Genomic DNA, 54,579 nt, shown 5'->3' on the forward strand with positions numbered 1-54,579 from the left:
CTACACATTGGAGACAGAAAAGAAGGTAATAATTCTTGCCCTTTATTCAGCGGGGTCATGGTGAGCTTTCCTGTTGGATTGCAATCTTCATGAGGTTTGAGCTTCGTCTTAACACTTCCTTCTGCTTCCACAAAACTGAGAAGAGTTGTGGACCCTCTAGAGGTTTGAATCTATTTTTCTACGGCAAAAAATAAAATCCTAATAGACCAACCTAGATTATGGATTAATTATTTTTCTTTTAAAACTCTAAAGAGCATTCATGTAGAAAATTTAGGCAATTCAGATAGGTATACAAATGAAATAAAACTGATAAATCTTATACCCTAGAGCTACTGTTTTAATATTTAGTGTTTTTATTAGATGTTTATCTCCAGCGCTGTCTTTGTATATGTTTAACTTTACTTTTCCTACAAAAATAGGAGCATCCTGAATAGGAGACAGTTCCTAGTGTTGATGCCTGTGAGGTGGAGCAGTTGCATGTACCCACAGTCTGTGTATGTTTCCATTTGTGGGCATCTGGTCCATTGTTCTCCCCCTTCATGCTTTAGGAGTGTAGGATGGGATATCCACTAGCTTATTAATTTGGGGAAATGTTTTTAGGGATAAAAGTGTTACTTCAACCAACCATTCATTTTTATTTGACAGTGGGAAGTGTTTATGTATGTGTTGAAATGGCACATTGGATCCTTTTTATGACTGAAAGAAAAGTTAATGAACGCCTTTTGAGTTTGGTGTCACCACAGAGTCATTCCTCAAATCCATCAGCAGAGAATAGGTGTCCTCTGTTTGCTGTGTGACTTTGGGTAAAGTCACATTTACCCACATACTCCATTTCAGATTCTAAAGGTATTGTATCCAGAGGTAATGGTGTCCCCGTTCCTCTCATTTACATGCTCCAGGAGATAAAAAGTATGATGATGTCTATTTATGTGATTGATTGTAGAAAGACTTATGCTATGTTGAGTGAAAAAAAGGGGTATGTCTGCTGAACAGATGAACTCCTGGCCTCAAGTCAGTATGTGTGTGGGGCAGGGAGTCTTTATGACTTTGTTAATGTCCATTTGTGAGCTCCAGAAATATTGGAGACCCCTGAAATTTTTTCGAGTAGTTCAGGGGTGGCATTAAGGGTCTTCTGAAAACTAAATCCATAGACTTTTCCAGAAAAGCAAGAGCAACACCCTAGGTTTAACTCAGAATAGGTTCACTTTTTCTGCAGAACAGAGTTTATGTCAGATCTTATCTCTGAGTGGTGGGATTAGAGTGGTTTTTACTTTTTTCTTTATATTTTTGCCTGTCATTTGAATTTTCTATAAGCTTATATGTCATCATTACAAAAACAATGGGTAAATCTGTTTTTAATTTTAGAGACAAACATTGAATGCCCTAAAGCAAAAACTCAAACTGCCCAGAAATATGTCCCTCTAGAAGAGGTATGATGTTGGAACTGGCTGTCCCTCCTTGGTAGGCAAGGAGGCTTGCCTTTGGTAGATGTGCAGTAAAGACAGCTCTCCCTAGCAGGTGACTTAGGCTAGAAACTTTGATCGGGATATTTCCTGAATTCAGGGAGCCACAGCTGCACCCATCTGGGAGGAACTGATGAGCAGAATGAATTGGCTTCTAGCTTCATTTGTTGGGTGTTTTTTGGGGGCGTGCTTCTAAAGAAGTCACTTCTTTTGGGCATGGCCCTGGGCCCTCTCCCATGGACCACAGCGCTCTTAGTCTCCTACACATTGACATGGGGGATGGTAAAGAGAGGGGTTCCTATGTATGAACCTCACATACATTCCTGGAATTTCCCTCCTACTGGAGGTTCAGCCCATCCTGGGAGTGAGGCAGGGAGCTACTTCATCCTTATGTCCATCCAGTCATTGGGCCTAGGAACGTTTACCCACACTGCCCTTAGCAAGCTGGAGCTGAATGTGAGCCAGTGGAGTGGGTTCTGGCTCCACTTTTATTCCCCTGGTTTGCTGCAGTTCACAGCATTCTACTCCTGTCTGCCAATTCAGTTCTGAAGTTAAAGTTGTTCTTTAGCAAGCCAAGGGCAGAGTGAGATCTGAGAGAGAGGTCTTGAAGGTAGATGACCTTCAAGGTGACCATTGTAACTGCAAGCCTCTCAAGGCTATTCCAGGGCCTGAAAACACCTCTGAGGCAGAGCTTTGGCATTTTTGGAGGAGAAGGGAGTCCAGGGGTGGGCAGCAAGCAGCTGTTCAGATTCTTCTGGGGCTTGGCCCAGCCGAGGCTCGGGTGTGTGTGGACAAGGGCTGCTCTCTCCCTTTGCCTTGTTAGACAGACTCTCCAGACCTGAACTGAACTGGCTGAGGTTGTAAAAACTGCTTCACTGTCTGAGACTTCATTAAGGCTATAAATCTTGAGGCCCTTAAAAATATTAGGTGTGTGATTAATACTACTGTTGTTCTTAGTTAGAATGCTTATGTGTATTTAAAATCCTTTGAAAAAAAAGTCCTTTGGAGCCTTTTTACAACTGGGCCATCAATGATCAATTATCTACAGTTGTTTATGAAAGGCCCACCCTGGGCCCAACACAGAGCTGGATTCTCTGTGGAGCATAAAAGAATCATGTGAGATGAACTTTGCCCTCAAGGAGTTCCCCCACTGAAAGCAATTGGAGAACAATTTGCTTCCAGGCCAGAAGTGTCTTAAGGGGGCTTTTCTTTCTGATGGTGGTAGTTACTTTCACACGTCACCTCACTGAGATGGCTGGGGTTACCTCTGGGGAACATTCTCTGGTACCCAAAATGGATTGAATGGCCATTTGGGAGGAGAGAGGTGGTGGCAATGACATAATCTCATCTTTCATTACTTCACTTGTCTCCCTTTGACATTGCTTTTCTAAGCACCTGTACCCTTTAGGAGAAGGTAGCCACCTACCCACAAACTAGGCACCCCAGTGCCTGTCGTTCCAACATTATAGCTGCATTCCTCTGAGTCTTAAGACGTTTACATTTCCACGTAGTGTCCCCATTTAAAATATTTACACCTGGAACTTCCTTGGTGGCGCAGTGGTTAAGAATCCACCTGCCAATGCAGGGGACACGGGTTCGAGCCCTGGCCCGGAAAGATTCCACATCCTGTGGAGCAACTAAGCCTGTGCACCACAACTACTGAGCCTGCGCTCTAGAGCCCACGAGCCACAAATACTGATCCCGAGTGCCACAACTACTGAAGGCCGTGTGCCTAGAGCCTGTGCTCTGCAACAAGAGAAGCCACCGCAATGAGAAGCCTGCGCACCGCAACGAAGAGCAGGCCCCTGCTTGCCTCAACTAGAGAAAGCCCGCGCGCAGCAACGAAGACCCAGTGCAGCAATCAATCAATCAATAAAATTTATTTTCAAAAACTGTATAAAGAATTTTAAAAACTGTATAAAGAATAAAAAAAATATTTACACCCCTTGAGAGGTCAGTCTTTGAGCAGTTCATCACTAAACTGTAATTACCAGGAATTAATTAAGTTAATGGAGAGAAAGAGTGGGACCCAGGCAGGCACTTGGGGCAAGAGTATCCGAAGGGACATGTTCCTGCATGACAGGAGAGAAGTGAGGGGAGCAGAAGAAACTTTCATGAAAATTAGTTGCTGTAGGCCGGTACTGCTAACACTGGGGCCACCCCAGTGGTCCTGATGGCCAGGGTCTAGGGTACAGCATGGCCTAGCACTGGTACAGGGGGCTTTGAGTGGAGGTGGAATTTGGGCTTAGTCTTAAAGGATTAGGAAGATTGTTTTTCCTTCATTTAAAAAATATGGTATGGCTACCAGGGGTAAGGGAGTGGGGGAGGAGGGATAAACTGGGAGACTGAGATTGACATATACACACTATTATATATAAAATAGATAACTAATAAGGACCTACTGTATAGCACAGAGAACTCTACTCAGTACTCTGTAATGGCCTATATGGGAAAAGAATGTAAAGAAGAATGGATATACGTATATGTATACCTCATTCACTTTGCTGTACACCTGAAACTAATGCAACATTGTAAATCAACTATATTCCAATAAAAATTAAAAAAAAAATTGGGGCATTCCCTGGCAGTCCAGTGGTTAGGACTCGAAGCTTCCACTGCCGGGGCCCAGGTTCGATCCCTGGTCGGGGACCTAAAATCCCATAAGCCGTGTGCTGCAGCCTTAAAAAAAAAAAAAAAAGAAAAATATATATTCAGTTTAGAAAATTTTGGAACATTCAAGAAGAAAATAAGTCCCTCATAATTTTACTACCTGATGATAGACGGCAGAGAGGAGTAATCCTTTTACAGTGAAAGTCAGAGCGTGTCGCTCCTTTACCCCAGGTCCTCCTATAGCCTTCAATCTAAGAGTGAAAGTCAGTCCTCACAGTGGCCCTCCCATTATTTGCTTCCCACCCCCATCTCCTGTGACTGCCTCTGCTCTGGTTTGGGTTCCTTGAATGCATGAAGCATTTCCCTGTTTCAGGGCTTTTCTACTTGCTCTTCCCTCTGCCTAAAACCTCTTCTCCCCTGTATTCACGTGGCTTGCACTGTCACTTGCTTCAGAATTGAGAATGTAGTCGTTCCATTTTATGATTTCCTACTGAACTCCTATTGAGAAAGGCTATATGACTACCTGACATATCATGAATTTGCTTGTTTGTGTCCATTTGTCTCCTAGTGGAATGTCAGCACTGCATGGGGAGGGACTTAGTCTGTTCTATTCACTGTGGTATCCATAGTGACTAGGATAAGGCCTGGCACCTAGGAGGTGCTCAACTAATATTATCAGTTGAATGAATGAGCATGCATGTATGTGTGTAGTGTGTGTGTGTGTGTGTGTGTGTGTGTGTGTGTGTGTGTTGTGGAAGTCGAGTGGGAAAGGACAGTGTGGCTAGAAGCTGTTGTGGGGGGATGGGTATGGATGGTGTGGAGAGTGAGGATGCTTTGGGCAGGAATGGAGGTTGGAGATGTGGTCCAGTCTGTTCCAGGCTCTAGGGTCTCATCTCTTACTGGTGCTGTTGAAGGTGAAGGCAGTGATTTGGTGCTTTGAGGCGGGTGAAGAAGCAGCTCCTGAAATTTAAAGTCTAGGCCTAGAGGACAGAGGTTCTCAAAAGTCTGGCTCGAGGGTTGGAGCTGATGTGATTGGCTATAGGAAATTATTGTAAGTTTTTGAGCAGAGTGAATGACCCGTGAAAATGGTGATGGGGAAGATTGGTCTTAGACCTATAGGATGACTGTGGGAAGAGACCAGAGGTGGCGAGGAAAGCGGTAACAAGGACAAGGATGGAGACATGGAGCAGAACAGATGACATCTGTGAGACTTAATAATGGCAGAATTCTCCCCAGCTGCTGTGTGGCCTTGATAAAAGCTTCTAGTGCTCCCGACTTGGTAGAGCTTAAAGTACTGTCCATGGTTTCAAATGAGTTTTGGAAGCAGGTGGGGAAAGCAGTCACAAGGGAAAGAGGAAGGGTCCTCTCCAGGTTCATTAGGTTGATGGATCTGGTGGGAAGCGGGCCGTCATATCCTGCACTGGGCCTGCATCTCACCGACTGTAACCCTGGATGGGAGCCTGTCCTTTCTGGTCCGCTGGAAACTTTGCTGTCCGAGAGTAGCTGTAAGTGCTCTCAGGTTTTCTTCTGAACCTACACATATACCAGGACAGTATCTGAAATCCATTTGTTCGATTACCTTCTTTCAACTCCATTTTCTGTCTCCATAGTTTTATCTATTCCTCGGAACAAATTGTCTTTGACTCACAAACCCATTTGGATTGGATTAATTGACGGGAAGTACTTACATCTAAATGGTTTCTGTTTCATTAGGCCTCTAGCCTGTTTTTAAAAAGGCTTCTGCCAAGATGAGATCAGTGGAGAAGTGATTTTGGTATAATCAGCTTCTTTATGATCTTTTGGTACAAGTTATGTTTTGAGATTGGTGTTCCTGATGTATTAATTCCTAGAATAAATATTTCAATGCCTGCTCTGTGCCAGGCACTATAGGCACTGGGAACAAAATAAACAAACATCTTACTTTCATGGAGCTTGTAATCCAGTGTGTGAGGTCTTATAGATAATGAACAAGTAAAACATAAAGTATGAGAGATGGTGAAAAGTATTACAGAGAAAAACAGCAAAGCTGGGATGGAAGATAGAGAGGTTTGGTGGGGAGGCAGATTTTCTGCTTTAAGTAAGGAAGCCTCACTGATAATGGACGTTTGAACAGAGTTCTGAAGGAGTAAGAGAGGGAGCCATGCATTTATCTGAGGGAAGAGCAGTCAGGGTGGAGAGAAAAACTGGAGTGAGGAGGAGGAAGGTATAGGAGAGGAGGCCAGGGTGGTCCCACTGGGCTTGTAAATCCTAGTGGGGGCCTGAACCGAAGCTCTGAGTGAGATGGGAAGCCCCAGGTGGCTGTGTAGAACCACGATGGACTCCAGCTCTCTTTTTGAAAGGTTTGCCACAGCTGCTGGTGATTGAAGCAGTGGGGCTTCTGCAGGGGCTCTTAGCTTAGAGTGGGCGCCAGAGTCTGAATCATCTGGGAACCTTTCCCAGGCCAGCTACTGGAGCCATCCAGGACTCCAGGGTCAGCTGGAGCACAGGTGTGACTTCTGAGACTCACTCAGTGCCAGTGCTGTTATTCTCTAACCACTGGGTGACTGTCACAGCTTCAGATTCCTGAGACCCACTTTCTTTCTTTTTTTTAAAATTTATTAAATTTATTTATTTTTGCTGCGTTGGGTCTTCGTTGCTGCGCATGAGCTTTCTCTAGTTGTGGCAAGCAGGGGCTACTCTTCGTTGCGGCACATGTGCTTCTCATTGCCGTGGCTTCTCTTGTTGCAGAGCACGGGCTCTAGGCACACGGGCTTCAGTAGTTGTGGCACGAGGGCTCAGTAGTTGTGGCTTGCAGGCTTAGTTGCTCTGCGGCATACGGGCTTTTCCCGGACCCAGGGCTCAAATCCGTGTCCTCTGCATTGGCAGGCGGATTCTTAACCACTGCGCCACCAGGGAAGTCCCGAGACCCACTTGATTTCTATTGAGTCAGTCTGCAGGTGGACTTAGAAGTCTGCATCATTAACAAGATTTGGGGGTGATTTTTGAGGCCAGTGGTCCCTGGACTATACTTTGGTCTAAAGACCGTGGTTCCCAGCCCCAGACAACATCAGTCCTCTAGGTTGTTTTCTAAAAATGCTCAGCCCCACCTCTAAAGATTCTGATTTAATTGGCCTGAGGTGGGGTTAGGTATTAGCACTGCTCCCCAGGTGTTTCTAATGTGCTTCCAGGGCTAGAATCACTAGTCTGTGGGTTAATAAGCCTTATACTGGGTGTTTGATGGAGAGATTTGAATGGGTAACTGTGAGTAGGAGACTTCAGGCCCTCTGGGAAGCTAAGGCAGGGCCAGTCATGTTGCCAGGAATAACAGGAATCTTTCACAGTAATAAAAACTCTTCAGTTTATGTACTTTATCTCATTTGATTACCTCACCTCTCTGGGCCTTCATTTCCTTGCTTGTAGAGTTAGCAGCTTAAATTTAATGGTTTCCTAGAATCTCTTGGGCTTTTAATCTTTCTGGTGTTGGAAGAACCTCTAATCTAGAACAGTGTTCTAGTACGCTGTTTTCTAATCTCAGTCTTACAACACCCTAAGGTGTGTCATAATTGTGGCAAGGGCTGTAGTGAACGTCTCAATACCAGTTGAAGGAAAATGTGTGCCATATACAGTAGCACCTTGGGAAGATGAGGATGTTGGGAAACTGAAATGTGAAGTCAGACCTCCTGGTTCAGAATTCCTGAGTGGAAGGGCAGTCTGGTTGTTGGAGGCAAGCAGGAGCCTCAGTATTAGTCTTGGTTCTGGCGAGTTCCCTGTGAAGTGGCAATAGTGTTATATAAACTGTAAAGTTCCTATAAATCCACGTGTGTGTATGTGGTAGGGTGGCCTGAGAGAAGCAGCCAGCCTGGGCCAATGGAGCCTGATTCTCAGGTTTGCCAGCCCCTCTCTGCAGCCAAACTGTGTTATTGGGCACCAGAGATGGTCTGAATAACCCTGAAGAATCCAGTGTCTGCAGGAACTGAGGTTACCCTGGAATAAATCAGGCACACTCATTGGAGCACCTCAGAACTAACTTATTTTGGACATCAGATCTGAGACACTCCCTACCCCATCCCCTGGTTTCTGACTTTATCCTCATCTGGACAGCACAATGTCTGCTTGTTAGTTTATGTTTTGAAATGTGAAGATCCAAATAAGAAAAGGAAAAAAAGTTTTCTGTATTTCCCTTCTATAGAATTGGAATAATGAGTTTCCTTCCATTCCCTTGTAAGTTTTTCCATTAATATTGTCTATATCTCTATTTAGAATCCAAATAAATGCTGGTCTGTCAAAGTTAAGACAAATGAAGTCAAGTGAGGGAATGCAGAATTACAGTGAGAGTGAGCGGAATTAGAAAAGAGACTCTTTATTCTGTCATTTGTGGATACATGCACCTGATGGACTGTTAACTAGTTTCTCCACACGGGCCTATAAAATTGGAATCTTGGGAGGTTGTGGCCAAGCATTAGTAGTTTCCAAAGTTCCCAAGGTGATTCTGATGTCCAGTTACAATTGAACACCACTTAGATTTAAAAAAAAAAAAAAAAAGGGTCTGCCAGCTTTCCCCACGTCTTCTCTTATTCTCATCCCCTGCTTGGTGCTTGTCCCTTCCCTGCCTCTCCCCCACCTGTGACTTTCCCCCAGCCTACCTGCCCCTTGGTTCCCTTGCTCACTCCTTGATCCTCTGCTTCTTCAGCCCTCCTGAGCACTGGAGGATGAGCTGTGAGGAGGGGTAACCGACCTTCACTTGCCCTGTCTCTGTCCCCTGTGCATGCATCCAATCAGCCTGACGTCTAGGGATTCAGTGGTCTGCAGGGGCACTCTGAAAAATTATGAGGTAAAGCTTGCTGGCCACTGAGGTTGGTGGCAGAATACTTAACAAACGTGTATTTGCTATGTTTAAGGCAGTGTTGTAAGGGCTTTACAAATATTAACTCATTTAACCCCTATAACCCCCATTTTACTTACGGGGAAACTGAGACACAGAGGTGGAGGAACCTGGCCAAGGTCACATGGCTAGTAAGTAGTAGAACTGGGATTTGAACCCATGTAAAGTCTGGGCTCTGAACCAGCACATTATGCTAGGTGAAAGGGAGAAGATCTGGGACTGGGGATAGTACTATCTTTGACTACATTTGAGGCCCGCTTTGAATTAGGTTTGGAGATTCTTCTCAGGGTCTGACCTACACTTTATTGTTATTATTATTAACTTACTTTAATTACATTTGCCTTCAGACCTATTAAAAAACATTTTATTTTTCTTCTTTCCTTAGGTGGTGTTTGGAAACTAGACCATGTGCCTATAGGTAGAAGTTATTCCTTTCTCCACAGCTGTACACTCCCAGCAATACTCACCACACCCTTGTTTTGAGAACCTCACTGAGGTATGATGTCTAGGCTGACCTGAGCTGGCCTTGAAGAGCTGAGAGTTTGGACACAAGTGGTTTTTTTTTTTCAATGTTCCTTGGTAGTTATCATTATTTTTAAAAATTGTGGTAAAGCATACATAAGAAAATTGACCATTTTAACCATATTTTAAGGGTATCCAAGAATTTTTTTTAGTGTTTTTGTTATTATTTTTATTGAAGTATAGTTGATTTACACCATTTTAACTATTTTCAAAGGTACTGTTCAGTGGCATTAAGGACATTCACATAACCATCACCACTGTCCATCTCTAGAACCTTTTCATCATCCCAAACTGAAACTCTTCACCCATTATATAACAACTCCTTTTCCTTTCTCCCCTTTATCCCCTGGTAACCACTGTTCTACTTTTTGTCTCTGAAATTGACTGTTCTAGGTACCTCATATCAGTGGAATCAGAGGATATTTGTCCTTTTTGTATATGGCTTATTTCATTTAGCATAATGCCTTTAAGGTTCATCTATGTTTTAGCATGTATCAGAACTTCATTCCTTTTTAAAGGCTGAATAATATTCCCTTTTATATTTATGTCACATTTTGTTTATCCATTCATCCATTGATGAATACTTGGGTTGTTTTCACCTTTTGGATATTGTGAATAATGTTGCTATGAACATAGATGTACAAATACCTCTTTGAGACCCCTTTCAATTCTTTTGGGTATATACCTAGAAGTGGAAGTGTTATATCCACTTTTTCTTAATTTTTCTTAGGAACCACCATGCTGTTTTCCATAGTGGCTACAGTACATTCCCACCAGCGATTCACAAGGATTCCAGTTTCTCCACCACATTCTCACCAACACTTGCTATTTTCTGTTTTGTTTGATAATAGCCATCCTAATGGGTGTGATCTTGGTGGTTAGCTAGTTGCACCCCTAGAGTCCACTATCCAAGAGTCTGGTTCCTAGTGTGCTGGAATGTGCATATGTAGAGAAAATAATATGGTAAACTCCCATGTACTCCTCATGCAGATCCAACAGTTATCATTTCATGGCCAATCTTGTCTCATTTATACATGCCCTCCCTGCTCTCTTCCTCCTGCCCTGTGTTATTTTGAGGCAGATCCCAGATATCACATCATTTTATCTGTGAACATTTCACAGATAATATCTTAAAAAGATAAGGACTTTTAATATTCCATTTTTTCTGATGGTGGAAGGGCACATAGGGATGTCCTTTGAACACATTATTTTCTGTCATTCCCTTGGATCACCAGGGACATATGCAGTGGGCACACATTGCAGATACCTGGATGTTGGGTCCGTTGCCATGCTGGGTTGTTGGTGAAAAGCTGCCGTGGCTGGCGCCCTGCTTTCCTGCAGGAGGCTGGCTGCACTTGGGTCTGAGCAGTCATGGTGAAAGAGCCCACCCGGCTCTCTTTTGAGAGGGGAAGGAGAGAAGAGAGAGGAAGAAGGGGATAAAGAAGAACATCTGTGAGGGAGACAAGAGGGGGGAAGAGAGAAAGGGACGGAGGAATGGAGAGGGGCATGGAGGAAGGAGTAGGGGGAGAGAGAGGAACAGAAAGGAGAATAGTGTGTGTGTGTGTGTGTGTGTGTGTGTGTGTGTGTGTGGAGGTGTGGAGGTGTGAGAAAAAGGGGAGTGAGAGTAGAGTACCTGGGAGAGGCATCCTTTACTAGGCCCTTGACTCACCAGCTCCTAAACTCCTTAGTGACCTAAGGGAACTGAAGAGACACCCCAATACTAATAGTACATTTGCCCCCCACCCCAACCTTTTAATTTCGGGATATTTGGGACTGTGGTTTGCCTGTGGTAGATGAGATTGGTGGCACACCCAGAGCCACCAAACACAGGGGTACCAGAGCTGGGGAAGGAGTGATCTGCGGAATGGCCACTTTTTCTTTTCTGGGGCCCTTTTATTCGGGGAGTGGATGCTTGGTTCCCAGCAAGTCTGAGGCTACTGGCTTCCTACCTAAATTTGGGGATCCCTACTACCAAGAGATGATGCTTTTACAAAGTTCAGTGGGGGGAAACTCCTCAAGGATGGTGTGTGAACAAGAGGAGTCCTGTCTCTCTTTTTTCTGTCTCTGGGTCTTGTTCCCTTTTAACAAAGTGCAGTGTCCCTTAGTGCTGAGATCTGTTTCAAGTAATGAAAGGAAAAGGGGGTACTGGTTACAAAGTATCCGTTTTTATCTCAGTTCTTAGCTCTGCTTAAACTTTGTTGCCTATACCTAGTTTCCACTTGTATCATCCCAGTCAGTTGTACAGTCTTTTATAATCCCAATTCCTTTCAGTTCTATCCTCTTTTCTTCCTTTTTATCTTTTCTAAAAATCTAACTGCTTTATTGAGATATAATTCACGTGCCATACAGTTTACCCATTTAAAGTGCGTAATTCCATGGTTTTTGGTATATTCACAGAGTTGTATCCTCTTGTCTTAAGACTCAAGACCACCTTGTGTTCTCCTCTTCCCTGCGGTTCTCAGAGCTAGCCTTCCCCCTCCACTGGCATCACACTGATCCAGTCCTCAAGACAGACAATGGCCAGTAGGCACTTAACACCAATAAAATATAATATTTAACTTAGTCCTGCGGGGGCCCAGGGTTCATAGACAAGTGTGACTTCAGATAGACCCTTTCCCACTGGCAAGGCCCCATCACCACTCAAGGTCTCTCTATTTATAAAAAGTTTTCAAAAGCTAAATACAAACAGTGTAGCAAATTTGCCAGCTGCTTGACTGGTAATAAACTTGCTTAGGAATCTGTGACTATCCTTGAACAATCTTTGTTCTGGACAGATGAGCCTGTCACATCATTCCCCCTTTCTAATGGCGGATTACTGTCTAGTAAACATAGTGGAGCTTACACACAGAAAATAAATAAATGAGCAATTATATAATGTGTCAGATGCTATAAGGGCTGTGAAGAAAAACAAAGCAGACTAAAGGGACAGAGATTGATGGTGAGGGTGGGGATTGGTATCTTATGCACAATGGTCATAGAAGGCTCCTGAGAAAGTGGTATTTGAATAAAGACCTGAAGGAAGTGAGGAGTGGGCCCACAGAGATCTGAGGGGAAGAACATTCCAAGCAGAGGGAATAGTAAGTGTAGAGGCTCTGAGCAGGAGTATGCCCTGCTTGGTTGAGGAGCAGTAAGGAGTCTGGAGCAGACTGGCAACAGAGAGGTGTAGGAGACAGAGGGCAGTTAGATCGTCCAGGCCATGTAGGCTGGGGTGAAGACTGGATTTTACTCTGCGTGAGGTGGGACGGTGTTGAAGGGTTTTAAGGAGAGGAGGAACATGATCTGGTGGATGATTTAAAAGCAGCACTCTGGCTGCTGTGTTGCGAGTGAGTAGTAGAGGCAAAGAGGAGAGACAAGGAGACCAGTCATCAGGCTTTTGTGGGAATCCAGGAGAGAAAAGAAGATGGTTGGAGGTGGTGAGAAATGGTTGGATTTGGTTACATTTTGGAAGTAGAGTTGACGGGATTTGCTTATAGATTGGATGAAGGGTATGAGGGAAAGAGAGGACTCAAAGATGCCAAGGTTTGGCCCAAGCAACTGGAAGGACTGAGTTGTCATTTACTGAAATGAGAAAGAATGTAGGAGGAAATCCAAGAGTTAGATTTTGGACATATTAGATTTGAGATGCCTATCCAAGTAGAAATCCAAGTCTAGAATCGAGGGATACCAATTAATTAATAATTCAGTGAGTGCCTGTCGAGGGGCTTATGAAATAGCAGAAGAGAGAACATTTTACTGGTAAGCTACATTAAAGGTAGTTTAAAGGTACTACATTAAAGGTAGAAAATTATGAGGAGAAATAAGTAAAACAAAAGGGAGCACAAGGGAGGATGAGACGACTTCTGACAAGGGCAGTCAGAGAAAGTCCCTTTCCCTTCCTTGCTTGTAGGAAGCCTGTGTCCCCTTGATGAGCCTTTGGTGGCACTCACAGGTATGTGGTTGAGAGGTGTTTTCAGTGGGTTGTGGAGGGGAGGGCACTCAAAAACAGGGTCTGGGCCTTCCCTTTGTGTCCTCAGTGCCTGGCATAAGTCTTGGCATTTGGTAATTATTTGATGGATGAACTTCCCCTTTCTGAGCCTCAGTTCTTCATGTATAAAATGAAGAGGTTGGACTAGACCAGTGCCCTGGAATCAACTGGGAAGCTTTTTAAAAAAATGCAGGGATCCATCCCAGGCCTACTGAATCAGAATTTCCACAGTGGAGCCTGGGATTCTGTGTTTTAAAGTCACTCCCCATGTTATTCTTTTGCAGTCAGTCCAGCAGCAGTCTGCAGACGGGCATTTGGAAGCCACTGGACCAGGTCATTTCTGAGGTCCACTTCAGCTCTAACATCCTGTGAGTCTTGTTAGAATGCTTGCACTGCAATTCTGTTCTTGGGAAATGGAATTTTTGGTTGGGGTGGAAGGGCTTAGACAGGGAGAAGAGAAGCTGCCTCTGGGTGACGGACATCTTGGGCAGGGCAGGCAGGGACAGGTGTATCAGCCAGGGTTTGGAGAGGCTTCAAGGAAAGGTTCTGGGAGGGGTGGGAGCAGTGACAGCCCCCATAACATTGGGAACCAGGTGTGTTAGGCCCTGGACATAGAGGTAAAGGATATGACCCCAATTTTCGGGAGACTCACAGACTGATGAGAAAACTTAGGATCCCAGCCTACTGTGGGAAGTGCTGCCATAGAGGAAGGGAGGAAGGGAAGGGCAGAGGACTCAGAGAAGGCATCCAGGAGGAGGGGCCCTGGAACAGGAGCTTGGGGATGAGGAGGAGTTCTCGGGCAGATTTATGTTTGGGGCCACTCAGGAGGAACAGCTCAAGCTCTGACACCAGTGACTGAAATGTACCCTGGGAAGTGGCTGGAGAGGTGGACACAGACCAGATGGGAATGGCTTCTGCACACTGGAAGAAGAGTTTACTTACTGAAGGTGATGGGGATTTTGAACTGGGACGTCTCTGTGATCAGATAAGTGTTTTACAGCAACCATTCTGGCAAAATATGCATTGGCAGGACTAAGACCAGATAGAGGAAAAGACAAGTGAAACGCTTTGTTGTTTTGCCTGGGTCTGTTGGGGCACCTGTTTTCTTGTATACTGCTGAGAATCTCTTTGGGCTGTTCTTTGCTAATGATTAGAATGCCAGGTGCCTCATGAAATGAAGCATTGACCACTGATTGACTCAGAATGTCTGTGACTTGGGATCACTTAGACCTATAAGAAGGCCTCAGATGTGTATTCAGGAGGGCAGTAGTATATATGTGGCAGAGAGTCTGCTTGTCTACATTAGGACTTAAGTTTTATGTAGAAATCCAATAGTTCTAGATTAATTTGCCCAGCTGTTGTAGCCTAGCCTGTTCAAGGTCTCAGAGACCCTTCAAGTTAGTTTAATTTTACATATTAAACCAAGGCCTGCCTAAGATCCTTACATAGGTAATTGGTGACAGCATAGGGGTGAAAGTTAGTTCTCCGTGGTTCACAATTTCTTATTCTTTTAGCTCTACTATTCCCAGTCTGGGGCTTCATCCTGGGTCCAGGAACATGGAACTCTTTTTTTCTGTTCCTTTTGATCCAGCTAAAGTTTCACTGAGCTCCCTTCTCTACCACCCATAGAAGCAGTGTCTCTTTCTGATCAGTGTTCCAGCCAGAGTCCAGATTGAAGTTCCTGCAAGTCATGGGAGTAGCAGCTTGCTCTTGTGCTTGCTTGCTCATTCTCTCTTTCCCCTTTCCCAGTTTCCATTCCTGGTACAGAAGTTCTCCCACCTGGGAACAAACTCAAGTACTTTCTTAGGGTCTGCTAAATAATCTCTCTCTCTCTCTCTTTCTCTCTCTCTGTGTGTCTCATACAGTTTGAGTTATTTTTTGCTTTATTATCCCCTGGGATGTTCCTTCTGAAATAGAAAGCTGGGGGAAATTTTATTTATCCGTTTTTATTTATTTTCATAAATTTATTTTATTTTTGGCTACATTGGGTCTTTGTTGCTGCACGTGGGCTTTTCTCTGATTGTGGCGAGTGGGGGCTACTCTTCGTTGTGGTGCACGGGCTTCTCATGGCGGTGGTTTCTCTTGTTGTGGAGCACAGGCCCTACGTGTGCGGGCTTCAGTAATTGTGGTACACGGGCTCAGTAGTTGTGGCTCGCGGGCTCTAGAGTGCGGTCTCAGTAGTTGTGGCACGTGGGCTTAGTTGCTCCGCGGCATGTGGGATCTTCCTGGACCAGGGCTCGAACCCGCGTCCCCTGCATTGGCAGGCAGATTCTTAACCACTGCACCACCGGGGAAGCCCCTATTTATCCATTTTTAAACTCTTAACTGTTATAACAATAATTGAACACAGTTTATGTCAATATCTACGCCATATTCAGTCATGTGGGGCAGTAGGGTAAAGAGTTCACCTACAGGTTGTAAAACATACATACTCATCCTTCCTTCTAGTCCTCATCCAACAAGGTGGCAAATAAAAGGAAACAATTTTGTTGTTTCACAGCCCAGTGTTCCCTAAATCATGTGGTCTTTCATTTTCATCGTATAAATCTGTGATGTTATTTGTTTCCTTGTTTCATTAGACAGAATACACTGAATCAGACTTTTCTTAAATTTGGAGTGTCTCTGCCCCCTTGATGTTCTGTTATTGCTGAACTTAATATTATTAAGAAAAACAGGTGGGGCTTCCCTGGTGGCGCAGTGGTTGAGAGCCCGCCTGCCGATGCAGGGGACATGGGTTTGTGCCCTGGTCCGGGAAGATCCCACGTGCTATGGAGCGGCTGAGCCCGTGAGCCATGGCCACTGAGCCTGCGCGTCCGGAGCCTGTGCTCCTCAACGGGAGAGGCCACAACATTGAGAGGCCCGCGTACAGCAAAAAAAAAAAAAAGAAAAAAAAAAGAAAAACAGGTGACCAAGTTTAACGTTATTTGAAATTCAAAGGCTTCAATGCTGAGGGAAAGAAAGCTCATGGATTTAGTGACAATTCCTTGTTTTTAGTTTCTCAGAGCCTTTTAAAAAAAAAATTCTAGATTTGAATAAGTGTGGATGTTACTACATTTATATATTTTACCTTTAACAATATCAGTATATTTTCTGACTAATGGATTAAGTTGTTGTTGTTGGTTTTGGTCTATATCTTTTATTTACTTCAAACTTCAAAAATGCTGCCCTCTGCTCTCTAGTGTTTGAGGTTTGATGAACAAACCTATACTTCAATTATGTTCACCCTTTCCTCTAAATCTTCATCTCTCTAGAATAAAATAAGAGTTCTAATTTTTAGGCTCTTATTAGAAAGCTCTTCCATCTACTCAGTCTCATTTATCAGGACCTTTTCCAACTCTCATACATCTTTCTCTCTTTTTTTTTTTTTAAGAAGATGTTGAGGGTAGGAGTTTATTAATTAATTAATTTATTTTTGCTGGGTCTTCGTTTCTGTGCGAGGGCTTTCTCTAGTTGTGCCAAGCAGGGGCCACTCTTCATCACGGTGCACGGGTCTCTCACTATCACGGCCTCTCTTTTTGCAGAGCACAGGCTCCAGACGCGCAGGCTCAGTAGTTGTGGCTCACGGGCCTAGTTGCTCCGCGGCATGTGTGATCCCCCCAGACCAGGGCTCGAACCCGTGTCCCCTGCATTAGCAGGCAGATGATTCTCAACCACTGCGCCACCAGGGAAGCCCTGGTACATCTTTCTTCAAGTGTGGGGAGCCAAAACTGCTCAGCACATCTCTCTGTGGACACTGAGTGGTTGTGAATAAGGGCAGGATCACAAGTTTTATTTTGTTTCCAGTGTCCTTTCTGATAATGCCCAGTGTTTTCTGGGCCTTTTGTGATGAAACATGCAACATGGTGTCTTAAGGGAACAGTCTAAGCTGATGCTTCTTTATCGAACAGTTTAGCTTAGAACCCATTATTCTAACCATAACCATGTACATTCTAGTATAATTGGAATTGCTTTTCCCTAAACGTTCCTTCACATTTGCTTTCACTAATGCTACTTTGCCATAATTTCGCCTATTCATACAGCCTCCTTAGAACTTGTCTTTTAATTTCGCATTTTCATTTCTGGAACAGCTTTTAGGCCATTTGCAGTCTTGAAGGTTTCATTTTATTGCTTCAACAAATATTTATTGACTGCCTAATGGAGAATGCAGTGGTGAATGAGACAGATAGGTCTCTTCCCTCATGAATCTTACAGCCTAATGTTTTTCTGCTAGATTATTGGTTCCCAAAGCATTGAGATCTCCTTTTCAAATTAATTTTTTCATGGACTCTCATTCAGTAGTGGTATTTTTAATGGCTGGTCATTGGGAACACATTTGTGGATATGAAGTTGGGTCCCCAGTGGGTTGGGAACTGTCATTCTAGGCAATTTATGAAAGCATTGAGCTCCAGTCCAGAACTGGTCAATGGGTTAAAAAACACCGTCGTTCATGGTTTCCCATAAATGACAATCACATAAAGACAAACATACATGCAACATGGAATTCAGTTTGTTGTTTTTTTGGTGGAATTTTGGCATTAGAAATTCTGCCTACTAGTTCTGCCATAATCATATTGTTTTTATCCCCTCAAAGAATTCGAATAGGTTAATTAGGCCTGATGAGGCCGTTTTAAAATTAAGGTGTTCTTCCCTCCCTCTCACCTAGTTGATATGTTTATTTAACTGTTTGGCAAGATTTCCTGGGCAGCTAGTAGACCCTGTAATAAATACTGGGTATTTATATTCACTTTAACATTTTTTTAAGTTTCCAGATCTTCCCTGAATTGAAACTTACCCTGAGAGGATACAGCGTCAGTCTGCCAGTTCACCCCCAGGGGGGTTGTATGTATCGTAGCATGGTTCCACCTTCTCACCTTTGAGCGAAATTTGCTCTTGGCCTAGGGCTTAGAGAACCGGGGGAGCCTGCCTTGTCTGTTGACTAGGCCATTCTAGATCACTGGGTGAGCTCACCATGGCGTGGATCTAGCTTGTTCAGATGCTTCAGGGTAAACCCTGCTGAGTGCTCTGCAGGGTGAGCCATGGTTCCTAGGCTGGTATTTGTGGACATGGGGCAGGGGCCATCACCTCTGGGTCCTGAGTACTGCCCCCAGGCAAGGTAGGCAGGCAGCCGTCTGTGGTTTGCTCTTTCCAACTTCGGCTGCTTGCAACAAGTTGCAGACATTGGTGTATGCTGAAGCTTTTTATTTTGACTACACCTTTAATTTTAATTAAGTTACTTCACCGATTTTTCTAGCTGGCAGTCCCTTGCTAAGTCATGCCAGATGTGCTTAAAGAGTTTTATAGTGATGATTTTTAGAGTCCTCTGTAAGAAGCTCCCCAAATTTTTTTTTAATATAAATTTACTTATTTTATTTTATTTATTTATCTTTGGCTGCGTTGGGTCTTCGTTGCTGCATGTGGGCTTTCTCTAGTTGCGTGGGTGGGGGCTACTCTTCATTGCAGTGCGTGGGCTTATCATTGCAGTGGCTTCTCTTGTGGAGCTCAGGCTCTAGGCACGAGGGCTCTAGAGCACAGGCTTGGTAGTTGTGGCGCATGGGGCTTAGGTGCTCCGCGGCATGTGGGATCTTCCCGGACCAGGGCTTGAACCCGTGTCCCCTGCATTGGCAGGTGGGTTCTTAACCACTGTGCCACCAAGGAAGCCCCAAATGCCTCAAATTTTTTTGGCCTGCCTAATTTCTTCTTTTCATAGGTTAAAAATATAATTTAATAAAATTACTTAAGCAATAAAATTGGAAATAAATCGTTTGAATAAATAATTTGAAAATGTAGATAAAAAGGAAAAAATAATTTCATTATCTGTTGAGATATTTTTGACATTTTAGGGTATTCCTCTAGGCCTTTTCATAAGAACTATGTATAGTAAAAAAATTTTTTTTGTTTTAAATAGAGATTGTACTGTGTGTACACTTCAGTATCTTTTTTCTTCATTTTAGGAGCATTTCTCATAGTCTTAAATATTGATCTATAATGATGCCTACCTAGTATTTAATTGTGTAAATAGACCATAATTTATTGAACCAACTTCCTATTGTTGGGACTTTAGGTTATGTCTCCTTTTTTGTTATAAAATAATTTTGTTATAAATAATTCTGTAATGATTATTTTTGTCACATGCATCTCTATTTCCTTAAGATAAATAACTGGAAGTGGAATTATTGAGCCTTATGTATGTATTGCTAAATTGCTCTTTAGACAGGTTGTATCAATTTCTGTTACTTTCAAAAATGCTTATTTTGCTACATCTCTGCCAACACTGGGGATTATTAGTTTTTGAAAACTTTGGTCAATTTAATAAGCCAAAAATGTTTCTCATTATTTCAATTTGTGTTTCTCTATTTTTTGTGAGGTTGCAACTTTTGTTATGCATGAATTGTCCATTTGTGGTTGTTCTTTTTTTAACTGCCTGCTCATCACTTTTGCTTATTTTTCTAATATGTTGATTATCTTTTACTAACTACTTTTTAAGGACCTTTTACATATTAATAAAGATATTAATGATAGTAATTATTAAACGTTGCAAATATTCCTTTTGGTTGTTTGCTTTTTAACTATGTGTTGGTAGGTTTTTGATGAATAGAACTTTTTATTGGTAGTCTTTTTCTTTGTAGTTTCTCCTTTGCTTTTTTTTTCTACTTTGTTTTTTTTTTTTTTTTTTTTTTTTGGCTGCGTTGGGTTTTCTTTGCTGCGTGCTGGCTTTCTCTAGTTGAGGTGAGCAGGGGCTACCCTTTGGTGCTTGGGCTTCTTATTGTGGTGGCTTCTGTTATTGCTGAGCATGGGCTCTAGGTGCACGGGCTTCAGTAGTTGTGGCGCACGGGCTTAGTTGCGCCGCGGCGTGTGGGATTTTCCCGGACCAGGAATCGAACCTGTGTCCCCTGCATTGGCAGGCGGATTCTTTTTTAAACATCTTTATTGGAGTATAATTACTTGACATTGTTGTGTTAGTTTCTGCCGTGTAACAAAGTGAATCAGCTATACGTATACACGTATCCCCACATCCCCTCCCTCTTGCATCTCCCTCCCACCCTCCCTATCCCACCCCTCTAGGTGGTCACAAAGCACCGCGCTGGTCTCACTGTGCTATGTGGTTGCTTCCCGCTAGCTATCTGTTTGACATTTGGTAGTGTATATATGTCAATGCCACTCTCTCACTTCGTTGGCAGGCGGATTCTTAATCACTGCGCCACCAAGGAAGTCCCTCTCCTTTGCTTTTATAACAGGGTACATTTTGATTAATTTCTACTTTCTACTTATAAACAATGCGATACTTACTTTAGAGCAGAGTTTAAAGAAATACAGACACTTGGGCACACTGTGAGTCTTTTTTTAAAAATATTTATTTATTTATTTATTTGGCTGCACCAGGTCTTAGTTGTGGCGTGCAGGATCTAGTTCCCTGATCAGGGATCGAACCCGGGCCCCCTGCATTGGGAGCGCGGAGTCTTAACCACTGGACCACCAGGAAAGTCCCCCACTGTAAGTCTTTTAACAGTTATCGATTGCTGCTGATTTTGGTTGTCCTTACTAGGGCTAAATAGAAAACAGGATTTGATCTTTGGCTTTTAAAAGTATCAGCCTTGGTATTTAAAATTCAAAGGTTATAAAAGTTTTTCCTGCTGCTGATGTTGAGCTGCCACACAATTTATTAGCTCTGATTTTCCTAGCAAAAGATACCTTTTGCTCTGACCTCTGACCATTCTTGGCCAATCCCTGAGATTTCTCTGTGTGAAGAACATCATTACTTTCATGTTGTATCTCTCTGCTTCAAGCCTCTGTGACTTGGAGTTAAACAGTAGTAGGCTTCTCGATAATCCTTGCACACACTGCCAGCTACTACCCCTCCTCCCCCACAGGCTTTTCCCAGCCCCTTAAGAAGACTAATCTATTCCACCCTTCTCCCTCAATCTTTTTTTCCTAGACTGAAAGGGGGTGGGGGGGAGTTGGAGATAAGCTTATAAAGCAAATACCACATAGGTGTTTCCTTATAGTTGGGATCAGCCTGCAAAGTAGTTCACTTGGTATTGGGATGCTGATTGCTTCCACTGATATCCAGTGTATTCCTCTCGCTTATGGGCTCCAACAGTTTTATTCCACCAAACAATCATTTGTTGTCCAGAAACTTTACATCTCATTTCAGCGAGATATTCTGCCCACTCATATTTAGTTAACTGGTGTTTCAGTTTATTAGTATCTACCATAATTAGATACCTTCCCAATGGGGCGGTCTGTTTCATTTTCCGTGAGAACTCTTAAGAAGGCAGATGTGTTTTGTTGGGGCTTGGTGGGGTGGGACAAGAAACCAAACCTGCAAGCCTGTTGATCCCATGGGATGGCAATAGATATATCTCTGCCAGCTGTTCCCCTGTGGTTCTAATTTTTGTTCTTTTCTTTATTTTCCCTTTTTAAAATTATAAAGGCAGTCTACCAGCACACACACACAAAAGTTGTGAAAAATTAACACACCAGTGATCCCACCACCCTGCATAAATTACTTTTCTCTTTTAATCTTGGCTCAAATGGATACTTAGTTTTACATTGTCATAGTTTGACAACATTTTTGTATGTGTTTTTTATTTTAATCTTAACACTGTAAGTAATTTTTCATGTTGCTACATAGATTTCATAATTGGGATTTTTAATAACTACATAATAGTCTATCAGTTACTTAACCATTCCCTGTCCTTGGACATTGAGATTATTTGTGTGTATGTGGGTGTCTCCTTTTTGTGTTGTTTTAATAATGCTGTATACTTTTGCATATAACTTTTGGGAATTTTTGTTCTTAGGATAAATTTCTGGCAGTGGGGTTCCTGGACCCAAGGATTTGCCCCTGATCTGGTTCTGTGCAGCTACTGTACTGCTTTCTAAAAGAGTTGTGTCAATCTGCATCCACAAAGGCTTTCAGTACAAACATGGTGTAGGAAATACTTACGCAAATAAGGCTCTGGGATGCTGAAGCAGATGCAGGATTTATGGGCTGAACAAGGGAGATAGTGGGTTTTTTTCTTCCTCTTTCCAGCAGGTTTGAGCCAGGCAGCTTCATGTCTTATCTAAGTGTGAGTATTTTAGTAACTTCCTAAGGGAAGGCCTCTTTCGTAGGGCCTTGGGTTTCCTCCTTTGCAGTAGTTTTTGTAGCTCTGCTTCTACAGATCATGAAGGAAACAGGTGGATTTTCTTTCCTTTGTGTATTAAGTTAAAATAAAATTTAGGGCTTCTCTAAAACTATTCTCTGGCCAGTTTGATAACTGTGTGTTTCTTTGAGAGTCACCCTGTCCCTCAGGTTTAGTGATTCATTCACCAACCAATAACAGATTTGGGGTGAAAATTAAGGAATCAAGCAGACACTGACTAGAGAAAAAAATACCTAGGGGATGACATAATCTGCTAGAGTTTGTTTAATCCTGGCAGTGGTAAATCATTTTGGATTTGCTTGGATTCATGCAGCAAAAAACCAAGTTATACAAAGTTAATGATTAATTACTAAAAGTAAATTAGCAGAAGTTATAGCCAAGTCTCATATGAACCAGAAGTTTTCTAAAGAACGGAGGTGCTGAGCCATGCTTTTTTTTTTTAAAGGGCTGAGTGATTGGTTTTTTGCTAATGCTTATGATCATCGAGTGATGATATTCTCTGAGAAATTGAGAGAGTGTGGTGTGAGTGTACCCTCTTTTTGGCTCTGCAACCAACCAGGAATTTCAAGGTATTAATGCAGGCTTGTCACTACATACTAACTTTTCTTTCCACTCCTCCCCCAATGTCCCCAGCATTTTGGAAACCTGTTGGGGTAAAACTCAGGTGTGTGACTTCCCATAGCGTGGGGATTTGTGCATGTGCGTGCTGGCTGCATGTGTGTTAGCGAGATGGGTTTGTGATGAAGATGATGCTGGACAGAGCCCAGTGGGATCCTGGTGATCACTGATTCTGTTCTCTGTTTCTGTTACAGCCCTTGCCAGCATCCAGCCATGGGGGATATGAAAACTCCAGATTTTGATGACCTTCTGGCTGCCTTTGACATCCCAGACCCCACCAGCCTTGATGCCAAGGAGGCCATCCAGACCCCCAGTGAGGAGAATGAGAGTCCCCTCAAACCTCCAGGCATGTGTATGGATGAGAATGTGTCCTTGTCTCACTCAGGATCAGCCTCAGATGTGCCAGCCGTGAGTGTCATCGTCAAGAACACCAGCCGCCAGGAGTCATTTGAAGCGGAGAAAGACCACGTCGCTCCCAGCCTCCTACACAATGGATTCCGGGGCTCGGACCTGCCTCCAGATCCCCACAACCTAGGCCACAACTGTGGGAAGTTTGATTCCACTTTCATGAATGGAGATAGTACCAGGAGTTTCCCCGGCAAGCTGGAACCTTCCAAGTCAGAGCCCTTACCAACTTTTAACCAGTTCAGTCCAATCTCCAGCCCCGAACCCGAGGATGCCATCAAAGATAATGGGTTTGGGATAAAGCCCAAGCACTCTGACAGTTATTTCCCACCCCCTTCTGGGTGTGAGTCTGTGGGGGGCCCGGTCCTGGAGGCTCTGACTAAGTTTCCAGTCCCAGAGCTGCATATGTTTGACCACTTTTGTAAGAAAGAGCCCAAGCCAGAACCCCCGCCCCTGGGGAGTCAGCAGGAGCACGAACACGGTGGGCAGAAGGCAGTGGAGCCTCACAGGGAGCTGGATACCAGTCGATTCTTTGGGGAAGCTTTGGAGTTCAACAGCCACCCCGGCCACAGTATCGGAGAGCCTAAGGGGCTTGCCTCGGAGCTAGGTACCTGCTCGTCAGTGCCCCCTAGGCAGCGTCTTAAGCCAGCTCATTCCAAGCTGTCCTCTTGTGTTGCAGCATTGGTGGCCCTGCAGGCTAAACGAGTGGCCAGTGTCACCAAGGAGGATCAGCCTACCCACACAAAGGATCCCTCAGGGCCCACAAAAGAGGGCTCCAAAGGCAGCCCCAAAATGCCCAAGTCACCAAAGAGTCCCCGGAGCCCTCTGGAGGCCACTAGAAAAAGTATCAAGCCATCAGACAGCCCTCGGAGCATCTGCAGTGACAGCAGCAGCAAAGGCTCCCCTTCTGTGGCTGCCAGCTCCCCACCAGCAATTCCCAAAGTCAGAATCAAAACCATTAAGACATCATCAGGGGAAATCAAACGGACTGTCACAAGGATCCTGCCAGACCCTGATGATCCCAGTAAGTCCCCTGCTGGGTCACCTCTAGGAAGCGCCATTGCTGAGGCCCCGAGCGAGGTGCAAGAGGATGAGGTCACTGCCCTGTCTGGGGCGGAGCACTTTCTTGAGGTGGGCACAAATTCAGGGAGCCCTCAGGGTGACAGGAAGGGGGATGAGAGCATGACAAAAGCCAGTGAATCTTCAACTTCCTGCTGCAGCTCTGGGTCCCGGGGCCCAAAGGGGGCTGCCTCGAGCTCACAGATGGGCAAGAAGCAGCAGCAGAGCACAGCACTGCAGGCATCCACCCTGGCCCCTGCCAACCTCCTGCCCAAAGCCGTGCACCTGGCCAACCTGAATCTGGTCCCCCACAGTGTGGCCGCGTCCGTGACGGCCAAGTCCTCAGCACAGAGGCGGAGCCAGCCACAGCTCACGCAGATGTCGGTGCCCCTGGTCCACCAGGTGAAAAAGGCCGCCCCACTGGTTGTGGAGGTCTTCAACAAGGTCCTCCACAGCTCCAACCCCGTGCCCCTCTACGCGCCAAATCTCAGCCCGCCTGCGGACAGCAGGATCCACGTGCCGGCCAGTGGGTACTGCTGCCTGGAGTGTGGGGATGCGTTTGCCTTAGAGAAGAGCCTGAGCCAGCACTACGGCCGGCGGAGCGTCCACATCGAGGTGCTGTGCACACTGTGCTCCCAGACGCTGCTCTTCTTCAACAAGTGCAGCCTGCTCCGGCATGCCCGTGACCACAAGAGCAAGGGTCTCGTCATGCAGTGCTCTCAGCTGCTTGTGAAGCCCATCTCTGCGGACCAAATGTTCGTGTCGGCCCCCGCGAACTCCATGGCACCAGCAACCCCGGCTCCCCCCTCCTCCCCCAAACATGGCCTCACTTCAAGCAGTGCCAGCCCCCCACTTCCAGCTTTGCCGCTCTACCCAGACCCTGTGAGGCTCATCCGGCACAGTATCAAGTGTCTCGAATGTCACAAGCAGATGCGAGACTACATGGCTATGGCTGCACATTTCCAGAGGATGACGGAGGAGACCGAGGGGCTGGTAAGCAGACCCTCTCTGTGATAGTTGTCAGGCCCCTGGTTCACACGGTTCCATGACTGGGCATGGAGAGAGAAGCTCATTGATGTGGGGCAGTGTGGCATCTTAAGAGTCCTAGAAGACGAATCTGGCTTGCTGGTTAGCGACCCACCTGGATATTTAGTGCTTGGTGTTTATTGGGAAAAGCATCCTGCCCACAACTGAGGGGAGACCCTGAAGATTTAACGAGTGTATTTATGGACACTCCGCTCCCACTCCAGTGGCCTCTCAGGGTCCATTGTTGGGCCGGGGCTAGGGCTCTGCTGGATGGTCCCCTGGTCTCTGGCAGCTGTCAGCACAGTCCTTGCACGTGCCCAAAGAACTTGGGGGCCTCTGCCAAGTGCATAGGTGCATCACTGCCCTGCGCCTCTGTCTGTACTTCTAAGAACCTTGTCTTTACCAAGTTGTTGTGCCCCACGGTGGACATAGCTGTTTTTGCAGAATCCCTTTGGGGAAGCTGTCATAGGGCCAGTAGCAGGGTTGATGTGGAAGGAGAGTAGACTGACATGTGGGCCCTGAGTCAAAGGCTTTGGGGCCTCTTCCCTTCACCTCTGTTCTCACTACTAAGAAAGCAGCTGCCCTTATCTCTTGTTCCGATTTCTTGGTTATGCTTGATGAGAACTTGATAAGTGTGTGAGTGTGTGTGTGTGTGTGTGTGTGTGTGTATGTGTGTGTGTGTGTGTGTGACTTAAGGCATTCCATGCTGAAAACACCCTTTGGCACCTTGTGTGTCGGTTGTTGTCTGTATTAGCAAGGTACTCTGAAGAAGCAGGCCTCCAGAAGGCTCTTCTCTTCCCTCTCCAGGTGGCTCCCTTAACAACTTAGCCAAGCCCAGACCCTCACCAAGCCTCCCTAAGCCAGGGCCACAGAGACCTGGAAGGAAAGCAGACCAGCTCTTTTTACTTCAGTTCACAGTGACCCACGCACCTGTTGGTGTCTTGATGAGCTCTGCCCTTGTTTATCGAGTGTCCCCCGTGTGCACAGAGGCTCTGTGTCAAGAGCAGGGTTGCCCGTAGGAGGAAGTCGCACCATTCTTCCAGGAGCTCACGATGGCTCAGCAAGGGCAGGGCTCCCCACCCGAACTGCTAGAGTGTGTGGCAGGCTAAGGGCTGAAATCAGGCTTGTAACATAGTTGCATAGAGTTCCTCAGAGGGACTAATTCCTCGTGGTTCCAGGCATAGGGAGGGTGCCACGTGGACATGACATTTGAGCTGGACCTGCAGGGATGAGTTTGGAGGAGGGGGAGGGGCAAGGGGTGTTCCAGGTATAGGGCAAAGGTATGGGAAAGTGCAAAGTGGTTTGAGGAACAGTGAGTTCTTGGGAGTGAGACCAGCCTTGGGAGTGTTGGGCTAGAGACAGGAGGTAGAATTCAGTAGGCAGCCCCTGAAAGGGGCCAGCAAGGTGCCGTAAGTCCCTGTTGCCTCTCATCTTCACCTTCTCTGTTTCAGTTGGCATTTTCTTTCTAATGAGTCAGGTGGAGTGTGGGTCCCCCAGGCCCTTTCCTCTGGGGCTTCAGGTATTCCTGCTGTACCAGCATGGTTGACTTGGACAGGATCACTTCTTCTGGGTCATCTGATCAGAACCTTTGCCAGTGAAGGTCTGATACCTGTGCCTGTGGTTTTTCCCCCACACTTTTCTTCACTCGCCTTTTAAAATCTGAGCAGGCTAAAGTCTGGGTGTAGGATCCCAGGCTGGCACCCTTCTCATCCTGCATCTTCTCTGTGTCATTCTCCTTCAGTGGGAGCTGGACAAGAGGGCCCCCCAGAGGGAAAGGGAGGGGTTGCTGTGAGGCTTCTCAGTCCAGCTCTGTTCTCTCACAAAATCTCCTGCCAATAAATGTGGCCTTAGAGTCTCAGGGAAAGGGGAAGGCTTGAGTTCTGGGATCAAAATCTAACCTTGATGGCTGTTGGCTTTGGGTTTCCCAAGATGGTACCCAAGCTTTAGGCCATATGAGGGGCAGGCAGTGGACCAGTGGGTGGGGTTGGGCTCCACTCTGCTGGAGGGACTGTAGGACAGCATGTTTGGGCCTTTGACTTCTTCCTGGGAGTCTGAACCACTTATGCCTCCTTCTGCAGTAGCTGGACGGGTCCTTCCCCTTACATTCCAAGCCACCTTGTTGGGCAGATGTCAGCACAAAGAGATTATTTCTTCTTGTTCTTAAGCTTTTGTTTAACTATGTCATTATCACACCTAACAAAATTAATAACAGTTCCTTAACACTGTCTAATACAATTCATATTCAAATTTTCCATTCATGTCAAAATTGTCTTTTTACAGTTGAGCTTGTTTTGAATCAGAATCCAAATGTGGACCAAGTGTTGTGTTTGTTTGTTATATCTTTGAAATTTCTCAATCTAGAGCAGTACCTTTTCCTACTCCACCCAACAAGGGCCCCCCGCTCCCCCTTATTTTTCACATCATTGTTTTGTTGAAGAAACTGGTTCGTGTGTCCTGAGAACTTTCCAGGACAATTCTGGGTTTCACTGATTGCTTCCTGAGAATTTTTCAGGATAATTTTGAGTTTGATTGCTTCCTCATACGGTTAATTTGTTCTATACCCCATATTTTATCTGTAGGCTAGAAGTTAGCAATGAAGACTTGATTAGATTCGTCTTGAGGAATGGGAAATCTGTGTTCTTCATAATTCATTACTTCAGGGAGGCACAATGTGCTTGATTATGTCCGTTTTAATGATGCTAAACTTGATCAGTGAGTTTAGGTGGGTAATGTTCAGATCCCTTCCTTATAAAGTTTCCTATCTTTTTACCTAATGATTTTAGCAGCCGTTAATAATTGCTGCTTGAGTCAGTAATTTTATTAGGAGTTGCAGGAGGTTGTTTTAAATTTTATTATTTCTTTCTTATTTATTAGCTGGAATTCTGTATAAAATCTTTTCCTCTTCCTTGAGGGCTATTAGGTTACCCTGAAATACAGTTTATGTTGGAAAAGTGGATAAATTTGTTTCCCTCAGTTAACAGTTTTCACAGTAGTGAATTGATGCCCCAACAATCTTAAATGGTGTTTTGAGAGTCCCTCCTCTATTATTTTTAAAAATTGTGGTAAAATACACGTAACATAAAGTTTACCATCTTAACCATTTTTTAAGTGTACAGTTTAGTAGCGTTAAGTACATTCACATTGTTGTGCAATCAGTTTCCAGAACTCTTTTCATCTTGAAGAACTGAAACTCTAAACCTATTAAATAACAACTCCCTATTCTCCCCTCCCCTTTCCCCCTGGCAACCACCATTCTACTTTCTGTTTCTATGAATTTGACTATTCTAGGTAGCTCACATAAATGGAATCATACAGTGTTTGTCTCTTTTTGACTGGCTCATTTCACTTAGTATAATAGCTTCAAGGTTCACACATGTTTTAGCATTTGACAGAATTTCCTTTCTTTTTAAGGCTGAATAATATTCTGTTGTTGTATATACCACATTTTGTTTATCCATTCATTCACTGATGGACACTTGAGTTGCCTCCAGTTGTATTATGAATAATGCTGCTATCAACATGGTGTACAGATATCTTTTCAGGACCTTACTTTCAATTCTTTTTTTGTGGGATCAAGTATTTTATTTTATTTTATTATAGTTGCTGTACAATGTTATGTTAGTTAGAGGTGTACAGTACAGTGATTCACAATTTTTGAAGGTTATACTCCAAAATTTATAGTTATCGTAAAATATTGGCTATATTCCTTGTGTTGTACAATATCAGTTCTTTTGGGTAGATATCCAGAAGTGGAATTGCTGGATCATATGGTAATTCTATTTTTAATTTTTCGGGGAGCCCCCATACTGTTTTCTACAGTGGCTGTACCATTTTACATTCCCACCAATAGTGCACATGGGTTCCAATTTCTCCACATCCTCACCAGCATTTGTTATTTTCTGTTTTTTTCATAGTAGCCACCCTAATCGGTATGAGGTGACTTCCTCTATTATTTTTAGTGGTAGTGTTATAATGAACTTACTGGTTTCTATATATTCAGTATGTTTATGTGTTCAGTCATTCTTTTTTTTTCTTTTCCATTATGGTTTTATTACAGGATATTGAATATAGTTCCATGTGCTACACAGTAGGACCTTGTTGTTTATCCATTTTATATGTAATAGTTTGCATCTGCTAATCCCAAACTCTCAATCCATCCCTCCTTAATCCCCTCAGCCCCTTGGCAACCACAAGTCTGTTCGCTATGTCTGTGAGTCTGTTTCTATTTCATAATAAGTTCATTTGTGTCATATTTTGGATTCCACGTATAAATGATATCATATAGTAGTTGTCTTTCTCTTTCTGACTTAATTCACTTAGTATGATAATCTCCAGACCCATCCATGTTGCTGCAAATGGCATTATTTCATTCTTTTTTGTGGTTGAGTAGTATTCCATTGTGTGTGTGTGTGTGTGTGTGTGTGTGTGTGTGTGTATACGTACGTGTGTGCATACATACATACCACGTCTTCTTTATCCATTCATCTGTCCAGAGACATTTAGATTGCTTCCATGTCTTGGCCATTGTAAACAGTGCTGCTCTGAACATAGGGGTGCATGTATCTTTTCGAATTATAGTTTAGTCTGGGTATATGCCCAGGAGTGCGAATTGCTGGATGATATGGCAACTCTATTTTTAGTTTTTTGAAGAACCTCCATACTGTTTTTCATAGTGGCTGCACCAATTTACATTTCCACCAACAGTGGAAATGTTGCTATTTGTAGACTTTGTAGACTTTTTAATGATGACCATTCTGACTTGTGTGAGGTGGTACCTCTTTGTAGTTTTGATTTGCATTTTTCTAATAATTAGCGATGTTGAGCATCTTTTCATGTGCCTACTGGCCGTCTGTATGTCTTCTTTGGAGAAATGTCTGTTTAGGTCTTCTGCCCGTTTTTTGATTGGTTTGTTTGTTTTTTTGTTGTTGAGTTGTATGAGCTATTTGTATATTTTGGAAACTGAGCCCTTGTTGGTTGCATTGTTTGCAAATATTTTCTCCCAGTCTGTAGGTTGTCTTTTTGTTGTGTTTATGGTTTCCTTTGCTGTGCAAAAGCTTATAAGTTTGACTAGGTTCCATTTGTTTATTTTTGCTTTTATTTCTATTGCCTTGGGAGACTGACCTAAGAAAACATGGGTACAATTTATGTCAGAGAATGTTTTGCCTACATTCTCTTCTAGGAGTTTTAAGGTGTCATGTCTTATATTTAAGTCTTGAAGCCATTTTGAGTTTATTTGTGTGTATGGTGTGAGGGTGTGTTCTAATTTCATTGATTTACATGTGGCTCTCCAGCTTTCACAGCACCACTTGCTTGAAGGCACTGTCTTTGCTCCATTGTATAGTCTTGTCTCCTTTGTCAAAGATTAATTGACTGTAGGTTTGTGGGTTTATTTCTGGGCTCTCTATTCTGTTCCGTTGATTCATGTGTCTGTTTTTGTGTCAGTACCATGGTGTTTTGATTACCATAGCTTTGTAATATTGTCTGAAGTCTGTGAGGGTTATGCCTTCTGCTTTGCTCTTTTTCCTCAGGATTGTTTTGGCAATTCTGAGGCCTTAATGGTTCCATATAAGTTTTAGAATTATTTGCTATTTCTGTGGAAAATATCCTGGGTAATTTGATAGGGATCGCATTAAATCTGTAGATTGCTTTGGGTAGCATGGCCATTTTAACAATATTAATTCCTCCAATCCAAGAGCATGGGATATCTTTCCATATCTTTGAAACATCTTCGGTTTCCTTTATCAGTGTTTTATAGTTCTCATCACATAAGTCTTTCACCTCCTTGGTCAGGTTTATTCTTAAGTTGTTGTTGTTTTGTTTTGTTTTTAATTAATTAATTTATTTATTTATTTGGCCGAGTTGGGTCTTTGTTGCTGCGCGTGGACTTTCTCTAGTTGCAGCAAGTGGGGGCTACCCTTCGTTATGGTGCGTGGGCTTCTTGTTGTGGAGCATGGGCTCTAGGCGTGCAGGCTTCAGTAGTTGTGGCTTGCAGGCTCTAGAGCACAGGCTCAGTAGTTGTGGCGCACGGGCTTAGCTGCTCCGTGGCATGTGGGATCTTCCCGGACCAGGGCTCGAACCCGTGTCCTCTGCATTGGCAGGCGGATTCTTAACCAATGCTCCACCACGGAAGCCCCCTGTTGTTTTTTTTTTAACATGATTTTTTTTAACATCTTTATTGGAGTATAATTGCTTTACAATGGTGTGTTAGTTTCTGCTTTATAAAAAAGTGAATCAGTTATACATACACATATGTCCCCATATCTCTTCCCTCTTGCGTCTCCCTCCCTCGCACCCTCCCTATCCCACGCCTCTAGGTGGTCACAAAGCACAGAGCTGAACTCCCTGTGCTATGCGGCTGCTTCCCACTAGCTATCTATTTTACATTTGGTAGTGTATATATGTCCATGCCACTCTCTCACTTTGTCCCAGCTTACCCTTCCCCCTCCCCGTATCCTCAAGTCCATTCTCTAGTAGGTCTGCATCTGTATTCCTGTCTTGCCCCTAGGTTCTTCTGACCATTTTCTTTTTCTTTTTCTTTTTCTTTTTTAGATTCCATATATATGTGTTAGCATATGGTATTTGTTTTTCTCTTTCTGACTTACTTCACTCTGTATGACAGTCTCTAGGTCCATCCACCTCACTGCAAATAACTCAGTTTCATTCCGTTTTATGGCTGAGTAATATTCCATTGTATATATGTGCTACATCTTCTTTACCCATTCATCTGTTGATGGACACTTAGGTTGCTTCCATGTCCTGGCTATTGTAAATAGAGCTGCAATGAACATTGTGGTACATGACTCTTTTTGAAGTATGGTTTTCTCGGGGTATATGCCCAGTAGTGGGATGGCTGGGTCCTACGGTAGTTCTATTTTTAGTTTTTAAGGAACCTCCATACTGTTCTCCATAGTGGCTGTATCAATTTACATTCCCACCAACAGTGCAAGAGGGTTCCCTTTTCTCCACACCCTCTCCAGCATTTATCGTTCGTAGATTTTTTGATGATGGCCATTCTTACTGGTGAGATGATATCTCATTGTAGTTTTGGTTTGCATTTCTCTAATGATTAATGATGTTGAGCATTCTTTCATGTGTTTGTTGGCAATCTGTATATCTTCTTTGGAGAAGTGTCTAATTAGGTCTCTGCCCATTTTTGGATTGGGTTGTTTGTTTTTTAGATATTGAGCTGCATGAGTTGCTTGTATGTTTTGGAGATTAATTCTTTGTCAGTTGCTTCATTTGCAAATATTTTCTCCCATTCTTAGGGTTGTCTTTTCGTCTTGTTTATGGTTTCCTTTGCTGTGCAAAAGCTTTGAAGTTTCATTAGGTCCCATTTGTTTATTTTTGTTTTTATTTCCATTTCTCTAGGAGGTGGGTCAAAAAGGATCTTTCTGTGATTTATGTCATAGAGTGTTCTGCCTATGTTTTCCTCTAAGAGTTTGATAGTTTCTGGCCTTACATTTAGGTCTTTAATCCATTTTGAGTTTATTTTTGTGTATGGTGTTAGGGTGTTCTAATTTCATTCTTTTACATGTGGCTGTCCAGTTTTCCCAGCACCACTTATTGAAGAGGCTGTCTTTTCGCCACTGTATATTCTTGCCTCCTTTATCAGAGATAAGGTGACCATATGTGTGTGGGTTTATCTCTGGGCTTTCTATCCTCTTCCATTGATCTATATTTCTGTTTTTGTGCCAGTACCATACTGTCTTTTTGTTTGTTTGTTTTTTGCTGTATGCAGGCCTCTCACTGTTGTGGCCTCTCCCGTTGTGGAGCACAGGCTCTGGACGCACAAGCTCAGCGGCCATGGCTCACGGGCCCAGCCGCTCCGCGGCATGTGGGATCTTCCCGGACCGGGGCATGAACCCATGTTGCCTGCATCAGCAGGTGGACTCTCAACCACTGCGCCACCAGGGAAGCCCCATACTGTCTTGATTACTGTTGCTTTGTAGTATAGTCTGAAGTCAGGGAGCCTGATTTCTCCAGCTCCGTTTTTCTTTCTCAATTGCTTTGGCTATTCAGGGTCTTTTGTGTTTCCGTACAAATTGTGAAATTGTTTGTTCTAGTTCTGTGAAAAATGCCAGTGGTAGTTTGATAGGGATTGCATTGAATCTGTAGATTGCTTTGGGTAGTAGAGTCATTTTCACAATGTTGATTCTTCCAATCCAAGAACATGGTATATCTCTCCATCTATCTGTATCATCTTTAATTTCTTTCATCAGTGTCTTATAATTTTCTGCATACAGGTCTTTTGTCTCCTTAGGTAGGTTTATTCCTAGATATTTTATTCTTTTTGTTGCAATGGTAAATGGGAGTGTTTTCTTGATTTCATTTTCATATTTTTTATCATTAGTGTATAGGAATGCCAGAGATTTCTGTGCATTAATTTTGTATCCTGCTACTTTACCAAATTCATTGATTAGCTCTAGTAGTTTTCTGGTAGCATCTTTAGGATTCTCTATGTATAGTATCATGTGATCTACAAACAGTGACAGCTTTACTTCTTCTTTTCCAATTTGCATTCCTTTTATTTCTTTTCCTTATCTGATTACTGTGGCTAAAACTTCCAGAACTATGTTGAATAATAGTGATGAGCGTGGACAACCTTGTCTTGTTCCTGATCTTAGTGGAAATGGTTTCAGTTTTTCACCATTGAGGACGATGTTGGCTGTGGGTTTGTTATATATGGCCTTTATTATGTTGAGGAAAGTTCCCACTATGCCTGCTGCCTGGAGGGTTTTTATCATAAATGGATGTTGAATTCTGTCGAAAGCTTTCTCTCCATCTATTGAGATGATCATACGGTTTTCCTCCTTCAATTTGTTAATGTGGTGTATCACGTTGATTGATTTGCGTATATTGAAGAATCCTTGCATTCCTGGGATAAACCCCACTTGATCATAGTGTATGATCCTTTTAATGTGCTGTTGGATTCTGTTTGCTAGTATTTTGTTAAGGATTTTTGCATCTATATTCATCAGTGATATTGGCCTGTAGTTTTCTTTCTTTGTGACATCTTTGTCTGGTTTTGGTCTCAGAGTGATGGTGATTTTGGAAGAGTTTGAGAAGGATAAATGTTAGCTCTTCTCTAAATGTTTGATAGAATTCACCTGTGAAGCCATCTGGTTCTGGGCTTTCATTTGTTGGAAGATTTTTAATCACGGTTTCAATTTCAGTGCTTGTGATTGGTCTGTTCATATTTTCTATTTCTTCCTGGTTCAGTCTCCGAAGGCTGTGCATTTCTAAGAATTTGTCCATTTCTTCCAGGTTGTCCATTTTATTGGCATAGAGTTGCTTGTAGTAATCTCTCATGATCCTTTGTATTTCTGCAGTGTCAGTTGTTACTTCTCCTTTTTCATTTCTAATTCTATTGATTTGAGTCTTCTCCCTTTTTTCTTGGTAAGTCTGGCTGATGGTTTATCAATTTTGTTTATCTTCTCAAAGAACCAGCTTTTAGTTTTATTGATCTTTGCTGTCGTTTCCTTCATTTCTTTTTCATTTATTTCTGATCTGATCTTTGTGATTTCTTTCCTTCTGCTAACTTTGGGTTTTTTTTTTTGTTCTTCTTTCTCTAATTGCTTTAGGTGTAAGGTTAGGTTGTTTATTTCAGATGTTTCTTGTTTCTTTTGTTTTGTTTCTTGTTTCTTAAGGTAGGATTGTATTGCTATAAACTTCCCTCTTAGAACTGCTTTTGCTACATCGTTTTTTTTGATGTGATTGTGAAAGGGTTTTGCTTTTTTTTTTTTTTTACTTTCCCTCTCTGATATTTCATTGTTAGTGTAAAGAAGTGGAATAGATTTCTATGTTACTCTTGTACCCTGCTACCGTGCTGAATTTGTTTATCAGTTCTAGTAGTTTTTTTTTGTTTTTTTTTTTGCGGTACGCGGGCCTCTCACTGCTGTGGCCTCTCCCGTTGCGGAGCACAGGCTCCAGACGCAGAGGCCCAGCCGCTCTGCAGCATGTGGGATATTCCCAGACTGGGGCACGAACCCGTGTCCCCTGCATCAGCAGGCGGGCTCTCAACCACTGCACCACCAGGGAAGCCCAGATCTAGTAGTTTTTGTGTGGAGTGTTTAGGGTTTTCTCTATATAGTATCATGTCATCTGCATATAATGATAATTTTACCTTTTCTTTTTTTTTTTTGCGGTACGTGGGCCTCTCACCGCTGTGGCCTCTCCCGCTGCAGAGCACAGGCTCGGGACGTGCAGGTCCAGCGGCCATGGCCCATGGGCCCAGCCGCTCCGCGGCATGTGGAATCCTCCCGGACCAGGGCACGAACCCACGTCCCCTGCACCAGCAGGCGGACTCCCAACCCATGCACCACCAGGGAAGCCCAATTTTACCTTTTTTTAAAAAACTAAATTTATTTATTTATTTTTGGCTGTGTTGGGTCTTTGTTGCTGCACGTGGGCTTTCCTCTAGTTGGAGTGAGTGGGGGCTATTCTTCATTGCAGTGTGAGGGTTTTCTCATTGTAGTGGCTTCTCTTGTTGAGGAGTGTGGGCTCTTGGTGTGCGGGCTTCAGTAGTTGTGGCACACAGGCTCAGTAGTTGTGGCTCATGGGCTCTAGAGTGCAGGCTCAGTAGTTGTGTCGCACAGGCTTAGTTGCTCCGTGGCATGTGGGATCTTCCCGGACCGGGGAATGTGTCCCCTGCATTGGCCTGCAGATTCCTAACCACTGTGCCACCAGGCAAGTCCCAATTTTACCTTTTTTGAAAACATTTTTATTTATTTTTAGTTTTTGGCTGTGCCCCATGGCTTGTGGGATCTTAGTTCCCCAACCAGGGATCAAACCCATGCCTCCTGCAGTGGAAGCATGGAGTCTTAACCACTGGACCACCGGGGAAGTCCCTATCTGTTTCTTCTTGATTCAGTTTTGGTGAGCTGTATGTTTTTAGAAACTTGTTCGTTTCTTCCATGTTGTCCAGTTTGTTGGCGTATAGTTGTTCATAATATTCTGTTATGGTTTTTTGTATTTCTGCAGTATCAATTGTTATTTCTCCTCTTTTACTTTTTACTTTGTTTATTTGGGTCTTCTCTCATTTCTTCTTGGCGACCTGGGCCAGAAATTTGTCAATTTTGTTTACCCTTTCAAAGAACCAGCTCTCGGTTTTATTGGGTTTTTCCTATATTTTTTTTAATCTTTATTTTATTTATTTCCTCTCTGAACTTTATTATTTCTTCCATCTGCTGACTTCAGGTTTTTTTGTTCTTTTTTTTTTTTTTTTTTTTTTTTTTTAGCGGTACGCAGGCCTCTCACTGTTGTGGCCTCTCCTGTTCAGGAGCACAGGCTCCAGACGCGCAGGCTCAGCGGCCATGGCTCACGGGCCCAGCTGCTCCGCAGCATGTGGGATCTTCCTGGACCAGGGCACGAACCTGCGTCCGCTGCATTGACAGGCAGACTCTCAACCACTGTGTCACCAGGGAAGCCCTTGTTCTTTTTTTTTTTAATTCTTTTAGGTGGTAGGTTAGGTTGTTTATTTGAGTTTATTCTTGCTTTTTTTTTTTGTTTTTTTTTTTTTTTTTTTTTTTTTTTGCGCTACACGGGCCTCTCACTGTTGCGGAGCACAGGCTCCGGACACGCAGGCTCAGCCACTCCGCGGCATGTGGGATCCCCCCAGACCGGGGCACGAACCCGCGTCCCCTACATCGGCAGGCAGACTCCCAACCACTGCACCACCAGGGAAGCCCTATTCTTGCTTTTTGAGGAAGGCCTGTATCACTATGAACTTCCCTCTAAGAACTGCTTTTGCTGCATCCCATAGATTTTGTATGGTTGTGTTTTCATTGTCATTTGTCTCAGGGTATTTTAAATTTTCCTCTTTGATTTCATCATTGACCCGTTGGTTTTTTAGTAGCATGTTGTTTAGTCTCCATGTAATCATTTTTTTCTCATTTCTCTTTCTGTGGTTGATTTCTTGTTTCATGCCCTTATGGTCAGAAAAGATGCTTGAAATAATTTCTGTCCTCTAAAATTTGTTGAGGCTTGTTTTGCATCCTAGTATGTGGTCAGTCCTAGAGAATGTTCCCTGGGCACTTGAAAAGAATGTGTATTGTGTGTTTTTTGAATGTAATGTTCTGAAAATATCAATTGGTCTACCTGTTCTATTGTATGTTGTTTAGGATCTCTGTTGCTTTATTGTTTTTTTGTCTGGAAGATCTGTCCGCTGATGTGAGTGGGATGTTAAAGTCTCCTACTATTATTGTATTCCCATCAGTTTCTCTCTTTATGTCTGTTAGTATTTGTTTTATACATTTGGGTGCTCCTGTATTGGCTGCATATATGTTAACGAGTGTAATATCCTCGTTAACAAAAATTGATCCTTTTATCATTATATAGTGTCCTTCTTTATCTCTCATTTTGGCCTTTGTTTTAAAGTCTGTTTTGTCTGATATGAGTATTGCTACCCCTGCTTTCTTATCATTTCCTTTTAAATGAAATATCTTTTTCCATCCCCTTACTTTCAATCTTTGTATGTCCTTCACCCTAAAGTGGGTCTCTTGTAGGCAGCATATTATAGGCTCTTGTTTTTGTTTTGGTTTGTTTTTTTTAATCAACAGTCTGCCACTTTGTGTCTTTTGATTGGAGCATTTAGTCCATTGACATTTAAGGTAATTACTGACAGATATGTATTTATTGCCGTTTTAAACCTGTTTTCCAGTTGATTTTGTATTTCTTCTTTGTTCCTTTTTCTGTTTTTCCTATTGTGGTTTGATGGTTTTCTTTTGTGTTATGCTTGTGTCCTCTTCTTTTTGTTTTTTTGTGAATCTGTTGTATGTTTTTGATTTGTGAGTCATTCTTTTTTAAAAAAAATATCTCATGGGTATTTATTTTATTTTTTTATAAATTTATTTATTTTTGGCTGCATTGTGTATTCATTGCTGCACGTGGGCTTTCTCCAGTTGTGGCATGTGGGGGCTACTCTTCGTTGTGGTGCACATGCTTCTCAGCATGGTGGCTTCTCTTGTTGTGGCGCGTGGACTCTAGGTGCACAGGTTTCAGTAGTTGTAGTGTGTGGGCTCAGTAGTTGTGGCCTATGGGCTCTAGAGCGCAGGCTTAGTAGTTGTGGCGCACGGGCTTAGTTGCTCTGTGGCATGTGGGAACTTCCTGGACCAGGGATCAAACCCGTGTCCCCTGTATTGGCAGTCAGATTCTTCTTTTTTTTTTCATTGTTGTACACAACACTTATTGTTTTTGCATTTGCTGCCAGGAATGTTTGCCATGAGTTCACAGCCAAGTTGTAGATAGTGATCTGTGACCCTCAAAGCATGACGGTGTCCACTCTTCCTGAGTCCATACCTGGACTCAGTCTCCACTTGGCTTGTTTGGGTTGGTTTAAGCTGTAAGCTGATTCAAACCTTTCTACACAAGCTGTGTATACATTCCAAACACAGACCATCTATCACCCTGGTCGTGAAGTCTGAGAGGAACAACATAAAGTGGTTTATAGCACTTATTGATTTTAACTTGGCTCATGTCCCAAACTAGTTAGGAGATAAGGCATTCCTCAGCAGGCAGGCAGATTCTTAACCACTGTGTGACCAGAGAAGTCCTGTGAGTCATTCTTTTTGATGCTTAGTTGTCCCATCTTTGATCTGTGGGAGCCCCTTCAAGCTGGCTCCTGTGTCCTTTTGATATGAACTCATTAAACCTTGAGAAGCTTTCTTACTTTGAGCCCCAACAAGATGTCCTGGGCACATTTCTTGTACTAAACCTAGAGTCAGTTGTTTTTCCAAGAAGCCAGGGGTTTTTTTGTGTGAATGTGTGTGAGAAATGATATTTAGAGGCCACATTCTGGGCACCAGAGATGCTTATTCTGCTGGATATATCTGTTCCTAAAAAATATATTTTTAATAAGAGGAAAGGAAGATCATGAGTTTATGCAGGTATTAAAATGTAAGATTATCCTTTTTTTTTTTTTTTTTTTTTTGCGGTACGCGGGCCTCTCACTGTTGTGGCCTCTCCTGTTGCGGAGCACAGGCTCTGGACGCACCGGCCCAGCGGCCATGGCTCACGGGCCCAGCCATCCCACGGCATGTGGGATCTTCCCGGACCGGGGCACAAACCTGCGTCCCCTGCATCAGCAGGTGGACTCTTAACCACTGCGCCACCAGGAAAGCCCAAGATTATCCTTTTTATGTAACTGATTTTATACTGAAAATCTTGGTTCCTAAGATTTTCTTACTACACACATAACACACACACACACCCATACACACCAATTTTTAAATATCAAAATCAATATTATTTCTAATGTTAGGACAACTGCATAAAGTTGAGGGTGTATTTACAATTCTTTTTGTCCTTAGAATATATCATATTAAGAATGTATAAGTCAAAATACTGTGTTTTACAAGTCACTGGGGATAATTTTTTTCTCTACATGGTTATGTCACCTACTTGATACAGAGTTAGGTTGTTTCTGTTTTTCAGTTTTTAGGGAATGCTTTTGTTTATTTAGTTTAATTTTGTATATGTATTTGAAATTATGTAAAACATTTATGTGATTCCAAAATTACATAACAAGGTATATGCAGAAAAGTCTTGCTTCCATTCCTGTCCGTTTCACCCTGTTCTCTCCTTCCCCATAGGTAACCATTTTTTATTGACTTTTGGTTTACTGCTCCATTGCTCCTTTTTTGCAAATATGAACAAATGTGTGTGTGTATGTGTGAGAGTGATTATTTCCTCCATTTTTACACAAAAAATAGCATACTTGTTTACTGTTTTGCACCTAGAGCAATAGTGAAAAAACAGCAACAAAACCTTTTATTATGGAATGTCCCAAACATATATAAAAATGGAAAGAATGGTATAATGAACCTTCTTTTAACAGTTACCAACTCAGTGGCCCATCTTGTTTCATCTATGTTCTTACTCACCTCTCCCCCAGTGGATTGTTTTTAAACAAATTCCAGCATTATAGTATCTATTTCAGTATATATATCTAAAAGATAAAGTTTTATCCTCAAAAAGTACCAAAACATAGACATAATATCATCACATCTCAAAATTAATAATAATTCCTTATTATCAAATCTTAATATCAAATGGCAGATGTCTCAGTGTTGTCATCATTAAGTTAGGGTTAAAATATCTGATTGTCTCATTTCTTTTTACACTTGGCTTGCTTGAATCAGGATCCAAATAAGGGCTATACATGGCAGTTGTATACACTGAAAATGTCTTTTAAGTCTCTTTTAATCTGTAAATTCCTCTTCCCTTAATCTTTTTTTTCCACTGAAATTTTTTTTGTTGAAAACACTGGATTGTTTGTCCTGTAGAGGCCCTATATTCTGGATATTGCTGCTTAAAGCAGAGATCTTTTCCTGACCTCCCTAACAACTTATCCCTCCAAGCACTCCTCTGACCCCAGGTCAGTGGCCCCCTTAGTGAGTAGTACAGTTGTCCCTTTTTTCCTAAGAAGGGCCTCTTCAGATGCAGGCACCAGCTTAGTCTCTTGCTTTCTCCCTCTGGGCTGTCCCCATTAGAGAGCTTCAATGAGTCTGCCTGTAGGACTTGTTAGCCTCTGGTTCTCTCCTGGGGCTGAGAACAAAGGAGCTGCTACCTATCCTGTGCTTTCCTGTGGGTGTATGTGGTCAGTTGTGGCTCAGGGCACCCCCCAGAGTGGGCTGAGGTTATGGAAGCTCAGTTAGTCTGCACTGGGGCTTCTGAGCATTATTAACCAGGTAGGCTCAGGTCTACTTTGGAAGTCCCTGATCAGCTGACTAAAGCTGTTGAGTAGGAACCTGCTGAGCTAGGGTAGAGACCCTGGTGAGTCTGGCAGTGTAATGAGGTCTTAGAATTCAAGAAGTGCCTTGGGCCTCTGAAAAGGAAAACGTGGTCCTCTGCTAAGCCAGAGGAGAGAAGTACTCACAGTCCTGAGAGAAGTACTCACAGTCCTACATGTAGGACTAATCTTTGGGAAAATACGGTCAGGTCTGTTTTTGATTAATAAGGTGAGAGGCAAAGCTAGCTTGGGTGTCAGTGTCAACACTTCATGAGGTCTGGGGATTTCACTAGTGTCCTAGGAGAGCTGGAAGAGAGAATGGTTGGGGGAGGAGGTCATTCTGACCCATGTCCTAGGAAAGCCAGACAGCTCTGATTGGAGAGCTACAGGCCTGTGGCTCCTGCGTGAACTGCTTTCTTGCTGTTCTTTCCTAGACTTGCCAGGTGTGCCAGATGCTGCTGCCCAACCAGTGCAGTTTCTGTGCCCACCAGCGGATCCACGCCCACAAGTCCCCCTACTGTTGTCCGGAGTGTGGAGCCCTCTGTCGCTCTGCCTACTTCCAGACGCATGTAAAGGAGAATTGCCTGCACTATGCCCGCAAGGTGGGCTACAGGTGGGTGCTACCTGACTCACTGTCCTGGGCTTGCCCAGTGGCTGGTTATTTTTCTGGACCAGAACTCATTTAAGACTTGACTTTTGGGAGTTCCCTGGTGGTCTAGTGGTTAGGATTTGGTGCTTTCACTGCTGTGGCCTGGATTCAATCCCTGGTTGGGAAATTGAGATCCTGCAAGCCACGAGGCACGGCGAAAAAAAATGAGTTTTGATCTTAAGAGGCCTGAGCTGCAGCCTAATAAGAGAAAAATGTTGATTGGTATGTGGACAGACATTTTTAATCTTGTAGGGAACCAGAATAGCAAGGGGAAGAAGAATAAGGAGTTAAAAAGTTAAACATTAAAAAAAAAAAAAAAAAAAAAAAGCTTTGGGACTTCCCTGGCTGTTCAGTGGTTAAGACTGCGTTTCCACTGTAGGGCACGTGAGTTCGATCCCTGGTTGGAGAACTAAGATCCCACATGCCATGCGCGGCACAGCCAAAAGATAAAAAAATAAATAAATTAAAAAAAAAAAAGCTTTAAATGGGAAGATTTGAGGGAGATTAGAATATATATAAGCATTCACTTTGTCAGTTTGTTTTTTAAAAGTATATAAATTTGTTCACAAAGTTATCGTGTTTGGCATATTAATTTTAAAGTACTATTTCAGTAATAAATTTACAACTGTCAGTACTTTCAAATGTTCTCAATTTTTGTTAACAAATGGCAAGATGCCAAACTCAAAGGACTGTAGTATCTTTGTCAGTTTGTGAGAAGCAAAACCTAAGAATGGAAAAAATCATCAGCTTCATGGTAAAACTGAGAAAACTCTATTTTAATTAAACTGAATCTTCTCCATTGTGTTGAACAAATATAAGCAAGAAGTCATTTTCAGGAAAAAGATCAAAATGAGGGAGAACACTCCGTCCAAAACTCATTGATCCATCATTTTACATTGACGCAATCAGGTCTCCTTTACTGGTTTACTGGTTGCTCAGGAGTTTCTACATCTTCTCATGCTTTACTTGATTATTTTTACTTCAGAAATATAATTTTCCCCAGATTTATTAAGGTTTTCTTCTCTTTGGTATTAAATATTTTTATTGATTTAGTTCATTTAATAAACATTTCTTGAGTACTTACTGTTGTCTTTAGCATTGTGCCAGACACTCAAGATACAAAGATGATTAAGACCCAGCTCCTGCCCTCAAGGGGCTTCAGTCTGATAGGTTACAGACATGCACACAAGTAATTACGATTCAAAGTGTTAAGTCCCATAGTTGAGGAGTGGTCAGGAAAGCTTCATAGAGGAGATACTAGGAGATTTTAGGTAGAAGAAAGCAGGAGTGCATATCTGGCAAGAGCATAGGCAAGGGATACCAGCACACATAAAAGGACTTACAGGAATGATGAGCATTTCAATAGATGTAGGTCAGGATGAACCGGAGGAAGGGTGAGAAATGAGACTAGGGAGTTGGTAGAGGTCAGGCCGTGCAAGACCTTGTATTCCTTGGCAGACGTTTGGACTTTATCCAGTGGACAGTGATGAGCTACAGAAAGATTTGCAGCAGGGGAGTGATCCAACTGGATATGTGTTTTAGAAAGATCATTCTGGAAAGCTGACATGTATATTAGAGGGGAGAGATTAGAGACTGGTTGTGTGGCAATCCTGATGAGAGACTGAGGGATTCAGCTAAGGCATGGCTGTGGGGATGGAGAGAAGGTAAATTTGAGAGAGATTAGGAAGTAGAAACATTAGGGCTTGATGATAGTTTGTATACTGGGGTGAGGGATAGGGAGTGGTTAGTGATCTTCCAGGTTTCTCTCTTGGTATAAGCATGTCCAAATGTAGACTGATTTCTTTTACATGTTATGGAGAATGGAGAAGCTAAAGTGTATGGGAAGAAAATAATCCAGAGATGGGGTTATACAAAGCCCTTGCCTCCGTGTTGCAGAAGAGCATTGCTGGGCAGCATCCCAGGCTACATTTTAAAACCAAACACCTGAACCTGTGTTTTTTGCAGTTTTCATAAAGTTTGAAAATACCTTTCTAACTTTGACTTAAGTGTATGCTGATTGTTTCAAGATCAAATCGAATCCAATAGCAATGCAATCAACACTTTAATTTTTGTATTTGAATCTTGAATCCAAGAAATTTTCAGTAACACAGATGGATTAATAACATTTTTTGTCTTTTAATTAAATATTTTACTTTCTTCTGTAAGAGTAGAAACAAACCTAATGTCTCAAAAGGAATTTAGTTTATCAAGCCTTTGTAAGAAATGTCAGACAAAAAAGTATTATGATTCAGCTAGAGGTATTACTGAAGATATTGACATTAAAATTTTCAGTGATCTGTGGTTGAACTCAGAAGATATATACACACTAATACAGTATTCATTATACTTAAGATCTTCAACTATTAATGTGTTTTTCTGGTAACAGCTTTATTCAGATGTAATTCACGTACCATCCTATTCACCCATTTAAAGTGTCCTATTTGGTGGTTTTTACTATATTCACAGAGTTGTACAATCAGTCACCACAATCAATTTTAGAATATTTTCATCAACCAAAAAGAAACCCTATATTTGCAATCCTCCCATGCCCCCAACCCTAAGCAACTGCTTTCTGTCTCATAGATGTGTCTCCTTCGGACGTTTCATGTAAATGGAATCATATAACATGTGGTCTTAGCCTAATGTTTTCAAGATTCATCCATGTTGTAACATATATTAGTATTTCATTCCTTTTTTGTTTCTACCTGTTGGCTATTATGAATAATGCTGCTAATGAACATTCATGTACAAGTTATTATGTAACACATGTTTTCAGTTCTTTTGGATATATACCTAGCAGTAAAATAAGGAACTACCAGATTGTTTTCCAAAGTGGCTATACCACATTTATATTCCTATCAGCAGTGTATGAGAGTTTTGATTTCTTCACATATTTGTTATTGTCTGACATTTGCATATAGCTGTTGTGGGTATAAAGTTGTATTTCATGATTTTGATTTGTATTTCTCTGATGGATAATTATGTTGAGCATATCTTCATAAATTTATTGGCCATTTGTATATTTTCTTTGGAGAAATATCTATTCAGATCCTTTGCCCATTTAAAAATTGTGTTATTTGTCTTTCTGTTGTTGAGTTGTAAGAGTTCTTTATATATTCTGGTTACAAGTCCCTTGTCAGATGTATGATTTGCTAATATTTTCTCCCATTCTCTGGGTATTAATTTTTTTTTTTTTTTTTTTTGGTACGCGGGCATCTCACTGTTGTGGCCTCTCCCGCCGCGGAGCACAGGCTCCAGACGCGCAGGCTCAGTGGCCATGGCTCACGGGCCCAGCCGCTCTGCGGCATGTGGGATCCTCCCGGACTGGGACACGAACCCGCATCCACTGCATCGGCAGGTGGACTCCCAACCACTGCGCCACCAGGGAAGCCCTGGGTATTAATATTTTTTAGGAAATTCTCAGAAGGTACCTATGTTCCATTTCACTGAGCTCTACTACAGAGTTTTACAATATTATATTTTTAGAATTCTATAAATTATTCTGCTCTTTCTTGAAAATTTGTGACCAGTGTCGTAAGAGAGCAAGTTTAGACTGTTTAATAATGTGTTATTTTCTTATTATTTGTGGTTATTGGCAAAGCTAAATATTTTACTGCTCTTTATCTTTTCTAAAACTTTATGTGTTTGACAGCATATGGTTCTATAATTGTCTGTTTTCTCTTTTTCTCTTAAACAGTTGGTAAAGAGCTGTGTCATAGGGTTGGATTTCTCTTCTGCAGAGTTTTTCATCAGTTTGTAAACCCTGCTTGATTCAGTCCTTCACTGAGGCTACTTGGCACATGTTCTTTTACCCCTTTATATTCTTACTTTCCATGAGGTTTCTTCCAGGAATGTCTGCTGGGTAAATAGAATGGATTTTCAGTCGCATTTACATTGCTCCTGTAGGAGTTTGGTCAAACTGCACAAATAAAACCACTTAGGAGATTTCTTACATGTCAGGTGTATTTGCCACTTTGGATGAATTTGGAAATATGTGGATTTTTTTTCTCCTCATAATTACTTGTGGTATGGATGTACTTCTGTGTGCTAGGAGTTGGTCACTATTTTGTTTAGCAGGAGAGAAAAGAAAATATAATTTAAGTGTAAGTAGTTTGTATAGTTGCTGTAACACATGTACACATTTAGTAACGAATGCTCATAGACCTCAGTTGCGAACAGGCTTTGAGTTCTGTGCACTTCTCCTCATTGCTAATTAAGTTTGCAAAAGGTGATTCTGTCCCCCACCCCCACTCCCCAACACACACAAAAGGAAGAAAAACAAAAAGGACTGGTCAGGATTCTGTGATGAGTTATGTGGATTGCAAAAATGGGCTAATGTATTGAAATGCAGGCTAATATTGGGAGTCAAAGAATTCTTAAGTGAAGGGATGTCCTTTCAGTAAAGCAACAGCCTCTCTACTAGCCTCTGTTTAGCCTACTGGGATGTCAAGGTTATAGGAGCAAGCAGTATTTGCAACAAACGGAAAATAATAGTTATCTCAAGAGGAATAGCTGGGAGCAGGGAAGGTGTTTTCTCATGTAGGGGAGACCTGTGTGTGTTTATAGGCATGAAGAAAGACTGAACACATGAGAGGGTCTAGGAACCTGAATAGATGCAGGTTAGCCTGGAGGAAGGTCACATCATTTTCTGATACTGAAGGAAGGAAACACGGTATTTATAGAGAGATATTCTGAAGTTGAAAGAAGAGTACAGCAGACCTCAATTTCAGAAAAACGGTTTAAGACAGTTGATACTTTACAAAAATAATATATGCACTAAACAAAACTCAGAAAATTTGAATTGGTAGGGAAAAAAAGAAAAATGTTATCCATAGTCCCACCAAGGAGACACTAGAACACTTATGAGCTGCACGGTCCAAAGTGGTATCAGGGGGACTTGCCTGGTGGTGCAGTGGTTAAGAATCCGTCCCCCAATTCAGGGGACACGGGTTTGATCCTTGGTCTGGGAAGATCCCACATGCCACAGAGCAACTAAGCCCGTGCGCCACAACTACTGAGCCCATGTGCCACAACTACTGATCCCGCGCACCTAGAGCCCGTGCTCTGCAACAGGAGAAGCCACTGCAATGAGAAGCCCACACACCGTGACGAAGAGTAGCCCCCACTCACCGCAACTAGAGAAAGCCCGTGCACAGCAACGAAGACCCAACGCAGCCAAAAATAAATAAACAAACAAAAAATACATTTATAAAAAGAAAAGAAAACCCAAAATAGTATCAGGCACATGTGACTACTGAGCACTTGAAGTGTAGCCAGTGCAACTGGCCATTTTATTAATTTAAATTTAAATAGTTACATGGACAGTGCAATGTAGAACATGTCCATCATCACAGCAAGTTCCATCAGAGAGTGCTGCTCTAGAGCATTTCTTCTTGGGCTTTGAGGGCTGTTTTTTTTAATGTGGTTGTTATGGCGAGTGTAGCATTCTGTAGTTGTACATTTTATTCAGTGAACATCCCTGCCTGTTCGGCTCCAGCTTGCGGAAGACACAGGCTTTCTGCAGTCTCCTTCTGAAATTCCTCTTGGACTCCTTCAGTTGTTATCACACTTAAATGGATACTGTTGATGTCATTTTTGAACCATTCTCTACCCTCTCCACCCCCACCAGACTCTCTTGGCTGTGTTCAAGTTTTTGGTTTGCAGAAGAATATTTTCTGGCCAGTGAGGGGAGGGGAGGCTGTCTTCCCCCTTTTCTACCAGGTTGGGTGTTGGGCTTGGGGGACCCTGGGTGACTGCATTGTGCCAGGCGGCAGCAAGCAGGCTCTCGAGGTGTACATGTGGAGGATAGAAGACTGACTGCCTGAGGGAGGAGGAGAGGGAGGGTCCCTGAGATGGCCCTGTTCCTGTCTTCCATTCTTCCTTTTCCAACACTACTTCTCGGTCTGACATGCCTACTCCCCCCGCACCCCCCAACATCTGTTATCCAGGTGCATCCACTGTGGGGTAGTCCACTTGACCTTGGCCTTGCTGAAAAGCCACATCCAGGAGCGACACTGCCAGGTTTTCCACAAATGTGCATTCTGCCCCATGGCCTTCAAGACTGCCAGTAGCACCGCGGACCACAGCGCCACCCAGCATCCCACCCAGCCCCACAGACCCTCCCAGTGAGTGCAGCTCCAGGGCCAGCAGGCCTGTGGAGCAGAGCTGATAGATTGGGTGCTCTGTGGGGAGGTGTTGGGATGGACTGGGAAGCCTGGGCTAGTGGCAGAGATGCCTGGAGTCCTCTAAAGACATCCTGAGTCTGCTGAGTATCAACGTTGGCTCAGAGTATTGCTTCCCCAAACCTGACTCTGGTTCAGAGAGATCAGAGATGGGGTGGAGGGGCCTTGCGGTTCTGCCAGCGCAGCCTTGGGTACCTCACACGCTGGGGCTTGTCTCGTCAGGCTCATTTATAAGTGCTCCTGTGAAATGGTCTTCAACAAGAAGAGGCACATTCAGCAGCATTTTTACCAGAATGCCAGTAAGGCGCAGGTGGGCGTCTTCAAGTGCCCTGAGTGCCCGCTCTTGTTCCTGCAGAAGCCAGAGTTGATGCAACATGTCAAGGTGGGACGCCTTGGGGAAGGAGGCTGGGGAGAAGGGCACATGCCTCAGGCCGGGGGTCTGACTCTGTGCATCTTTCCCCTTGCCCAGTCAGTAATCGCTCTCCCCATCCCCAGAGCACCCACGGTGTTCCCCGAAACGTGGACGAGCTGTCAAGCCTCCAGTCTTCAGCAGACACATCTTCAAGCCGCCCTGGCTCTCGAGTTCCCACTGAACCCCCAGCCACTAATGTGGCTGCTCGGGGCAGCTCCCTGCCCTCTAGCCGCTGGGGCAGGCCAGAAGCCCATCGCAGGGGTGAGGCCAGGCCCCGGCTGAGGAACACTGGCTGGACCTGCCAGGAGTGCCAGGAGTGGGTTCCTGATCGGGAGAGCTATGTGTCCCACATGAAAAAGAGCCATGGTCGGGTAAGTGTAGCCACACGGGCACAGTGCAGCCCCCGATTCTCTGGACTTCTGTCCTGTGGGGTCATAGCCCCCTTATGTGGACAACTTCCTGGTGCTTTGGGCATGGTGGGTACTACAGATCTTGAGGTCTTGGGGCATCCTCCTTTCTGCCTTCATCATCTGAGAAGAAAAATGCACCCAGAACTGTCTTACGGTTCTGATGCTTTGCATCCTGTCATCTCCCATAGACGTTGAAGCGGTACCCATGTCGGCAGTGTGAACAGTCCTTCCATACCCCCAACAGCCTGCGCAAACACATCCGCAACAACCACGACACAGTAAAGAAAGTCTACACTTGTGGGTGAGTCCCTGGGGGCGGGAGCCAGGAGGCCTGAATTTATCAAGACTGTCCATAGTACCACTGGGGCTTTTCTCTGCTGTGAGATTAGGGCTCAAAGGCAAGAGATAAGCAGGTTTCTAACGGGAATGTGCTGTGGCTAGGTCAGAAATGAGGGCATTCCAGAAATAAGCTGCTGGAGCCTGGTGGCTCTGGAGCCCTCCCCCTTCCCAACTCCCTAACCCCAGGCTGGCCTGCCAGTCAGCAGTGGAGGGCCCTGAGGTTTGAGAGGAGTGGTGGCAATGTGAGCATGTGCCCCGGTCGGCTGTGAGCCTTCAGCACCATCTGTCCGCGCTTTAGGACAGGACAGGCCACTCTTTCAGGCTGACCACTAGCCCAGCACTTGGGTCTCTGGACCCTGATACCAGAGAGTGGAGAGTGCAGTCATAGCTCAGGGCCAGTACAGATACTCTGATTTGCTGTTGTTGTCTGCCACCTTGGCTGGCTTGCTGGCTAGATTTCTCTGGGGAGTACCCAGCACCACCCAGCCAGCCTGAGGGCCACTCTGCCTGCTCCAAACTCTCTCCCCGCTGGAGCCAGAAGCAGTTTTGCCTCTGCCTGCCTTCCAGACCTGCCTGGCCCCCCTGGGCCCCGGAGCCTGTCATCTTACATGACCTCTTTCGGCTGTACTTTTGCAGGTATTGCACAGAGGACAGCCCCAGCTTTCCTCGGCCCTCCCTCCTGGAGAGCCACATCAGCCTTATGCATGGTATCAGAAACCCTGATTTGAGCCAGACGTCCAAAGTCAGACCTTCGGGCGGACATTCCCCTCAGGTGAGTGTGGGACCCCTGCCGACTGGAGCAGCTTGCCCAGTGCGGCTGGAGCTGGAGAGGCACTAGGAAGGCTACAGGGAGCCCATTTGTCCTTGTGGCCATGGAGCAGCCAGCAGTGACAGCGTCCCTCAATGCCAGTCACTCTCTAGTCTTGTGTGACCTGCCTGGGGACTGCACACAAAGAAAGGACAGGAACAAAGACCCACAAGGCAGCCCGTTGACCGTTTTTTCTTTATATTTCCCTGTCACTGCGACCCCCTTCCTTGGGTGTATGCTGCATTCTGTGGCCATCGGAGTACTTTCACACATACCCTCCTGCTTCTGCCCCTCTGCAGTCCTAGGAGGCAGGGGTAGGCAGGGCTCACTGTTAGGTGAGGGTGGCCATGCTTGGCTGAGTCACCTCCCCACCCCCACCCCCAGTTACAGAGGAGCCAGACCTAGACTCCTGCTCTCCTGGACCTTCGTTCCTCCGGCCTCATCCCTATTTCATGCCCTAGTCCATTTCTGGTCAACTTCTGGAGCAGCCTCCTCGCAGTAGGGTCTTCCCACTCCACGGCGAGGGACTGCTGCTCAGAGGGGCAGGCATGTCTGGGAAACTGCCTGGATTTTGAGGAGTTTCTTTAATGGCTATTCAGAGAAGGGCCCTGGTCTGCAAAGGCCCTTTCACACACAGCAGGAAGGGTGTCAATTGACATTTTGGCAACATCTGTCTATGATTAAAATGCATACCCTCCCTTCTCTGCCAAATGCATACATCCTCTGATCTAGCAATTCTGCTTCTAAGATTTATCTGTCAGATATCTTTGGCCTTGGGCATAAAGAAATGTGTCAATATATGTTTTTAAGTGAAAAAAGCAGGGTGAAGAAAAGTGTGCGTGTAATGCTATCATTTCATAAAAGGCAGTAGTTTTATTTCTGTGTACGGATAGAATATCTTTTGGAGGAGCCACAGAACCCAGGTAATACGGTGTTCCCTGGAGAGCAGGGCTGGGGAGCCGGGTAGGAGGGACTTAATCTTTTCTGTACCCTTCCCATATCTTTGGAATGTTGTGCCACATGTATGTGTTACATTAAACAAACATAAGAAACAAACCAAACCTAAACCAGAATTTAGGGCTGTGGTGAGCCTGGCCTGGGTGGTGATTCTGTGAGTCCTTGGGCTGCGTTTATCATGTTTGGGGGGCTCATGTCTCGGGCTCACATCGTTTCCCCTTTCAGGTGAACCATCTGAAAAGACCAGTCAGCAGAGCAGGGGATGCTCCAGACACCAGCAATGGCGCGACTGTCTCTTCCACCAAAAGGCACAAGTCCCTTTTCCAGTGTGCGAAATGTAGCTTTGCCACAGACTCAGGGCTCGAGTTTCAGAGCCACATACCTCAGCACCAGAAGGACAGCTCCACAGCCCAGTGTCTCCTCTGTGGCTTGTGCTACACCTCTGCCAGCTCCCTCAGCCGCCACCTCTTCATCGTCCACAAGGTGAGAGACCAGGAGGAGGAAGAGGCAGAGGCGGCAGAGCCAGAGGAGGGCTCTGGGGAGGAGGTGTCCGTGGAGACCAGGGAGAACGGACTGGAAGAGTGTGCCGAGGAGCCTCTGTTGGGTGACTCAGAGGCCAGGAGGTCACTGGGCCTGGCCCCTGACGAGGATGGTGCCCAAGATGCTCAGAGTCAACCACAGGCCTCTCAGGACCGGGACAGCCACACACCGTCCCCACAGGTGTGACTGGAAGCTTTGCAGTGTGCAGTCGGGTGGTGTCGTGGTGTCCTCCGCCTGCCACCTGGACAGTGGGAAAGAGAAGGCTCCACCCCGGTGTGAGTGTGGCTGGCTGGGCCCTGGAGCAGTGTCTGCCCTGAGCTGCTGGGGGCTGGGTGTCCCCCAGCCCCAGGAGATGGCGGGGTCGTCCAGGACCCTCACAGCTCTGAATTTGCTTCTGTTATTTATGGCTTTGTGCTGCTTCCTGGTACCCCAACTTTTGTCGGCGTCCTTCCAGCCCCAGGCTGCTTAAGTGGCCCAACCCCGATGCTGTCACCTCAGCTAGAAACCCCTCAGCAGCTGTGCTCTTCTGGGAGGCTCCCTGCTCGTTGCCTTCAGCCAGGGGCCTCCTGACAGCAGCTCTCTTTCTTGCCACTGGAGCCTGAGAAGGGGGATGAGGGTGCTGGCGCAGTCCCTCTCAGAGAGCTCGCCCAGCCTGGCTTGCAGAGGGCCCTTGGTCACCATGCTGTTCCTTTCTGTCTTCTCTGATTCGTTCCCCAAAAAAGAGTCCTGGAGAATTAATTGTCACACTGGCCCATCCTGTCTGTGTGGGGGGAGAAACTTCTGCAGCACACCTCTGTCTGGAGCCCGGGAGAGCAGGAAACGCAGCCAAGTCAGGCAGGCACCGAGAGGCAGACCCCCTTCAGAAGGAGCTGTGCGTCCTTGTTCTGCTGCTGTTCTGCCTTTCCTGACGAGTGGGGTTTGGGGCACAGAGACACTGGGATATTTGTACTCTTGCTCCTGTGCCATTAGAGAGGCTGCTGCCCCGGCAGGCCAGCCCCCCTCCTCTCGGCTGCACCCGTGTTGCTCAGACTATATTTCAAATAAAAAAAATCTTCTTACCATGCAGGTAGGCTCTTGTATTCCTCTTCCAGTGAGCCTGGCCCTACCCTACTCCACCTAAGACTTCCCTCATTGTCCCATCTCTGAGGGAGAACAGTGTTTCCTGCTGCCCAAGGACGGTCCTCTCTAGATTTGGGAGCTGTGGTGTGGAAACCAGGAGCTCAGTACTTCTGAAGGGGTGAGGGGAGGGTCTTATGCTGGTCAAGAGTCACCTCCAAGTTCTCCCCTGAGCTAGCAGCCTTGGTTTTTAGGGCCTATTGAAATTTTCCTGGGCACCTCCATCTTTCCTACAAACAGTTTTTCAAACTAAGAGAACCCTTTACTGGTGGGAGGAGGGAGAGGGATAGAAGGGAGGAATTCTGTACTTTTCTTGCACTCTTCAAGAGGCCTTGATATCACCCCTGCCACAGGGAACTCGGGTGTGGCAGAATTGGGATTAGACATGGGAGGCTGGGCTGTCTTTTCTCTGATGGCAGAGTTAGGACCTGACCTAGCACAAGGAGCCAGCTGTGCGGAGGTGTCCTCTGACCTCTGCTCCGAGTAGCTGCCGCAGCCCTGCATGGGTGGGATGTGGGGCTGGGCCCGTCAGGATCTAGTGCAGAAAAGGGAAGTGGGTGCTGACTGCATTCTTAGAGGCGATCCTTCAAGGAAGACATTGAATATCAATGATAAATTATTAAGTCAGGTAAATATGCCTGACCTTTTCACAATTGAAAAAAAAATTTCTTCCTCTGTCAAATGCCAGATTTTTAGTGGAAATGCTAATGGCATTGGGAAAGGTTAGCGCTTGTTTCAGTTTCAGAGAAACAGTGCTTTTTAATGATTGCCATACCTGGCAAGGCCACCATGTCCCTGCTTCCCAAGCAGGCAGCGAGGGCAAACCGGGCCTGATTCTGGCTGCATGCAGAGCCAGAGCTGGCCCCAACTCAGCTGTCATCCCTTCCTAATTCCAGTTGCAGGGTGCCTACCCTGCACCTGGGGCCATTCACAGGAACAGATTATAGAGGAGGCTGATAGAAGCGTTCAAAATGGATGGCCGAACCACTTTCAGAGACTGTAGCTGGAGCTGGGGGAGAGGAGGTGGTGAAATCACAGGTTTGACCTGTCCTGACCTCAGATCTATCTCCCTCCTGGGAATGGTATGGAGTGGAAAGAATGTCGAGCCACTCACCAAGAAACCTGGGTCACAGCCTGGGTTCTGCCCTCAACCAGCTCTTAACAAACCTCTTCACCAGCCCCTCCCCTTCAAGATAGACCTAGTATTTCCCATCCAACTCGATTCACAGGCTTTTGTGAGGTGATAAGTATGGAAGCATTTTCTAGTTTATGAAACACTATCAACGTCAGGGATTATTGACTATGAAACACTATCAATGTCAGGGTGGAGTGTACCTTGCCAGGCTATTCGGACTTGATGCTGATGGTCAGTTATGATTGGTCTGGGACATCTCTCCACTGTTTAGTAAGAGTGATGATTGACAGCACTTTCAGTCCTGCTTGTGGGCCCAGCATCTTTCTAAAAACACTTTGCAGTGATTCTCACTTTGTCCTCACAGTGATCTCACAGTTAGCCTCCATTTTACAGAGAAGAAAACCGAGGCTCAGAGAGGTTAAATAAGTCGCTGGGTGACCTTGTAAGTCAAGCCCATCTGGTTCTAAAGTCCATGATGTCAGCTGCTGTGTTGCCTTAGTGACCCGGCTACTTTGGCTGGCTGCCAGCTTATCAACAGTTTGCAGCCATCCAGACAACTGCTTTCCTACCTCCCCTGCAGTTGGGGTGCCCCACTGAGCACCAGGTTCTCTTTGGAGTCAGTCTGTGCCTTTTCACCCCAAGGAGGGCCCT

At 44.2% G+C, this 54,579-nt stretch overlaps 1 protein-coding gene across 1 annotated transcript; it reads left to right on the plus strand.

Moving 5' to 3' along the window:
* The first annotated feature begins 23,376 nt into the window (after positions 1–23,376).
* On the plus strand, positions 23,377–51,863 carry ZNF592 (zinc finger protein 592). Its single transcript, XM_065872685.1, has 8 exons — positions 23,377–25,620; positions 41,815–41,993; positions 47,978–48,154; positions 48,434–48,593; positions 48,707–48,994; positions 49,222–49,334; positions 50,009–50,144; positions 51,363–51,863. Exons 1-8 carry the CDS (start codon positions 23,377–23,379, stop codon positions 51,861–51,863), a joined length of 3,798 nt encoding a protein of 1,265 aa, XP_065728757.1.
* The last annotated feature ends 2,716 nt before the right edge of the window (positions 51,864–54,579 follow it).

The sequence above is a fragment of the Phocoena phocoena genome, chromosome 2, assembly GCF_963924675.1.
Source record: "Phocoena phocoena chromosome 2, mPhoPho1.1, whole genome shotgun sequence".
Lineage (NCBI taxonomy): Eukaryota > Metazoa > Chordata > Mammalia > Artiodactyla > Phocoenidae > Phocoena > Phocoena phocoena.

Coding starts and splice junctions, on each gene's coding strand:
- ZNF592 (XM_065872685.1), top strand. CDS start 23,377: ATGGGGGATATGAAAACTCCAGATTTTGATGACCTTCTGGCTGCCTTT. Junction 48,594..48,706: donor AGTTGATGCAACATGTCAAG/GTGGGACGCCTT, acceptor CCCCATCCCCAG/AGCACCCACGGTGTTCCCCG. Junction 49,335..50,008: donor AAGAAAGTCTACACTTGTGG/GTGAGTCCCTGG, acceptor GTACTTTTGCAG/GTATTGCACAGAGGACAGCC.